Raw genomic sequence first — 72,089 nt, 5'->3', positions numbered from 1 at the left:
TGTTGATTGTGTTCTTTATTTCAACAGTTACCTTTTTCTCATCAATAACCCGAACTGAACATTCTGTTACTTCAAGCGCTGGCCTTATGTTTCCAGTGTTCTTCTTAGATCCCTGAAGATATTTATTTGTGCTTAACGTGAAATTCCTGTTCCAGCCTCTGTCAATTCATTCTGTGACCGTTGTTAGGTTTACTTTCTCGCTCTTCAAAGTGCTGACGCTTCTCAATTATTATTCCTTTTTTCCCCTTTGAGTTCTTACTCCCCTTGGAATTCTCTGTTACCTGGGGCTGGTGATATGGGTCTGGGAACAGGGAAAAAATCTGAAATCCCAGTTTGCTCTTTCTCCTAGGAGGTTTGGATTTGGGGTGAGCGTGGGGTCTCAGGACAGAGGTGCCCCAGACCTGCAATATGAACTCCACAAATCTGCATTTCCTCTCCTCTTCCTCTGATGAGCCTTTCTCCTGGAGAAACCCCAGTAGCTCTGCCATGTCCTGTTCTTCTGCATGATGCCATCCTCTGATAATTTCTTAATCCACAGGGTGCGGTTAGGGAGATGGAGAGAAGAGAGGTTCCCCAGAGGTGACCATCGCTCATGCAGCTCTTGCCCTGTGCCGGCCTCAGGACCTTGTCTCCCGCTGGCACAGGACAGTGTATGGCTCTCCTTTTCCACAGAAGGCACTGGGCAGACCGTGGCCACCCTTATGTGTGGAAAAAGGGAGCAAAAGAGGAAAGGGCGCAGCTGGAGTGGCCCTTCCCAGCCTGTCTCCTGCCTTGGACAATGGGGTCTCTAAGCTACTGTTTCTCTTCCAAACAGGAATAAAATTCTCTCTCAAAGCATTCTTCAGGGCTTTATGTTATGTTCAGAGATGAATTAAGCCCCTCACTTCTGTGTTCTCTCCTGAGTGGGTTCAGAAGAAGTCAGCAGCTCCTGCAAGCTCACCGTCTTCTCTAGAACTAGAAATCCTGGTGACTTTAGGAGAACGTTCCTGAGATAGCACCTCTTGTTTTATATATTCATTGATTCAGTTTTGAGAATAATGACCGCAGTGTTAGCATAGTGAGGTGCAGAGATTTACTGAAGTTCAATGTCAACACTACCAGTTAATCTCTGTGCTTCTCTGGGCCTTGCACTTCTTTGCGTTTCAGTTTCCTCATTTGCAAGTTGGAAAAAATAACATGAATACACTTTTATTCAGCAGACACTGTGTGTCAGGCACTAATGTGAGGCCCAGACTAGTTCTCCAGATGGCTGGGAAAAATCAAAGGAGACAGTATGTGAAATAGCTAGATTGGCCAAAGAATACTCTATTGAAGCAGGAAAAGTGCATAGAACTTAAGGACTTGGGCTCTGGAGTGAGAAAGAGGGTTCAAATCTTGTCATTTCATGCTGTTATTTTTGAGCATGTTACCTAAAGCACCTGTGTATTCGTTTCTTAAACTGTCAAGTGGAGGTAATGCCTACTTCAGAAGATTGCTGTGGATTTAAATGAGATAATCTGATGACACACTTAGTGCTTACCCAATGCCTCACCTCTCTTATGTATTCAACAAACCCTGGCTGTTATTCATGTGATATTTGCTCCTTTCTGGAATGGCCGTGCTCCAAAAGCTTCATCACTTCTCAAGGGAAATTAAAGGGACATTAGCCTTAAATAATTTGACGATGCAGAATATAAAGGTAGTAGGTCCTTCATTAAATAATGAATCACTATGATCACTCTTTTTGGCATAAAAGCATCTCTTGAATTCTTGAGTTATCTGGCTCAATACATGGTCTTTGAAGCAATAGGTAAAGCTGTTTGAACCATTGCCTAAGAACCTGGTCTTGAGGGACACTGCAGTATGTTGAAAAAGGAAATGCTTTGAATACTGACAATTCAAAACTTAAAGAAAATGTGTCTGGACTGGATTAGTCAATGGGGGATGTGAGTGGAAATAAAGACAGAGGCTATAAGCTGAAGAGCAAGAATGCCATTATAAGACGCCGGGTCCAATGATTCCAATGATCCCGGTGTGGATTATGAATGAAATTGTGGGAATGCAGAGTCATATTCCACAATAGCATTAATTTCTCCTGTCCCATGCAGTAGCTACTGGCCACATGTGACTATTAAACACTTGAAATATGGTTAGCATGATGGAGGTGAACTGAAATGTTATTTGATTTTCGTTGAAATTGAAATAGCCACATGGAGCCGGTGGTTACTGTATTGAACACTGCAATTGTTTCCTTTTCCTAAAAAAGGAAATTGGCAAAAGAATGATGTCAGATTAAAAGTGGGTAATGAAGGAGGGAGAAAGATAGGTGTTTACAAAAACCCTCAGGGGAAGACTTCAGGGAGCCGGAGATACGGATATCTTTTGTTTCCTTCAGGGTCCGTTAGAGAACCATCTGTCATCACCACTTTCAAAACCCTATGCCTCTGTGACTTTGTCATCACCCTGCAATGCCTGCTACCATTTTCCCTTGTCACAAACATACCCCTGTGCTCAGAACCCAGGGGAGAAACACTCCATACGGCATGGGTTCTACCAAGGCCAGAAGAGCAGCGCTGACGCCAGCGCCTGGAGATTAGTATTCACAGCATCAAAGGATTTCCTCCTGGACGCCTAACACATACCACCCCATATGCCGGCACGCAAAGGGCAGAAAGCTGCCTTGTGAGATGGCAGTATGCTCTCCCCAGACTTAGTCACAGAAAGCCAGAGGCTGTAATTTTCTAAGAAGAAATTTTAGCTCAATTTCTTGTGTGTTTGGGCAGGATGTATATTAGATATGGGACATATTTTTGTGCGTGTGGTTAAAAACACACAGTACAGTGCCATAGATAATAGCACTTTTTGCACAGCGAGTTTAAAGAAAGGAAAAGAGGTACTTCCTCTCGTAGAAAAAATGTTGTGAGGATGACCTCACGCTTGTTTGGTGCTGTGGCTTCTCAGCCTTTTCCTGCATATCTGGTGCTGTGCCGAGGTTTACGCTCAAGGCTTCCCAGGTTGAAATAGCAAGGTGAGGATGTTCCCAGGAGCACTTGCGACCTCACCTGAGTGCCCCCCTTCCAGCACCTATGTCGTGGGGAGATGTTCTCTAAGCAGCAGATGAGTGGTTTGCCAGTTATTCCCAGGCAATTCTGACTGCACTAGTGAAAGCAGGAAATGTGGGCTAGAGAGAGGTTAACAGGTAGAGGGAAAATCTCCCAGGTCACAAGGAGACCTCCCCAGACAAAAGCAGAGAGCGGGTCAACCCGATAAGAGGGTGCAGGAGGGATGCATTGATTGTTGAGACTCATTGCCACATGGTGACAGCTTTTAATAGAGAACTTTTGTGGTTTCAGGGACACCTAACTGTCTTCTGTGGTTGTGGTAAAAAGCGTTTTTCCCCATCCCCTGAATGGTGCTCAGATATTTACAATATATTACGGAGCTGAATGTTGTAGTTTACAGAAACACGAAAAACTACAATTGGATATATTGTTGGCCTAAACCCTAAATTAATATAAAATTCACAAAGAAAAATAATTTAAGATGAAAAACTTCTCTATTCTTTTATTATGAAATGAAGTTACTATATTTAGACCTGTGAACTTTATTTTTTTAATTAATTCATTTTATTTTTGGCTGAGTTGGGTCTTTGTTGCAGTGTGCGGCCTTCTCATTGCGGTGGCTTCTCTTGTTGAGGAGCACGGGCTCTAGGCACGCGGGCTTCAGTAGCTGTGGCTTGTGGGCTCAGTAGTTGTGGCGCATGGGCTTAGTTGCTCCGCAGCGTGTGGGATCCTCCCAGACCAGGGATCAAACCCATGTCCCCTGCACTGGCAGGTGGATTCCTAACTACTACATCACCAGGGAAGTCCCAGGTTCACTGTTTAAGAATTCTAGGATTGTATAAAAAGAAAGATTCTAGTCATATTTCTTATAGTCCAGTCATGAGATAGGATCCTTTCTTTTTAAAAAAAATTAATTAATTTATTCTTTCTTTCTTTCTTTTTTTATTTGTGGCTGCATTGGGTCTTCGTTGCTGCGGGCCAGCTTTCTCTAGTTGCGGCGAGCGGGGGCTACTCTTCGTTGTGGTGCGCAGGCTTCTCATTGCAGTGGCTTCTCTTGCTGCGGAGCACAGGCTCTAGGCACGTGGGCTTCAGTAGTTGTGGCACGCAGGCTCAGTAGTTGTGGCGCACAGACTTAGTTGCTCCATGGTATGTGGGATCTTCCCAGATCAGGGCTTGAACCCGTGTCCCTGCATTGGCAGGCGGATTCTTAACCACTGCGCCACCAGGGAAGCCCCACTTTATCATTATTTATTTACACTCTGGGGCAGGACCCAGACTTCTGTGCAATAAAAAATGGTTGCCGGCAGTGAAGAATGGGTAACAGTTTCAAAGAAAGTCTATTTCTTTCACTTGTTGTTTTTAAAGTTGACCGTACCTACACCCCTAATTATCCAATATTCCTAAACACATGCCAGTAGGTGTTATGGGAGGTGGATGCAAAGCGTTTGAGTTCTCCCTCCACTGTGTGGTACGCTGGGATTTTTCCTGATAAAATTTGCTTGACCCCTGTTTTATGAGTCCTTTTATTTTATTTTTCTGGCTGTTACTGCTGTACAGCTTCTACAGATCTTGTGTGGCTCTGTCTTTCCCGTTTCCTTTCACCCTAAAAACATACCTATTAGATTCTCATCAGTGAGAACTTCCATGAAACTTCAGTTTCCTTCATTTCACTTCATTCCCATGTGATAATGCAGGTTTTTTCTCTTATACATTATTTCTATCAATAAACCACTCCACTGTAAAAGTGATTTTCTCCGGAATCTCAATGTGGGGAAAATAATCTAATTAGGAACTTTCCTTTTAGGTTATCTTGATTTCATTGTCTGCATCAGAACTTTCTAGACTCGTCACATTTTTTTTTTTTTGGCTGCACTACAGGGCTTGTGGGATCTTAGTTCCACGACCAGGAATCGAACCTACACCCCCTGCAGTGGACGTGTGAAGTCTTAACCACTGGACCTCCAGGGAAGTCCCCTTTCTATACTCTTCAAATGGAAGAACAACAAAGTAGCACAACTTGCAATTAATTATGAGTTAAAAAAAATTGTTTTGGAATCGATATGAGGTAAGTTCAAGATAAAAGATATTTTCCTACTCGAAAAATAAGTCTGATTGTTATGAAAAGGTACTAATACCTTAAATCTTAAATATATTTGAAATTAATAGGTTTGAAATTAATATATAATTAAACAACTAACCCGAGAAACCTGTATTTTGGCAAACTTATTATTAAGTATGTGCTCCTTTACCTGTCGCAGATTTTGGTGAATTATTCTTGAAATGGATTTTAGAATTCCAAAGACAGTAGAATACTTCAGCAACTTAGCTCTTTGTTGTTTTTTTCCCTCCTTATTCTGTTTTTTCAGGAATTTAAATCAACACTGTCTCTGAATCGTCTATCACATAAAGTTTTCTTTAAATCCTTTAATTTATAAGTTACTTTCTCTTCTAAAATTGACTAAAGGAAAACAATGATAATGGAAAACATTTACATAATGCTTATTATTCTAGGTACTTTATAGAGAGCAAATCATTTATTATTTATTTATCTAAAGAAAACAAAACACTAATTTGAAAACATACATGCACCCTATGTTCATTGCAGGATTACTTACATAACCAAGATATGGGCACAATGTAAGTGCCCATCAATAGACGAATGGATAAAGAAGATATGATATATATATACAGACAGACACGTACACACTGGAATATTACTCAACCATAAAAAATGAGTTCTTTTTAATGGCAACAACATGGATGGACCTAGAAGGTATTTTGCTAAGTTAAGCAAGTCAGACAGAGAAAGAAAATATGAATTCACTTATATGTGGAATTTAAAAACAAAACAAATGAACAAATATAACTAAACAGAAACAGAGTCATAGATACAAAGAGAAAACAGGTGGTTGCCAGAGGGGCATGGGGTAGGTGTATGAGAAAAAAAGGAGAGGGAGATGAAGAGGTACAAACTTCTAGCTACAAGATAAATGAGTCATGGGTAAAAATGTACAGTGTGGGCAATAGAGTCAACAATTATGTGATACTTTTGTATGGTGACGGATGGTAACTAGACTTATCATGGTGGTCATTTTGTAATGCGTGGAAATAGTGAATCACTCTGTAGCGCACCAGGAACTCACATAGTGTTGTAGGTCAATTATAGTTTGAAAACAAACAAAAAAAACAAAGTCACAGAAAAAGAGATCAGATTTGTGGTTACCATAGGTGGGAGGTGGAGGAGGGGGAACTGGATGAAGATGATCAATAAAAATTTACTAAAAAATATCATTTATCCTCTCAGTCCAATTAGCTCAACACTTTGTGGAACCCCATTTTAGAGCTAAAGAAACTGAGGCACATTTTTCAGGCAGTCTAACAGCTGAAGTTCTTGCTTTTAACCTACAGTAGGCTGGTCCCAGTAGCTCCATGTCAATAACATTTTTTGAATGATTAACTATTGTCTTAATTTGTGTTTTAATTTGGCTCGTAAGTGTGGACCTGTTTGAATCCAAGAGGATGTTCCCTGCCCACCAATAAGCCACGCCAGGTGCTGTGTGCCCCGGGGAACCCAGGTGTGGGTTCCCTGGGGCGTGATATTCAGTTTTGCTGAGTGATTTTTGTCGGCACAGGTGGGGGATCCATTTCGCCAAACAGATTCCCATCAATCCAGCTCATGAGATGGTGAAGCTAATTACCAGGGAGATTGGATGGTGGGTTTCTCTGGCACCTTCTCCAGCGGTATGTGGACTCGAGGGGACCCCAAAGTTTAACCAGAAATATGACCAGTGGGCCTGGATCAGTGCAGGAGGGCTCATGTGATTTGAATAGTAGCTGACATCAGGTTTTTACAAAATGACCGTTACGCTATGGGTAAGCCTCCTACTCAGACCAGACAGACTAAATCCTTAGGTCAGGGCCCCCTTGACCCTGAGCCCCACCACGGTTCGTCCATGACACTCTTCCTTCCCAGAATTCTATTTCTGGGCAACCATTCCCAACGACCCAGATGATGACATTTGGCTTAAATATGTTCACACTATCAGTTAGGCAAGTGGATTTCAGCTTTTTGACCAGATACACAATAAGAAACATACGGGAAATTCACATTGTACGTGGCCAGTCTTCCTCTTCAAGTGGCTGTGCATTTTCTCTCTATTACTTTGCATTGGGTTTGTAGAGTGAATCTCAGAAGCTGAGCTCACAGCACTTAGGAGATCCCAACTGATGCTGCTTCCTTCCCAGAACCTGGAAGCAGAGCATTTCTCATCGAGGGAGAAATGGTCATACCTTCCAGAGAAAAACGCATCCTGTCTTCAGTAGAGTGCAGGAGCTCCCATAACATAAATGCATTCGCGTTAGCCATTTATTCAATAACTCTTTGTTAAGAACCCACTGTTTACTCAGAGTCCAGTTAGGCAGACGATTAATTGAGTTATTCATTTTATTTTCCATAAATTGGAAAGTGCTTCTCCTGACACAGTGTTGGAAGAACTCTCAGATCCTGTGCCTCTCTGACCAGACCTTGTTTAAAAACGAAAACAAATACTTTAACGACAGTAATTATTAGAATTTACCGTCGTTGTTTTGTGGTGACGTAACTAAAATCTCAAGGGGCAGCCAAACACATGATGCAAAGCTAATTAGCTGTGACCCTCAGATTTAGTTTCTTCCTTTAAAAATCACAGCTTTTAGGTCTGTGGAGCTGAACAGCTGCCCACAGAGATTTACTTTTCAGTATTTTTTTTAAAACTTAAAAATTGTCCCCTCTTCCACGAGATCCTTCTTGGCCACATTCTACAGTGAGAGCTTATTGGAGTGAGTCCTCTGTAGTCACTTTGCGTGTATGGCTTTGTGGCATCGCAGTGTCCTTGTTAACGTGAGTTAACTTGTGTTGATGGTTCCACTGTCCCGTGTTCACTGCTGATGGAATCAGATGCTCTTTGGGGACAGACGCTGACGCTGCTGACATCAGCTGTCATCACACAGCACCAGGACACGCAGGCACCCATGGAAGTTGCTGACTGATGTATGTGCTCCTTGTACCCAGGCCCTGGGAGGGTGGAGGGGTGGCCGCCCCCGATGGCCCATGTGCAGCCTTCAATAATCTGCTTTGGGAAAAGATGCGATGTGAACAATCTGTTCTTTCTTTTCAAAAGGCAGTTTTCAGCACACCCTTTGGTTTACTTTGGGATTGACAGGAAACTACAATGAGGAAGTAATTTCTTAGAAAAATTCTTCTGTTTCTAATCAAAACCTGCTTTTGTCTAACAACTTGCCTGTGCTTTCATGTCCCAAAGCGTCCATTCTCAACTTGCTTCTCTTGTTTTCCCCCCATCACTTCTACATGGGTTTGCCTCTCGACAGAAACGAAGCAAAGCAAAACAAAACGCTCTGAAGGCCCCCAGCTGTGAAAAAGGGAAGGTCACCATAACGTTTATGTTTATAGGCTGATTTTCTTCCTTCCCTCCCTCTCTCTGTCTCTCTTTCTTTCTTTCCTTTTTTTTCTTTTTTTCCTATCTAGAAACAAAAACGACAATAGTGGCTAAATCCATGTTTTCTTGACTGTTAAACAGAGAAAGGGAATATCAAGGAAATGATGAGGGGACAGTACTTCATGATTCACGTCCACGAGCCCTCAGCGCACTCCTTCTAACACACCTTCTGAGGCTCTTCCCGAGAGATGGGGGGGGGGGGAGAATGACATAAAAAGAGGGTTCTACCAAATGCTCCACTTCAAAAAGAAAAGTGAGAGCGAGAGCAGGAAAGAAAGCTCATGGGAGGAGGTGCTGGTGTGTGTGTGTGTGTGTTGGGGGAATAGCTGAGAGCTAGAAAAATGCAGCGACATAAATCAGGCTTGTGCTGAGCTTCCTGCTTTTTTATTGGTTTGTTCCCCGTGGTGCTTTCACTAAAACTGCTTCCTCTTTCTCTACACTCATTTTGTTTCCAGTCCAGAAGGTCTTCGATGATGTTGGTGAGATTCCAAACATCTGGGTTTTGAGACAGAGAGAGAGAGAGAGAGAGAGAGACAGAGAGAGAAGCACGCGCGCACGAGATCTCCACGGGTAGGTAACTTAATCTTCACAGCCCCCTGGAATGCTCTGCTTCCTGTTTCCAAGAGGTCTGATGACTCTTCATTGCTGGACATCTATTGATCACTGTGGGAATCAGGCCTGATGCTCACCTGTTTACTTAAGAGATAAATAAGAGGTAATCGAGTTTATGCCATTTTCATAATACCTGGAGTTATCATAGTTACACCATACCCCAATATGTAATATTTTATTTGTATATAATTTCTACATGTATCATTACTAGAAGCCCCACATTTAGAGTGTTACCTTGTGCCAGACCCTGAGATAAGTGCTTTACACACATTAGCGCATTTAATCGTCACAATAATCCCGATAGGTAATTAGTGTTATCATTCTTATCGTATAGTTGAGAAAACTGAGGTTCATATGGGAGCCACGTGACTTGCTATAAAATAGTATAACTGATCTCTACATCTAAGGCTTCCTGGCTTAAGAATCCTGAACAATGATTTTTGTGATATTTCAGTTCATAACTGTAAGTACTAACATGGATAATGAAACTAATAAATAAAGCAGTGAGATCCCCTACTTTGTTCATTTGAAGATGTTTAATTAAAATATTGTTTTTCATTTTCTGCACTTTATTTCTCTACCTACATGATCTCTTTAGTAGTTAACAAAAGGGAGATGTGAGCTGTTTTTTCAAGGAGAAAATCATAAAACATTCAATAAATGTGAAGCTCCATACTTGTTACAAATAATTCAAAGCAAAAGTGAGGCATTAGGTTAAAGTGCCTGGAAAATAACGGTGAAAATGACACTTGAATCAACCACATTTCTTCCTTCTAAATTCTAAAAGATTGAGTATAATAGCTACCAGTTACTTAATATTTTTTATGTATAACTCCAGTTACCTGTTGCTATGGAACAAACTACTCTAAACTTTAGTAGCTTAATACAACAACTACTGTATTATATGTCACAAATTTTGTGGGTTAAGAATTCAGAAATAGCTCAGCTGGCTGCGTCTTCTGCTTCCTGTGACATCGCCTGGGGTCACCCAGCGGTTGTAAGCTGATGTTTGGGGCAACTTCAAGCAGTGCTGTCCAATCACATATACGCATAGAGTTTTCAATTTTCTAATAGCCACATTTTAAAAGTTTAAATAAGTAGAATTAACTTTAATAGCATATTTTATTTTCAGCCAATACATCTAAAATATTATCATTTAAACATATAATCCATATACGAATTTTAATGAGATATTTTTGGTGTGTTTTTTGAAATCCAATGTGCATTTCACTCTTATGGCACGTCTCAGTTTGGGCTTTGAGGGCCCAGTAGCCATGTGTGGCTGCCATATTGGATTGCACAGGTTGCTGGAGACTCCGCGATATCTCTACTCTCATGCGTGCCCGCCCTGCTGGAGTTGGCTGGAAGGCTGGGCTCACTGAACTTCTCTCCTCCTCTGAATATTCTCAGGATTTACCATGTGGTTTCTGCTGCGGGTAGTCAGTCTTCTTACAAGGCAGCTCAGTTTCCAAGAGATAGAGGTAGCAGCTGTCAGTCCTTTTAAAGGGTGAGTCCTAAGCTAGCACAACATCATTTCCTCTGTACTGGCTACAACAAAGCAGTCACAGGCCAGCCCAGATTCAGCGGGAAGGAAAACTGCCCCACCTCTCAATGGAAGGCTGATCAACGAATTTACAGCTATCTTTAATATGCCAGGAGAACATTTATTAGTTTATCTCAAAGTATGAAACAGTAAAGTTGCATATTTAAAAAACTTTTTACATACATTTTTAGGATACTGAAATACAGTGTATAATGGAAGTGAAGAAAGAGTTACACATATTTTGTAGACCTGGAATTATAGTAATATATGAATTGATTATAGATGTTGAGTCATATATACACTTTTAGAAAGGACAATTTGTCATATGTGATTTATTTCATATTAGATTCTTGATTAAATAACACAATACCTAATATCAACATTGTTCCTACAAGAAAATAAAAAGCATTTTTCTTCTTCCATTATTGTCCAATGCTACCACTATACCACATTGAGAAGCAAGGGGTGCCCATTTTAATTCTACAGTTATGACAAATCATTATAATTCTTTATCTTATTTCTCTATGGACTTTTATTTTAATAATTGTTCTGCCATGGACTCTAATGTTCTGAGTAATCATTGTTCTGCCAACGATTTTAAACCTTGTTTGGATGAATATTTAACAAACTGGAGATTGTTATTTGTTTTCAAATAACCACCTGCAAATATGAAAGTGGTGACTATAGCAATTACAAGAAAAAAGAGAAACATAGGGACTTATTTCCCTTTTTAAAAAAGCTTTCCAGATATTTGGATAGGTCAGATGAACTCTCATTTATATTGAAATCAATAATTTATGAGTACTAAAAACAGAGAAAAAAATTAAAACAAGGGAATAAAGAATTCTATGAACTGCTGTCTCTAGGTAATAATATGTTGTGATTCTGAAACATGTTAGTTTCGTCACTAAGCTAGAGAACAGCAACTAAGTTCGACTAATTTAACAACGTCATCAAAAGCACTGGACTGTCCCCTGGAAGAAGACAGCCTCTGTGACTAGTCATAGGATTCGCCCAAACTCATGGTTCTTTTGTTTTTTTCATCTTTATTAGATTATAATTGCTTTACAATGTTGTGTTAGTTTCTGCTGTACAACAAAGTGAATCAGCTCTATGTATCCCTATATCCCCTCGCTCTTGGGCCTCCCTCCCACCCTCCGCATCCCACCCTTCTAGGTCATCACATGTTTTGGATAATGACAAGTTTCTGCTTTTGGACTCGTCTACTCTCTGTTGAGCAGAGCTGAGATTAGCAGGTGTAGTAGAGATCTATAACGGATCAACCAAGAAGTAGTGAACTGGCTGCATTTACCAGGTCCTTCAAGCCTCACATCTCATGGTAATTGAAAATATAATCACTGAGGCTAGAGAGAAGAGATTATGTTTTCAGTTAAGATCTTCACTGGATTATGCAGAAGATGCCAATATACAAGTTTGCACACAAACCAGACAGTTTCTTTAGTGTGACTTGGTGATTCAGTCTTTTCAGTTCTCCCACATGGAACAGCGGAAGCTTCTATAATGGAATTTGATGTGGGAGTCTGGAGGGCACGATGATCAATACATTTGCTATTGGCTTGTAAGGCACCTGACAAATTCACCATCTCAGAAGTTCTGAATTGAATTAGAACTCTTATCCACTGTATACACTGAATAAGTGAGGCATCAGATTAAAATTAATCTTGTAAATTCAGACCCAAGAAACAAATAAGAGGGATTAACCACGTTTTAAAAGCCACTGGGCTTTTATGCACTCAACTTATTTATTACTGTCTCACTATATTCTATCCTTCAATTTTATACGAATGCCAAAGACCATTCAGTAGAAGGAAAGTGGTCTACTATTTACAAAAAATAAAAATTTGCTAATCCACTTATAAGATCCATTACTATGTGCCAGAGGTACTGTGTAAGGCAGGGTACCTTTATGTTTCTATTTGTGCTCACCACAAATCCTAAAGGTGAATACTATTATCATGTCCATTTCACAGATGATAAAACTGAGGCTTGAGGTGGTTAAGTCATGTGACCAATATCCCACAGCTGATGAGTGGCAGATGGATGTGAACCCAGGACTGCCTGTCTCTGGTGGGCTAGCTCTTAAACACTGCGCAACAGTAGCAGTAGCAGGAGTGCCAGTAGTAGTCATAGTGGTGATAGTAGTAAATAACTAACATTTACAGGGTACTTTCTACACATCAGTGCCTGATCTTTATCCCAGATGACTCCTGCCTGGGGCCTGACACGACCGAGTTGCCCAGAGAACCGTGTTGGACTAATACAGCAGTGTTCAGTGGCCAGGAGTATCCCCAGCATCTGGTGAGTCCCTCAGCTCTGCACCTCCCTGTGGGATGTCTCCCCCACCTCCCAGAGAGGAGATTTCCAGCAAGTCCCAACAGTGAGACACCCGAGTGCCTTGTCTGCCATCAACGAGTCACAGCCATGCCGCCCACACCAGGTCTGGGTTCTGGCAGGGAGGTCTGGGGAAGATCTTTCTTGAGCCCACAAGTTGGGGTTAACCTCACATCTGCTGCTCCCAAGCTCTCAGCACTCTCCTTATGCTCAGCAGCCAGCTATCCTTGTCTCCAATCTTCTGCGAATCATTCTTTAGGTTCACCATTGTGTTTGAAAACATTGTGTGGTTTCTGTCTCCTGGCTGGACCCTGACTAATAAAACATGATATTTTTATAAAATCTTCATAAACAAAGGCAATCATTGCACTTTTTTATCTCCTTCGTTTTTTTTTTTGCGGTACCCGGGCCTCTCACTGCTGTGGCCTCTCCCGTTGCGCAGCACAGGCTGTGGACGCGCAGGCCCAGCGGCCATGGCTCACGGGCCCAGCCGCTCCGCGGCATGTGGGATCTTCCCGGACCGGGGCACGAACCCGTGTTCGTGCAGAGTGCAGAGAGTCTGGCAGGCGGACTCTCAACCACTGCGCCACCAGGGAAGCCCTCTTTTTTTTTTTTTTAATAGGGGAAGCAACAGAGGCACAGAGCAGTAAGGGTCTTGCTCAAATCTTCTAGTTCTGGTACTCTATAGGGCCGGCTCTGCTTTATCCCCCACCGCTTTCAAAGGTTGGAGGTTCCCGGGGCTCGTTCTCCATCATAGTCTGGGCAGCCTCACGATTTTTTAAGCACCAACTAGCACCCTTTTGTGGACTGAGTGTGTTCCCCCAAATTCATATGTTGAAGCGCTAACCCCTCAAGTTCCCTCTATTTGGAGAAAGGGCCTTAAAGAAGGTAATTAAGGTTAAACGAGGTTATAAGGGAGCGGCTCTAATCCAATATGACCGGTGTCCTTATAGAGGCACAGAGGAAAGGCCACGTGGGGACACAGAGAAGGCGGGCATCTACAAGCTGAGGACAGAGGCCTCACAAAGAACCGGCACTCCCTACGCCTTGACCTTGGACTTCCAGCCTCCAGGCCTGTGACAACACAAATTTCTGTTGTTTAAGCCACCCAGGCTGTGGTACTTACCACCCCAAAGCTGGTGAATCTTAATCCATACCTCCAGCTTTATTGTTTGCCATACATCTGCACGTTGTTTTCAAACTTGAACCTTTCCTTTCACAGTAGTCCTCATTATAAATTCTGTATCATAATTAATGGCTTCAATAGTTATGGAGTCACTTGAACCTCAGACCTCAGAATCTCCCCTTTCCTTAGTGTCTCATGGGTCTTTTAGTCATAATTCTAACTATTATATGTTCAAGTTCATTTCCTCCTATGCTTCCTATACCACTTGCTTATATCATGATTTCATTGTATTTATCTTGTACCTTTGCCATAGGCAAGGTGATCTCAGAGTGTCTGATCTCTCCTTTTCTGGTGCACCCCTTTTCACTCCAGACCTTAAATCTTGGTCTGATTATGTCACTTTAAAAACCTGTAACAGGGCTTCCCTGGTGACGCAGTGGTTGAGAGTCCGCCTGCTGATGCAGGGGACGTGGGTTCGTGCCCCGGTCTGGGAAGATCCCACATGCTGCAGAGCGGCTGGGCCCGTGAGCCATGGCTGCTGAGCCTGCGCGTCTGGAGCCTGGGGTCCGCAAGGGGAGAGGCCGCAACAGTGAGAGGCCCACGTACCGCAAAAAAAAAAATAGTAATAAAAAAAAATTAGAGAACAGCTCTAGCTCGAAAGTAGATTTTAAGCTTGAAATGTATTCCATAAAGGCACATGGTGTTCTCAGGATGCAATTCAGAAGAAACCACTGGAAGATTTTGTTAAAATATCTCAGTCTTTCTCCAAACCCCTGAATTTATGAATATTCCTTACCACTTTCTACCTACTTTTTTCTCTGCAGATAGAGCATCCCTGTGTATAATCCATCATAATCAAAATGAAGCAAAAGACAAGACAGGTGTGTGGTAAGTCAGAGCAGCGCAGGGGTTTTCTCTCCTTTATGGTCCATGTCCATGGTGGCCTTGGTTCATCACTCACCGCTCAGTTCTTCCTGGAGAAGGGGCATCTGGGTGAAAAATCCCAGCTCTATAGCCTTGGGCAAGTTACTTCACCACCCTGTGCCTCGATCCCCAACGTATGACGTTGGGATGGTGCTGACAACAGTACTAACATCCCAGGTTGTTGTAAGGATGAAATGCACGTAAAACACGTAAGAAGTGCGCTGTGGTCAGTATACTCTTCATGAGCATTAACTACTATTGCTATACATGCATTTCAAAGATACCATTTCTGATTTAACCTTAAGGTAATTCAAGTTGTGAAAATAGGCTGCTGAATAGGTAGTGTTACAATTCCAAAAAGTTGCATTTTCTTTTTAACCATAGTATGCATTTATTGATTTCCCCTTAAATGATGACTTCTCAAGGCCCATTACTTTCCTTATATTAAGTGCCCATGTCCATTGCAGAAGGTAATTCCAATAAGCAGACATACAAAATTTGGTATTATAGCGTAAGAGGTGTTAACTTATTTTATTTTAAAAATAGAAAAATTATATGGGAAAACAGCAGAATGCAACTTGTAAATAAGTAATGAAAATAATCAAAATTACTTACAGTTGTAAAAGCAAAGGAAAATATTTAGTATATATTTAAATTCCATACACATTCGCTGAGCTTCAGCCAGGATCTAGAGAGAATGAGTGTTATATAGCTGTTATCCTGGAGGTTCTCAGGGCAGTGGGAGAGGCAGACAGATCAAGAAGCACTTGAGTGTAAAGTGACAACTGCTGGAACAGTGACACATGGAAATTACTGTGGGAAGTGAGTGAAGACGGGGCAACAATGGGGGAAAAAGATTTTTGAAAGAAATGAATGCATTTTTAAGGTTAAGCAGCAGGGAAGGATGCCTTCTGACTCAGGGAAATGCAATTTAAAACAAGAGGCTATCATTTCACGCACATCAGGTGGACAAAAATGAAAAGGAAGACAATATCAAGTGAATGCGAAGATGCCTGGGAATAGAATTCTCATATGATGCTGGAAGGAGTGAAAACTGGTCCAAATGCTTGTGGAGCGATTTGGCAATACCCAGTAAAACTGAAAATGCACATCCTTATGCTGTTCTACTCCTAGGTACATATCCCAGAGAAACCCTCAAATATGTACATAGGAAACAAGAAAATGAATATTCATAGTAGCACTGTTCATGAGAGTGAGAAATGGGAAATAATCTAAACGTCTCTCATTAGGGAGATGAATAGTAACCCATTGTTAGATACTGTTTTATATTCATGCAACGCGTTTTCAGACGACAGTTAAAATGAATGAAATAGATCTATATTTCCCTCAAAAACAAAATGTTGAACGAAAAAGTAAATTTCAAAAAAAAAAAAAAGAAATCCGTGTACGATCATACCATAAAAATTCAGAGTAGAAGCTGACCTTTAGGGAGGGAAGAAAAAGAACAGGAATGGAAGAAAAAAGGGAATTTAAATTTTGTGTACAATGTCTGATTCCCATGTAAGCTGGGCAAGCAGACCCTGTTTGAGGCCCCCTGGCCTAGATCACGGGAATGGAACCCTGAGAGGCAGGTGCCAGGAAAAGGAGAGGGGGAGATAGAAAGGGAGGTGGGGTTACCAAAGGCAAGGTTTGCCATGTCCGGTTTTTTATTATCATTAGTCCTGCCTGCCTTCATGGGCACAAAACCCTTCCCCTCTTCACCTTCCTGCCCGTGTTTCTTTCCCATTTACCCTATTCCTTCCCTATTCCGGGAGCTCTTCCCACAGCAGCTTTTCAGACGCCCAATTTCAGAAACATTGTGGGTGAATCGATTGCAGAGACTGGTCAAGGAACTGTAAGTAGTTTTCTTTATAAAAAATAAATCTAAATTTAAAAACAACACATATACCTGTTTGAAGTAATTTTTTTGATTTCACATTTTTTAGAGACTTGTCAGAGAAGAGCGGAAGATGGTTTGGGTGAAGAAGTAAGGGAGCTCTTTTCTGACAGTCCTGGAATAGATGGGTAGTTTTAGGCGTCATCTTTGAAAATGACTCACGAGTGTGACATCTCTCTAGAGTTCTCCGGACAAACCGTATTATGACCACGTGGGTCCCCTCTGCTGTCTGCAGCCAGGGGCCCCCAGGTAAGCTCAGGTGCTTTGTCAAACCGCATTTCATCAGGTTCTGTCTACTCTCAGGTGACCCCAAACAGAGAACCACACTGAATGCTTCCCGATGTCACGGCGAAATGGCCCCTTTATCGCTGAGATCAATCACGGAAGAGCAGGGAGCAGATTGAAAGCAGTTTCAGCCGGGACAAAGGGAAGCACTATTACGGGTCTCCCCCTTGCCTTCAATACACTGAGAAGTATTTTTCTGGGATAGAAAATATAGAACATGAGAATAATGTCCATTAGGGGACAGCACCGACGTCTTTAAGGACATAATAGGTTAACCGAATGTTATGGTCGTATATTGGATTGCCTTTGATCATTTTATTTGTGACTTCCTGGAGATCATTTGAAATAGCTTTTCGTGTTAGTATTGATAAGTGTGTTTCTAGAGCTGTCAAGCTCCCTATTCACATCTTTCGAGAAGACTGAAGCTTAGCGTTCTCCCATCTTTTCCTCTCTGACATCCCTCTGCCCACCGCCGCCTAGTGGATTGTATCATTGCCCGGAAGTACTCCCTGCTCTTCCGGGACTGTTTCTGTTTACAGCAGTCTCTTTCTGCGCAGTTTCTGGTTCTCTGCTTTCCTCCTGAAGTTTCCTTACTGAGTTTGGACACCCTCCAGGTGTTCTTGCCTGAAAGAGGGAAAAACACCACCACCTGCTGGACCGCTTACCCTCTCCTCCATCAGCCTGTGTGCTGTCTCCCCTTGTCTCCAAGCCTGTTGGCTGCAGTCTGCATCACCTGTGTTCAAGTAGCCTGCCCTGAGGTCATGAGCACACCCACGACGGACAGAAACAAACCCTCACGTCCATGTCTGCATCCCCCTGGCTGTCCTGGGGTCCTGTGGACAGCTGTCACCCAGGCCTTCCTGCCATACTTTGGGTTTTCATTTTCATGGAAGGTGTCTGCTGAGCTCTGGTGTAAGCAGGGCCCCACTGAGCTGAGACCAAAGACATAGCCCAGGAATCACAAGGATCCTCTCCCTGTGAAGCTTGGAGGATCGTTGACAAGAAAGATTAGAGATCTGAGTGGCCTTGGAGATGGCCTGGGGAGAGACCATAGGAGCAATAATCAGAGACTGCAGCTGTAGACTACGGGAGATATTTACCATGACTTTGCTTCTCCTAGAAGTCAGCTAGTACATAAGCTGAGGTTATGCATTTTTTTAAAATTTTATTTTATTCAAGTATAGTTGATTTACAATGTTGTGTTAATTTCTGCTGTACAGCAAAATGATTCAGTTATACATATATATATAAATTCTTTTTCATATTCTTTTCTACTATTGTTTATCATAGGATACTGAATATAGTTCCCTGTCCTATATAGTAGGACCTTGTTGTTTATCCATCCTGTAATAATAGTTTGTATCTGCTAATCCCAAACTCCCAATCCACCCCTCCCCCTCCCTCCCCCTCCCCCTTGGCAACCACAAGTCTGTTCTCTATGTCTGTGAGTCTGTTTCTGTTTTGTAGATAGGTTCATTTGTACCATATTTTAGATTCCACTTATGAGTGATATCATATGGCATTTGTCTTTCTCTTTCTGACTTACTTCACTTAGTATGATAATCTCTAGGTCCATCCATGTTGCTGCAAATGGCATATTTCACTCTTTTTTATGTCTGAGTAGTATTCAATTGTAGATATATACCACATCTTTTTTTTTTTTTACCACATCTTCTTTATCCATTCATCTGTTGATGGACATTTAAGTTGTTTCCATGTCTTGGTGTGTTCTAACTTCATTGATTTACATGTGGCTGGAGGACATGCATTTATCTTCAAAAAGTAGGGCATCAGTAGCTCATGGTTAAAAACTCAACAGTTTGGGGATATATTTAATACACATACATATATGTAATTATTTTCTCCATTTCCCCCTTTCCTAAAATAACTAGCTGAGCACTTGTTTCAGGCATGTATGCATATACTTCCAAGCTTTCTGCTGATCTTCTATGTAATGAGAAATAACTTTAAATAGAAACAGAATCATGCCTCACACACTACTTTTCAACTTGCTTTTGTCATAATGATCATGGATATTCCACCATGTAAATATTTATCCTATATTTATTATTTAAAGATCTCTATAGGATACCAATGCCTATGGTATTCCCATGCCCAAATTCCATTTTCTCTATTGCGGAAGGAGTAATAACGTAAGACATTTCTTGCTTTGGACTAAGTTGTTACTCTTCAGTCAAACAATCCACGTGCCTAATCTGATTTTCCCAGTTAGTTGGACGGATGATTGAATTATTCAGAGTTGTTCAGTATTAGGGTTTAATTTAACTAGGAGACAGTTATAACATTTTAAAAAATATTTATTTCTTTGGTTGCGTCGGCTCCTTAGTTGCAGCACCTGGGTTCCTTTAGTTGAGGCAGCTGGGCTCCCTAGCTGTGGCTCGCCGGCTCCTTAGTTGTGGCATGTGAACTCTCAGTTGCGTCATGCATGTGGGATCTAGTTCCCTGACTAAGGATGGAACCCAGGCCTCCTGCATTGGGAGCACAGAGACTTCTTCACTGCCCCACCAGGGAAGTCCCGAGACAGTTATAACATTTGAAACCGATTTTTAAATAAGGAAACCAAAATTTTCGTAGCCTCCTAGAGTCTAAGGATTGGCTCTCACTTGAAAAGTCACCTGAAAAGCCACCTATTTATGTGAGAATCTGCTCTACATCATAGAAGCCCAGAGGTCATTAAGCCTCGTTGGTATATGGCCAATTACAGGGAAATCACTATTTTCAAAAGCAGTAAATTCTTTTGATGCAACGTGTTCTAGTGGGAGAAAGCATGGGTTTGGGGGTCCCCCACCCGTGGATTGAACTTCCCTTCTTTTATATCACTGGATTTAGACATTAAACAAGTTACTAACATGTCTCTATTGGATACAGTGTGGTTTATGTTAAAACTATATGCTCAGACTTAAAGCATTGCTCTTGATATGAAAAGCCTTTGGAATTTAGAAAATCCCTTTTTCTCTCTCTGGAGCCCAGATTTCAAGTTTATTGCCTCATTGGAGGAAAAAAAAAAGAAGCCTAATAAGAAACTCAGAGCCAAGTCAGGGCACCTTTGTTCTCGGCTGTACTTTCCCTCTCTGAAGAAATGAATGACTTTTAGTTATTGGGAAGGGAACCTCAGGGCAACAGAACGTGCAAGGATTGAAAAGACTTTGGAAAATATTTTTCGAAGTATTATCCCATCCTCTGTGCTGGGTGGGCTGTGCTGTCTGCACACTTCAGGGGGCCCCAGAGCTCTGTTTCCAGGCTTCATCTCTTTTGAAGTTCAGTCCTGCAATGTAAGCAGTTGACTAGCTATGTTTGTCTGGATTCATCAGTTGTACCCATTTACTGATCACCTTCTGTATACCAGCCTGATAGTGGAGATGAAAACATGAATAAGATAGTGTCCTTTGTTAAAAGGTAAACTGAGGCATATTCAAATTTTTAACACTTTGAGTAAGAATCTGTTTGAATCAGGCAGCGACGAACAGGAAGTGCTTAGGGGCCCTCCACCGACAGGAGCTGGGGAGACACCGTACAGAGAAAAGGCAGAAGCAGAGTAAGGAAACGGTTGGTTGATTACAGCTAAAATCCTACTGGGCTGCTTGTGATTGGATGTCCTTGGGTTTTGATTTTGTAACCTGGAGGCCAGTGCAGGCTTAGGTTTTGAGTTACTTACCTAGGCTGCCACAGCATTCGAGCCACTTCAGCCTGATGGCCTCTTTGTTTAATTAAGTTCACCCTCTTGTTCTCAAGGTCCCTGGGAGAGCTGGACCAGAAAATGGGGGACCATAAGCTCCCATGTGAAGACCAGGCAGTGCTGAGCCGATGTTGCTTAGATGGGGCCCTGATGGATTTAGCAGTCAGGACTTGCTGAGCGTGTGGGGTAAGAGGTGAGGATTAGAGGCTGCATCTTGGAAAGAACAGAAATGAAGGAAAGAGCATTCCAGGCATAGTGATCAAGCCCAAGACGCTTGAGAGAACATCTGTTTCTAGGGAGTCACAGGCAGGGCAGTGTGAATGGTGTGCAGAGGAAAAGCAGGCAGCGATGAGAGATGAAGGGAAAGTAACTTTTATTGCTGCCATAACAAATTACCCCCAACATAACGTTTTCAAACATCTAGCGCTTATCTCCCAGTTAAGTCAGAAGTCTGACACGGAGCCTCCCAGCGGCACTGTCTGCTTAGAGTTTCACGAGGCTGATCGTTGGCAGGGCTGAGTCCCTTTCCGAAGGCTCTGGGGAATAAGCTACTTGCAAGCTTCTCCAGGTTGTTGGCAGAACCCAGTTTCTTCTGTGTAGGACCGGAGCCCCATTTCCTTGCTGGCTGTCAGCTGCGGCCACCTTAGTTCCTCTCCTTCCAGATGACCCTCTACATCTCACAACCAACCCTGGAGCATCAAACCCTTCCCCTACTTTGAATCTCTCTAACTTCTCCCTCCGACTTCCTCTTCTGCTTCCAGGCTGGGGCAGCGTTCTGCTTCATGTGCTCATGTGAGTTGATTGAACCCGTCCAGATAACCCCAAACAATCCACCCACCCCCCCATCCTCAAGGTCCTTCACTTAATCACACTTGCGAAGTCCTTTTGCCGTGGGGATACAGGCATGGGCATTGTTGGGGGGCATTCTGCCCACCACAGTTGGATCACCAGTCCCGAGAGATGCTCTCGAGGGCTGTGTGTGCGTGCACACAGGTACACATGTCAGGATGCTTTAGTCAGATTTGGGAAACGCTGAATAATGTACCCCTTTCCTGGAGATTCAAAAACCACACTTTGATGTTAAAGACTATAATGAGGAAAGCTGTGTGACCTTTCCCCAGGGTTCCCCAAATGTGTTTCGCCTTTTAGAATCTTTTTCTCCAGGTTCCAGTTCAAGATGGTGACTTAGATCCTGAACCCACCTCCTCCCACAGACACATGGAATCTGTAGCTGTTTTACAGGGAACAAGTTCCTCTGAAAAAAAAACTAAAAACTGGCAGAGCGACCCCTTCACATCAAGTAAACAAGAGGCAAACCGCGTCAAAGAGGGGAGGAGAGGCTGGGACACGACCTCACTGTGAACCCCATCGCCAGCACAGCTACCCACATTTGGGAGGAAACTCAGAACCTGGAGCTTCTCCCTGAGAACTGAAGGCTTTGTGGCCCGCATCAGGCATTCAGACTTTTCAGCTCCACACCTGAGAGACCAACCCCACAAATATCTGAAGTTCCAGGGCTTTGCGCCCACGAGACCTGCGGGCTGTGGGAACAGAGGAACGGCTCTTGGAAAAGCACCCAGACTTTATGTGAGAGAGACTCATCTGCTGATTTTAAAGCATTGGTCTGAGGGGCAGGGGCTGGGCTGCTCTCTGGGGGAGAGGCTGGAGGGCCCTATCTGCCCACTATCCCTCTGCCTCACTCCAGCCCGTGGGCTCCACCCGCATACCCTCCCTCTACTTCTCTCCAGAGCACCAGAACCTCCCGGACGGGAGCCTCTATGCACATCCGCTGCCCTGGTTTATACCTCTGGTGCACCGGCTTTTGAGGCTGTCACCCAGGGAATGGATACCCCTTGATGGCCTGACTCTGGTACCCAAAGGGAGGGGCTTGCAGTCCTAGGTCCCATGAATGGCAGGCTGCCATCCCCAGGGCACTGCATGGACAGCAGTCTCAAACACTCCCGCAGCCTCTCCAGAAGGCCTACTTCCCGGTCCCGGAGCTTCACCTTCAGGGGCAGCATTCAGATTTGGCACATCTGAGAATAGCGGGGCTGCTTTCTGGGGAGGTACCATCTCTTCACTCTCTGTCTGCCTGACTCCAGCTGCTAAGTCCCAGCAAGGGCCTTAAACGCTGGTCTAGATCCCCAGCTTTTGCAGATGCTGGCCAGGGGACACCTCCAGATTGCCAGCAAGACTTATGCTTGCTGTCCTGCAGGACTGTATATATTTGCATTCTTCAAAAGCTGCTGCTAGGGGCTTCCCTGGTGGTGCAGTGGTTGAGAGTCTGCCTGCCGATGCAGGGGACGCGGGTTCGTGCCCCGGTCCGGGAAGATCCCACATGGCGCAGAGCAGCTGGGCCCGTGAGCCATGGCCGCTGAGCCTGCGTGTCCGGAGCCTGTGCTCCGCAACGGGAGAGGCCACAACAGCGAGAGGCCTGCATACCACACACACACACACACACACACACACACACACACACACACACACACACAAATCTATGATTAATTTTCCATAGTATGCAGGTACTGTTACACAGTTAGCAATTTGTATCTTTCCTGTTAGTTATCTGTTTGCCCTTTTCGGATTAATAGCTCCAGACTTTCTTCTGAGGGTCTATTAGTGTTCCAGCAGGTAGACTCACCTCTCCATCCCCAGTTCGAGCTCCAGAAGTTGTGAGTGATTCAGGCTTGGTCCATCAGAGCCTTGGCTTCCTCTGGCCTCAGTGGTTGGTTGGAGAATGGATGTATCACCATCAAAGTTAATGAATGATAGCCAGATATTTGCTGAGGCTTCTGGAACTAAGAGAGATAATCCTTCCCCTCTGCAGAGTACCTGGAAACTGTCACTGAAGTTCTCTCCTCCATCTGGCTAATGTATGAGGCACATGAGAATGAGATCTGCACAGTGGGCAGCAAGACAGAAGAAACCAGCACATAGTAATTTTTCTTAAGTTCTGATCAAGACCTTCCTGAATTCAGTCCCACCTCTAGACTTTTTAGGTATGTGGAATAATTCATTTCATTTTGATTAACTCAATTTGGTTTGGGTATTCTGTCACTAACAACATTTAATTGGAGGAAACTGATTCAAAAATATCATTAGGAAAAGGTGGTGAGGAATTACTAATAATATCTTTCCCTCTGTTTCTGGGTTGATAAGAGAATAGTATTTCTTTTGTTAGAAAACCTGTGCATTTCTATGAACTTGTTCTCTGAATTAGAGAAACAAACTTTTTGCCTAGGTAAAAGAATCGGCAATTCTTTAAACAATTCAAAAAGTAGTAATAGGGTTGGAAATGCTTGTATGACTAGAATGGTTCCATCTGACACTGCTCATGTTTTTTGAAATCCAAGGGGCATTTCAAAGGTCAGACATGCAGGACTACATAATCAGAAATTCAAACTGACCTTCTGTCTTGGAAGAGTAAGAAGGGGGTTTTCCTCTCTCCACCCTCTGTTCTCTCTCCCTTGACAAACACCCTTCTTCTGGGCAGAGGCAGATTCGGGTCTTGGCTTCCATCACACGCTGAGAGTTTTTTGTTTATCTTAAGTGAGAAGTGGACAAAAGGAAACACAAAACAGATGAATGGGCAAAAGTATGAATAAACAACTTTCACAGCTGAGTAACAGATGGCTGCAGGACCTCAGTGACTACACAAATTGATTTGCGAGATTTCTGGAAGGGGACACTTGTTAATGTTTTTCTCAAGCAAAAGTTAAAGTGATAGAATAAAAATGGTCTCCTCTTGGTTACTTTCTGTAAAAAAATAACATGGAATTTCTATTATAATACCTCCAGCGAACTGTGCTGCATGTTCTTCGTTTGTTATAAAGAGTGAGTGGGCAGCTGGGGACGCCAAGGAGAATAAAATGACTCCCCACTCCCGTTCATTCTCCCCCCCCCCCACACCCACCCCCTTCCCCTGAAGAAGTTCTTAGGTGAATTGAGGAGAACGTCTTGCAAACACATGCATGACGATGCATGCTGGGAGAATCCATAGCGCGGGGATGGATCCCATGTTGCCAACAGTGAGAGACAGGCAAACATCAGGGCTTTAGAAGCAGACATAGTAGACTGCATCTTGAGTGGTTCTGCCTGACTTAGCTCTTCAGAGCTCCCACTTTTCCTGTACAACTAAAATAATAATACTTATACCTTTATTTGCTCAGCCAACATTTACTAAAAGCTGTCTCTGGTCTTCAGATGTGTGGAATAAAATAAGTGGGCAAAGGAAGCAGCACATCCTTTTGGTGGGAAGGTCTGACGGCTGTCACTTTCTCAGAGGACAATTCATTGGGGGTTTTTGGAAGGCAGCTGTGGTGGGAGCAAATACACCCTGGAGCCAGATTCCTGTGAATGTCCTAGCTCCGAGCTTACTGTGTGACCTCGGGCAAGTTACTCAGCTTCTCTGTGCCCCATGTGCCCACTTTGAAAAAGTAGGATACTAACAGTCTTATTGGGTTATATAATAATTAAATGAATTAATAATACATATAGAGACTTTCGTACAGGGTTTGGAACCTAGTAAACCCTAAAGAATAGTGAGTGTTATAATAAGATGAGACAACATGTAAAGTACAGAGTAGGGTTCCCAATTCCTAAATAAATGTCTAGTAAATATTTTGTTCCCTGCAGAATAACAAAGCACAGCACCTCATCTTTTTTTTTTAACTTGTTATTTTATATTGGAGTATAGATGATTAGCAATGTTGTGTTAGTTTCAGGTGTACAGCAAAGTGATTCAGTTAGACATACACATGTATTTATTCTTTTTCAAATTCTTTTCCCATTTAGGTTGTTACATAATATTGAGCGGAGTTCCCTGTGCTCTACAGTAGGTCCTTGTTGGTTATCCATTTTAAATATAGCAGTGTGTACATGTCAATCCCAAACTCCCTAACTATCCCTCCCCCTCCCCCTTCTCCCCTGGTAACCAGAAGTTCACTCTCTGAGTCTGTGAGTCTGTTTCTTCTTTGTAAATAAGTTTATTTGTATCATTTCTTTTTAGATTCCGCATATAAGTGATATCATATGATATTTGTCTTTCTCTGTCTGACTTACTTCACTCGGTATGACAATCTCTAGGTCCATCCATGTTGCTGCAAGTAGCACCTCATCTTATAACAGCTTATTATAGAGTATTTTTATTATTGAGATTTTTTTATTAGATAATAAGCTAAGTATCATAAGTTAAAAATATAAGATTGTCACACTTGAATTTGATAATTTTAACATAGAATGCTATAACCAGACTGGAAAATCTAACAGCCTCTTTATTTGGCTTCCATTTAATTAATTAACTGATCATTTAAATTAATTATTAATTTTCTTATTGGGCTAAGCCCATGAGTTTTGTCAACCCCAGCGTCCAGCACTTTCTTTCTGGATTTTGCAGCAGGGCAATCCAAGTCCCTCTGCTGCAGATTTAGGAAAGCAGCTGGCTGCCCTATTGGATGGGGCACTACGTGCAGTGACCCACAGAACGTGAAGTCAGCCAGCGCTCTCCACTTCTGAGACATCCTCGGCGATGGTTTGGAGCTGTGGACGTTGGCGCACGCTGGCTCCAGGACACCCATTTTGCTGGAGTAACCCATCTTGGAAGCTCTCTTTTTTCTCATGCGGGCTGCAGAGGTCTGTCCACCGGGGCCCCGGCACGACTTTTCACAAGATCCTCGTCACGCCGTGGGAGATGCCCTTCCTGCCGTTGCTCTGCTGTGGTCAGCACTGCTGGGGGCCTGGTCCGTCTCCAGAACTGAGGGAATTGCCAGTGTGCGGGGGACCAGGGAAGAGAGGCTTGCAGGCACTGCCTGTGTGGTTCTGTAACACCTGCACCACCAGCCCTGCCACCAGGAGCACAGAGATGCAGAGGAAGAAGCGCACACAGCCCCCGGCACTCCTTCAGTTTTTATGGCCCTGGACGGACCAGCAATATCCTTTTGATATTGCCGTTCTTCTTCTTCTGTTTTTAGTCCTTTTAAGGAGAGAGCTGTGTGGTCACTTGCTGCCTCTGCACCCTTTGCAAGGGCTTGGCATCACGGAACTGTGTTAGAGACAGGCCGGCCTTCTAGGTGCAACTCAGTGCAGTGAAATAGCACCTTCATGAGTGGCGCTTGACCGGAAGGAATCCAACATACAACCAGGATGGGGTTTGGGAGTGTGAATCCTTTTGCTAAAACCGCATAGAAACAGCAGTGCATCTGAAAGTGCATCCCCGCCCTGGCCTCTCCTGGACCCTCTGGGTGAGGCTCCCTCTGGGCCCCGACCTCTGTATCTAATGGTGACAATGAGAAGTAAGTGGATATCTACTGAGGGCTTCTGAGAAAGCTTCTTTCTGATAAAGGAGCAGGCCTGGGAAGCAAGCTTGTTATTATGTCCTCTTCCCCTTGCTTCTTGCCTTTGAATATGGTGATAGGACCAATCTTTGGAACTGTTGCAGCCATTCTGGGGCAATGCGGCAAATGACGTGAGAAAAAAAATTATGTAACCGTAGGTACTAGTTTGCCTAAGAGAGTCCCAGGTGAATCCTGCTGTCACAGCGTAATTATTGGTAACACCCCCTTTCACACTCAGAAGCGTCCTGAATTAGACAATAAATTTATGGTCAGTCTCGGAAGAAGCTTCAGATGCTCAAGCCGATAGAGAGGAAAGAATGACAGCATCAGTGTTGTGGAGCGGCTGGCCCAGCTCTGGATGGTTTATTCCTAAGGATTTTAAGTAAACAGCAAATGTCTCCTGTTAAAGCCTGGGTTAGTTCAGTTTTCTGTTACTTTCAGCTAAAAGCATTCTTTCCTGATATATTTATCTTCAACTCAGGGATTCCGGAGTATAGTTACAACTTGACTATTACTTTCAGACTAAAGCCTTTTAAAGTTCTGACGTTTTTGGCTAACTTCTTCTTATCTGTAATTCCTGAATTGGCGTGACAATTGCTGAAATATTGCACAGAAGGCTTATTTTGTGATATTTCCAATAGGAACCAGAAGTGGAAGTGTCAAAATTCTCACCACAAAGCTTGTTAGGAGGTGTTCCACCCAAGCTGGCAACCCCAGGAGGTTTGGAAAGTACAAATAAGAGGTATGAAAACACCTGCCTCAGCTCTTCTGATTTTCCAACTTCTGGGATTTCAATTTTTCCAAGTAGACAGTATGCTTCCCATAAATCTTTAAAGGTTTAAATAATAACCTTTTCCTTTATTTTGTTTTATATACAGACCAAATTGTCAAGGAGATGAGAATTACAATTCTGGAGGAAATTATAGTTTACTGTCTATTAAATCTGAAAAGAGTTTCAGAATATTTTTCTCTTTGGAACAAGTTAAGATGATCCACACACTAAAAGTAGTGAGAGGAAAGAAAGACAAGAAATTGGACCAGGAGAGAAAGTTTTAGCTCTCTAAGGAACACAGAGCACCTGAAAGGCATACGGGTACCGAAGCATGGCTTAAGGGCTTCTGTTAGATGTGACCGAGGGTTATGAACTGGGTCTACTTTAATGTTTTTCTGTAAGACAAAAATCTAAGATGGGGTTGTTCTAAAATCACTTATGACTATTAAATTGTATGTCTTTAAAAACTCCTTCTACAAAGGCTGGTTACTGGGGCGTTCTACATTGATTAGGGTTACACTACTTTTCATACACTAGCACAGTGATGTGGATAAATTGTTACAGCCACTCTGGGGGCATGAAGTTTAAGCAAACTAGGTACATATCCCTCAACCTAACAATACTTTTCTCCAGTTAATTGGGCTACTGGGAAGCAAACGCCTGAGTCCTTAGTTTATCACATTGAACACAATGTATCAATACAGCAACATGCTGGGGGTTGTCTGGGCACCTCAGGAATCCTTCCTAAGCAGAACAGTTCAGGCAGGAGCCACAGGGGCACCAAAATGCCCCTGGAGGAATTTGGCTGGAGTGCTGGTAACACTCACAATTATCTCACGCTTTTGTTACTGCTTTTCTCCTCTTGTAAACCTTAAGTGAGAAGAAGCTTTGCTTACTTAACATAACTTCTAATAAGAAGATATTTTACATTAAACCTATAAGCAATTTTCTTCCAAATCCAGCTATTAAGAAGAAAAAGATGAAAGGAAACTCTTAAGAAAAATTTCTTTCTGATAATTTGGAACTTAAGGAGAGTGAGGAAAATAAAGCTTCATGGTTACTGAAGAGGAGAGAGTAGATTCCCCCCACCCCCCAAATTCATAGACTATAGGAGAAAAAAAACCTAACGACTTTGAATTGTGAGCTTGGGGAGAATCTGTGACATCCACTTTCTGTACATTTGCTAAATAGAACATGAATGTTGGAATGATACAGATGCCAAAGGTTGATTTTTAAAGACAATATTGACGGTCATATTGTAACAGCGCTGACAGAGCAATTCTGTTTCCTGTGGAAACGCTGTCAGGCACCGGGAGGAAAGCTACAGACACGTGCACATTAATTCTCACCAATGACACTCAGTGGTACTAATATTTAAGTGGGTTTCCTGAAGTTTCTCTTCCAGGAAATGTTGGGCTGGCTTCATCCATTAACTCCTGCAAACACAGAGTTTGTAATACAGATTTTAAAGTTTCCAGACCTTAGCTTGGTCGCTAAACCCGCTTTTCTTTCTCTTGCCAAGAACTTAAACCTGTACCTTGAGGAATAAGTTGGGAACAGCTCAGGCTTGTGTGGCTTACCTTGCAGATGCCTTTTCTCCAAACTGCATTTACTTGTGCAGATAAAGCAGGTGTTAAGAATAAATCAAAACATCATAGAGAGGTTTACAATGAAAAGGCATTCTCGAAAGTATAATTATACTCGAAAGTATAATTATACTCGAAAGTATAATAATTATAGTTTTTCTGGTCATTATTTGTTAATGTCCGACACCACCACTAGACTGTTCTACCCAGGAGGGGATTGGATCGTTGTATTCAATCAACAATTGCGACGGCGTTTTCCTTCATGCCTAACCTAGGACTTGGCATATAATAGGCTGTCGATACATAACTCTTGACTGAAAACATTAGAGGGAACCTCAACAGTCTCACATAAGCGCAAGTCTACAAATGAGACGTTGAGTGTGTGGCACATCTAAGAAGATGAGATGAGTTGCAACAGAAACTTCACAAGAATCCAGAAGGGACCCCAGGCTGCATGACCTCCGGTTCAGTGCTCTTATTATCACAGTTAATTGAAATTCTTTTCTTAATAATCCCCAAGCAAGATTCTCTCGTGGCAACCAGATTAAAGATCTCTGTAGGGCCTGTCATCTCTTATTGAATGCATCAAGGTTACCCAAAGTTACCCACCAGTTTCGGATGTAGAAGCTAGAGAATGAAGGACAGCTCCTCCCTTAGAAGATGATGGGTGGGGACCATGTGTGGCCTTGGTACCACAAGCAAACAAACAAATAAATACACAGACGTGGAACAATGTATGTCAGTAGGTCATCAATCTCCTTAGTTACTTCTTTTCCCTTATAAAGGGGTGAATGGTGAGTGGAGAGAGAAGGAAAAAAAACGTTAACCTTAAACCTTCACTCACTATCCACTCCTACCCAGCAGTGGGGAAGCTTAGCCACTTCTTATAAAATTGTGGGGATGAGGGAATAAAGGGCGTCACAAAAACACTCCCCAGTTTTTGTTTTTATTACCCAAAGTACACATAGGTATCTCCTATTGTTACATTTCCAAATAAAACTTCAAGTCCAAGAAATGAAATTAATTCCCTTAAATTGTTGTGAAAACAAACTCAAGTCCAGAATTCTGCTCTCCTTGGTACCACCTATTGCTCTGTCCCAGTCGAAGGGATTTCAGGAAGATGCTAGTGTGGCCTGGATGCCCCCTGCTGCAGGTGCATCCTCAACTTTCTTCCCAAGGACTGGGGACGTGAGGCTTCTTTAACACCTACAAAGTTGATCTGTCCCTTGAATCAGAGGCCCCTTAAATTCTTTAATATTACCGTTGTCTTATGTATAAGTTTTTCTTATGAGTCAAATCCTTCTCTGAAAAATTTTTGTCCAGAATTATTCTTGTTCTCATGAAATTTTTACTGCATAGCCTATTTTCTTTTTATTTTTAGATGCCTTTTCTCTTTGGCTTTTTAAAAACACTGTCACAAAATAAGACAAAACTTGAGATGGAATTTGAAAGTTTTCTTTGAAATATTTTCCTCCGGCTTTCCTACTACTGAGGCTTGGCCTTTGTCAAAGGGAAGAATAAAAGGAGTAGTTTCTGGTCATTAGAAAGAGCTCCATCCAAAATCATAAATCATTTATATTTTATGTATTGATTTTCTTCATTCATTGAACAAATATTATCGAGAGACTTCTGTGTGCAAGAATGAAGTATTCTCAGCTCCCGTTCTTTGAGTCATATCCACCCCCATGGCTGCTTACTCTTCATCCATCAGACAATCTACATCTTCACACTTTCACCCCTTCTCCCTCAAAAGCTGTGCTTTTATCACCAGTGTTTCCAGTTTTCGGGGCTCCTCAGTAGATAACTTCCAATGTGCCTAAATGATGGAGAAAGTTTGACTTACTTGATGTGTACACAATGTTCCAATTGCTTGGAAGTCATTGGGTGACCTCTACTGCGTGCTTCTCGGGAGGTATGTAAATGATAGCTGCGAGAGGTGAAGAGATGGAAAACAAAAAAGCCCACAGTGACACACCAGGGTGTTATGAGGGGAGACAGGTTATGCCGGATGGACAAAGTTTGCTCATATATTTAACTTCTCTTGCCCCTGCCTGGAATGCTGTTACTTTCTTCACTTCTTGGCTATCTCCTGAATCTTTTCTTAAGCACTAACCCTTCCTGGAAGCCTTCCCTGTTTGTCCCCAAGTGGCTATTAAGTGATCATTCTCGCTGCTCTTTCTTTGGTCTCCCAGAGCACAAATCTCTCCGTGCATATATTTATTTTAGTATTTATCACACTGCATATTATTAACAATTTTCTCTGCCACTTCATCTTTTGAGGGTAAAGACTTTGTTCTGTTCTTTTCTGAACACTCCAGACCATTAAAAAAAAGTTCCTGAAATCTAGTGGCTTAAAAACATCTTTACTGAGTAAACACCAGGATTAAATTAAGGGAGACTTAAGAATTGCCATTAGGGTGCATTCTATGGCATGCTGGTTTAATCAACTATTGTGGGAGCACGTGCATTCCAAAGGTTATGGTCAATTCTACAAATTGCAGAGAATTTTCAAAGGAAGGAGGAGTCCCTCAAAAATCATTTGCTTGTGAGGGTTTTAAAAACTGGAAGGAAGCTTCTTACAAGGACTTTGAATGATCCAGAGGCTCTACCTCAAACTGCCTCTTGCTCACAATTAACTTGGTGGTATATCTCAAGAAGTGCCCGGGCTTCCCTGGCAGCGCAGCGGTTGGGAGTCCGCCTGCCAATGCAGGGGACGCGGGTTCGTGCCCCGGTCTGGGAAGATCCCACATGCCGCGGAGCGGCTGGGCCCGTGAGCCATGGCCGCTGAGCCTGCGCGTCCAGAGCCTGTGCTCCGCAGCGGGAGAGGCCACAGCAGTGAGAGGCCCGCGTACCGCAAAAACAACAAAAAAAGAAAAAGTGCCAAGGGGGCAACGGTAAAAAATTAATTTTGTCACTGGGCGAGTTCCTGGAAATTCTGGCAAGATAAGTTTATTAAATGAAATATTGTGCATTTTTAGTTGTATTGACCAGACAAATGGCTACGCAAGCTTGAAACGAAGATGCATACGCCTCATACATCTCCTTGAATTCTTTGAATTAGATGATAAAAATTTTGACAGTTTAAAAAGAGCACAACCTCTGTGGCCATGAAATGTGTTACAATTGGGTCAACACTCTTCTTATTTTCTAGGGTCAAAGCGAGCTGCCTTATCTTCTAACACGCCATTTCAGAAGGCATACACTTGTAAAGACTTCACTATGAGTTTCATAGCCTCATCTTAAAAGAGCTAGAGTCACTGAGAAATCTATCATATCTTGTGTACATTCTCTAGATATGTTCATAGCCCTTCCCTTAGCCCATGACAGCCACTCAGTATCCTATCCCTACCTCACTTCTCAAGTGATGTCCACACTACTACAACTTTCCTGGTTCTTTATGTATAATCACTTGCTTCTTTTTTTTCCTCACCTTTTAATTCAGTTACTACTTATTTTCTATTGCTTTCTTGTATAATGTGTTACTTTTTTTTTGTTGAGGGCATGTTGCCTATAGGCAGATTCTCATATATGTAGATCTTGCAAATATCTTTTACAGGGTAGATTAGTAACAAATATGGTTGAATGAATGAGAGATAGTTACAAGAACTCAAAAGTACACATCTTAATCACTTTTTTCCCAGGAGGCATAAGATTCAAAAACCGGAATTTTGAGTTAAAAATCGACTTGTCTAATGAGCTTAAATCAACTACTATCACCGCCACCACACCAGCACCAAGACATTCTTACCTTGCTTGTCTTATCCCCATCAGCACCATCGTTGTATTAGTCAAAAAAACAGAACCAATAGGATATATTCATATACACGTTAATAGTCTTGCTTTTGGACTCGAACTGAAACACTAGCTCTTCCTGGGTCTCAGTTGTCCTATTTCTCAGGCCTTTGCACTCAGAATGGAACGACATCATCAGGGTTCCTGGGTCTCCAGCTCTATATAAGATGGTGGAGCTCCAGTCTGAGTCCAAAGGCCCAAGAACCAGGAGAACTGACGATTTAATCAAGTTCTGAAAGCCAACAGGCGTGAGACCCAGGAAGAGCTCATTCATATTTCAGTTAAGTCAAAAGGCAGTCAGACAGGAGAAATTCTCTCTCACTTGGAGGAGAGTCAACCTTTCTATTCTATTCAGGCCTTCAACTGATTGGACGAGGCCCATCCTTGTTAGGGAGAGCAACCTACTTTACTCAGTCTACTGATTGAAATATTACTTTTATGGCAAAATACCCTCACAGAAACGCTCAGAACACTATTTAATCAAATATCTGGGCACTCCATGGACTAGCAAAGTTGACATGTAAAATCAATCATCACAATCATCATCATTACTTACTTAGTAGAAGATGTCATTTATTAAATGTCTGTGGAATACATTGTTGGACTCATCACTACCAATGAAGTCATGGACTCTTCAGTAAATAATAACCTAAAATGGCATCACCAACAAAATAATATTATTGTTTGGGAAAAAATAGATTTGAAGAAAAGAAGAATTCTGTGACAGGTGAGAGAATATGTTCATGAACTAAACGAGAAAATAAACTTGGCTAAATCTTGAAGAAAATGATGTCTGATTGAAAGAAATGTATTCACAATTAAATCCAAGTCTGATGAATATTAATTGCTTTCAAAAATCTTTATCGCAGAAAATATCTTACTCTGTATTAATTATGGTTACGTTTTTATCTAGAAGCATGTGGTGTAAAGCTTCATGCAAATTCCAATGCCACAAATGCAACACGATTAAAATAATAGTGGTTTAGGACTCTTCCTGCGGCGGAGCGGGCTTGAGGAGGTTACGCTCATGGGGGTGAGGCGTTTAGGGTGAGGTTAACACGGACTTCGGAGCCACATTGGCTGGGTTTGTACCCCCGCCCCAACATTTACGAGCTCTATGGCTTTGGGCAACTCAAGTAGCATGAATCTCTTCAGCACAGAGAAAAAGCTTCCCTGAAAACGCACTGCAGAGTGGCGGGGGGAACCCAGATTCCACGACGGCAGCAGCAGGGTTTGCGGCAAGAATCACGGTTTGCAGGCCGCCCTGGGCGGTCTCGTCTTCCTGTGGCTTGTAGACCCTCAGGCGTAGGAGCTGTTTCAAGCACACAACCTTGAGGGAGTAAGGTGTTCTTGAGATCACCTGCACCAAATCCATGACTGAACCCAGCGAAGACCTCAATATAAACGTTTAAGTTTCTGGCAGCTCATGCGGAGACCTACTCTTTCAGCCACCAGCTGCTGGAGACAGCCTCGTAGACAAGGTGCTCCCAAGTCATCCTGTTCTAGCTGAACAGCTATGGTAGACCCTCATAATCGGACGTCATAATGGAGACTGCCACATTCACTGCCGTGCGGCTGACAGGTCTCGATGCTCTGGCCGGGTGTCAGGCCTGAGCCTCTGAGGTGGGAGAGCCGAGTTCAGGACATTGGTCCACCAGAGACCTCCCGGCTCCATGTAATATCAAATGGCGAGAGCTCTCCCAGAGATCTCTGTCTCAACGCTAAGACCCATTTCCATTGAATGACCAGCTAGACCCAGTGCTGGACACCCTATACCAAACAACTAGCAAGACAGGAACACAACACCACCCATTAGCAAAGAGGCTGCCTAAATCATAATAAGTTTACAGACTCCCCAAAACACACCACCAGAGACTGTCCTGCCCACCAGAAAGACAAGATCCAGCCTCATCCACCAGAACACAGGCACCAGTCCCCTCCACCAGGAAGCCTACACAACCCACTGAACCAAACTTAGCCACTGGGGGCAGACACCAAAAACAATGGGAACTATGAACCTGCAGCCTGCAAAAAGGAGACCCCAAACACAGTAAGTTAAGCAAAATGAGAGGACAGAGAAACATGCAGCAGATGAAGGAGCAAGGTAAAAACCCACCAGACCTAACAAATGAAGAAGAAATAGGCGGTCTCCCTGAAAAAGAATTCAGAGTAATGATAGTAAAGATGATCCAAAATCTTGGGAAAAGAATGGAGAAAATATAAGAAAAGTTTAACAAGGACCTAGAAGAACTAAAGAGCAAACAAACAATGAGGAACAACACAATAAGTGAAATTAAAAATTCTCTACAAAGAATCAGTAGCAGAATAACTGAGGCAGAAAAACAGATAAGTGACCTGGAAGATAAAACAGTGGAAATAACTACCACAGAGCAGAATAAAGAAAAAAGAATGAAAAGAATTGAGGACAGTCTCAGAGACGTCTGGGACATTAAACGCACCAACATTCGAATTACAGGGGTTCCAGAAGAAGAAGAGAAAAAGAAAGGGACTGAGAAAATGTTTGAAGAGATTATATTTGAAAACTTCCCTAATATGGGAAAGGAAATAGCCACCCAAGTCCAGGAAGTGCAGAGGGTCCCATACAGGATAAAGCCAAGGAGAAACATGCCAAGACACATATTAACCAAACTATGAAAAATTAAATACAAAGAAAAAATATTAAAAGCAGCAAGGGAAAAGCAACAAATAACATACAAGGAAATCTCCAAGGTTAACAGCTTATCTTTCAGCAGAAACTCTGCAAGCCAGAAGGGAGTGGCAGGACACATTTAAAGTGATGAAAGGGAAAAACCTACAACCAAGATTACTCTACCCACCAAGGATCTCATTCAGATTTGATGGAGAAATTAAAACCTTTACAGACAAGCAAAAGCTAAGAGAATTCAGCACCACCAAGCCAGCTTTACAACAAATGCTAAAGGAACTTCTCTAGGCAGGAAACACAAGAGAAGGAAAAGACCTGCAATAACAAACCCAAAACAATTAAGAAAATGGTAATAGGAACATAAGGTGAGGTAATAGGATTACATTAAGGTAATCAATAATTACCTTAAATGTAAATGGATTAAATGCTCCAACCAAAAGACATAGACTGACTGAATGGATACAAAAACAAAACCCATATATATGCTGTCTACAAGAGACCCACTTCAGACCGAGGGACACATCCAGACTGAAAGTGAGGGGATGGAAAAAATATACCATGTAAAAGGAAATCAAAAGAAAGCTGGAATAGCAATTCTCATATCAGACAAAATAGACTTTAAAACAAAGGCTATTACAAGAGACAAAGAAGGACACTACATAATGATCAAGGTATTAAACCAAGAAGAGGATAAAACAATTGTAAATATTTATGCACCCAACATAGGAGCACCTCAATACAAAAGGCAAATGCTAACAGCCATAAAAGGGGAAATTGACAGTAACACAATAATAGTAGGGCACTTAACAGCCCACTTTCACCAATGGACAGATCATCCAAAATGAAAATAAATAAGGAGGACTTCCCTGGTGGCGCAGTGGTTAAGAGTCCACCTGCCAACGCAGGGAACACTGGTTTGAGCCCTGATCCAGGAAGATCCCACATGCCGTGGAGCAACTAAGCCTGTGCACCACAACTAGTGAGTCTGTGCTCCAGAGCCTGCGAACCACAACTACTGAGCCCATGTGCCACAACTACTGAAACCCATGCACCTAGAGCCCATGCTCTGCAACGAGAGAAGCCACCGCAGTGAGAAGCCCGTGCACTGTAATGAAGAGTAGCCCCCACTCACCGCAACTAGAGAAAGCCTGTGCGTACCAACGAAGACCCAGTGCAGCCAAAAAAGAAGAAAAAAATAAGGAAACACAAGCTTTAAATGACACATTAAACAAGATGGGCTTAACTGATATTTATAGGACATTCCATCCAAAAACAACAGAATACGCTTTCTTCTCAAGTGCTCATGGAACATTCTCCAGGATAGATCATATCTTGGGTCACAAATCAAGCCTTGGTAACTTTAAGAAAATTGAAATCATACCAAGTATCTTTTCCGACCACAACACTATGAGACTAGATATCAAGTACAGGAAAAAAACTGTAAAAAATACAAACACATGGAGGCTAAACAATACACTACTAAATAAACAAAGATCACTGAAGAAATCAAAGAGGAAATCAAAAAATACCTAGAACACAGGGAGGGGGAAGGGTAAGCTGGGATGAAGCGAGAGAGTGGCATGGATATATATTCACTACCAAATGTAAAATAGATCGCTAGTGGGAAGCAGCCACATAGCTCAGGGAGATCAGCTCGGTGCTTTGTGACCACCTAGAGGGGTGGGGTAGGGAGGGTGGGAGGGAGACGCAAGAGGGAGGAGATATGGGGATATATGTATACGTATAGCTGATTTACTTTGTTATAAAGCAGAAACTAAGACACCATTGTAAAGCAATTATACTCCAATAAAGATGTTAAAAAAAAATACCTAGAAACAAATGACAATGAAAACATGATGACCCAAAACCTATAGGATGCAGCAAAAGCAGTTATAAGGGGGAAGTTTATAGCAATACAATCCTACCTCAAGAAACAAGAAACATCTCAAATAAACAACCTAACCTTAAACCTAAAGCAATTAGAGAAAGAGGAGCAAAACAAATACCTGGGAAATTTTAGAAATGTCATGTATGCTCAGAGCCTCAGTTTGTTCACCTATGAAATGGGGATGATGACAGATAGCTTTCATCAATGCCTGGGATGCAAACATGGTGCCCAATGTGGCACCTAACAGGTGCTTAGTCATTGACAGCTGTTATTCCATAAGACTCTCTACTGCCTGAGTGCAGCAGTCATTTCAATACTGTTCATCATCTGTCCGCAGAATCCAACACACCATCTGCATAGGATGGATATTTATTGATTAAATCAATGAATATGTTTTTCCAGACTTGTGCAAGACTGAGCTAGGGAGGGAAGAAGAACTCTTCACCAGTGATTCATAAGAAAATAACAACCTTTTAGTATAGTAGTGTTGGACACGGTCATGTAAAGGATGGTTAGGTCGAAAAAGTATAAGTGATACAGGCTGGGCTGCATTTGCCTCTGAGCGCAGATTACTTCTACCCAATGGTAATGCATTTAACATTTCACTTATTTGGGGGACGTCTATAGAACGCCTACCATGTAATGCTGGAATATACCTATGTTAATGTCATAAACGTGTCACTACTGTGTGTTTGTTACTAGAAACTTAATGAATAGGCAGAAGAAAGTTTGACTGTTTATATGAGGCTGTGCCAACTCCCAGGGAGAAAGATGGATGGATTTCCTTCCCTGGAAATCTTTTCAAAACAGGATACTGATTCACTTTCCTTAGATAATTTCACTCCGTCTACTCCATTGTAACTAGATAAATCACATCTACGTTTGCTTCAGTTACCTGGAAAATTGAAATTAAAGCCCAATTTTAGAACCTACCCTTTCTACAAGGACCGCTGTCATTATCCAATTCCATTTTCACAATGAAAACACGGGAACTGCGTATAATCGTACCCAGAAACAGAGCTCCATTCACACATGGCTAACCACGCTTCCCTCTGGGGGTTGGTACACTTCTGGTACATGCTGTTCCACTGCAACTTTGGTGCAGCTGAGGGCCACCCTTTAACACTGTTCATTTTAATTGGGCACAAATTGAAATCCTGCAGTAATTAGATCAAGGCAGCTCCAGACTCCCCTTGCCTTGGACTCCATAAGTTATTGGGAAATCTGCCAAAACTTCTGGCTGGCAAAGTGGAAGAGGGTCATAAAGCTTCCCAGACCCATTGTTTTCAAAGTAGACATTTTTTTCTTGACAACTTTTATAAGCCTCTGGGGCGTCTTGATAGGGTATAATTCTCTGACTACTTATAATAAAAAGATTTCATGCTGGATAAAGAAAATGAATTTAATTGGAGAGAAAATATTACCCAGGTGGCTTCCCCTGCTGAAGTCTCCAGAGCTGGTAAGAGGTGGATTTAATGCTCACTGCCTCAATGGGACTTTGACAAGGCAATAAGCTAAAAATGATTCAGACTCTGAAACAGGCCGTAAGTCAAGCTTTCTCCATATACACTAGTAGTGAGGCAAATATGTCTGTGTAATGGCGGTGACAAGGGTTTGGGGAACAGCCTGCTAGAGAATGAGGAGGGAGAAGTTTCAGAGTTTTTTTTTGGGGGGCAGACTTTAGAAGCTAGTTTAGGGTTAGAAATAAAAGGAGAAAAAGAGAAGAGGGACCAAGATGGTGACAGAGGCTCCTGAACTTCCCTCCTCACAAGGATGCACTGAATATACAGCTAAATAAGGAGCAACTCCCTCTGAGAGAAATCCAGAAACCAGCTGAGCGACTTCTACATTTGGGGCAAATGAGAAAAGATCCACAAGGAAATGGGTAGGAAATGCTGAGACACATTCCTGCATAAGCTCCTCCCACATTACACAGACAGAGAATTGCCAGGCATCCCCCGACTCCCAGCTTCTCCCTGAGGAGAGAAGGGTCCCATGCAAACACCCAGCTCTGACAGCAAGTGGAGCTTGTGCCCTTGAGACCCGCGGACCCTCGCCAACAAAGAAGCAGTTCTAATGGGCACAAGTGCAAGCACTCAGCATGGCTATTGCCCCAGGGTGCAGTGCAGAGGGAGCAAAAATGCTGGTCTCCCAGTCTCTTCCCCTGGAAGGGGTTTGACTGCATGCTTTACAAGCTGTTGTCAGAAGGTTCAGCTTCTAATTAGCATGTATCGAGGGGCCAGCCGTGATCCTTCCTGGAGCCCAGGGGAGCTTGTGGGCATTTCTCTCACCTTCTTCTTCTGGTTCTCTTGAATGATAAAACCAGGTTGCCAGCATCGTTGCAGAAGGAGTATGTACACTCTTCTATTACCCCAGCATTTGTGATTGCCACCTGAAGGGTGGGTCCCCGGGTGTCCTGGCTCGGAGAGCCCATGGGCTTGCATTCATGAGACCCACAGGGCTGTAGCAAACAAAGAACCAGTTCTAGATGGGCACATGCAGGAGCGCTCACCATGGTCACATCCCCCCAGGGCTCAACGCAGAGGCAAAACCACCTACCTTCCATTCTTTCACTGGAAAGCGTTTGACTGCATACTTTAGGGTTTTTTTTTTACATTTCCTTGCTTGTGGATTTTCTTTTTTAAAAATATTTTACTGAAGTATAGTTGATGTACAATGTTGTGTTAATTTCAGCTGTACAGTAAAGTGATTCAGTTATGCATATGTACATTCTTTTCATATTCTTCTCCAATGTGGTTCATCACAGGATATTGAATAGAGTTCCCTGTGCTGTACTGTAGGACCTTGTTGTTTATGACTGCATACTTTATAGGTTGCTGTCTGAAGGTCCAGCTTCTAAATAGCATAGGTGCTGACTGTGATTCTCCCCAGACTCAAAATCGCCAGTGGGCACTTTCCCCATCTTCTCCCTCTAACTTGCTCCAACAATAAAAACTCGTCGCCAGCATGCCCCTTGAAGGAGCTTATCAACACACTCAGTACCCCAACTTTAACAGCTGCCATCCAAGAGACGAGTCCCCCAGTCACCTAGGTCTGATAGCCAATGAAGCTTGCATTCACAAGTCCCATGAGACACTATCAAACGATGATGCAAAAAGCCCATCTCCCAGTTTCTCCCTGGACAGGACTTAACTACATATTTTCCCAGCTGCTGCCGAAGGCTCTGGCTTCTAATCAGCCTGCATCTAGGTGCTAACTTCCATCTTCCCTCAGAGACATAGGTGGATCTTGGGGGCCAGCCAGAGCAAATGTGGTGGCACGGACAATCACAAATGTTTGAGAGACAACCGGGAGCTCAGGCCAAACTGATTGATGAGGTTCATCTCCTAGGGCCAGTCTGTAAACACTGAGAGAGGGGGCTGCTTTATCTAATGTGTAGAAACCAACTCAGAGAGTAAAGGAAAATGAAGAAACCAAAGAATACCTTCCAATCAAAAGAACAAGATATGTTTCTAGAAACGAATCTTAACAAAATGGAGAGAAAGTGATTTACCCAAAGAAAGTTCAAAGCAACACTCATAAGGTTGCTCATAGAAGCCAAGAGAACAGGGCCTAACAAAGTGAGGATTTCAACAAAGATAAAATATTAAAAAGTATGAAAGAGAAATAATAGAGTTGAAGGATACAATATTGAACTAAAAAATTTAGTTGAAGATTTAAAAGCAGATTAGATCAAGTGGAACAAAGCATCAGGAAACTCAAAGACTGAGCCGTGGCATTCATCCAACCAGGGGCGCAAAAAGGAAAAAGAATGAAAAACAGTAAAGACAGCTTAAGAAACTTATGGGACACCGTTAAATGGAGCCAAATATGCACTGTAGGGGTCCCAGCAGGAGGATAGAGAGAGAAAGGGGAAGAAAGCTCATTCAAAGAAAAAAGAGCTGCAAATTTTCTTAAAGTGTAAAAAAAAAAAAACAGATCCAGGAAGCACAAAGAATACCAAATAAGATGACTTTAAAGAAACCCACATAGAGACATATTATAATTAAATCGTTAAAAGCTAAGGACAAGGAGAGAATCTTAAAAGTAGCAAGAGAAAAGCAACTTGCTAAGTACAAGGGAATCCCCATAAGATTATCAATAGACTTTTCAGCAAAAACTTTGAAGGCTAGAAGAGAGAGGCGTGATCAACACGATGAAAAGGCAACCTACAGCATGGGAGAAAATATTTGCAAACCACGTATCTGATAAACAGTTAATATCCAAAATGTACAAGAAACTCATACAACTCAATAGCAAAAAAATATAAAATAAAGTAATCCAATTTAAAAATGGGCAAAAGACCTAAATAGACATTTTTCCAAAGAAGATATACAAAGTGACACCAGGTACATTAAAAGTGCTCAGTGACACTAATCCTCTGGGAAATGCAAATCAAAACCACAGTGGGATGCCACCTCACACCTGTTGGGATGTCTATTATCAAAAAGACAAGAGAACAAACGCTGGCAAGGCTGTAGAGAACATGGAACCTTTCGACACTGTTGGTGGGAATGCAAACTGGTCTAGCCACATGGAAAACAGTATGAATGTTCTTCAAGAAATTAAAAATAGAGCTACCGTATGATTCAGCAATCTCACTTCTGGGTATATATCCAAAGGAAATGAAATTATTTTTGAAAGAGTTATCTGTAATCCCACATCCATTGCAGTGTTATTCATAATAGCGATGATGTGGAAATAACCTCAGTGTCTGTCAATGGATAAATGGATTAAAAATTGTGATCTCTCTTTCTCTCTCTGTCTGTCTGTCTCTCTCTAATGGATTATTATGCAGCCTATAAAGGGAAATCTGGCCACTTTTTACAACGTGGATGAAACTGGCATGGGAGTGGGTAGGGTTATGCTAAGTAAAATAAGCCAGAGAGAGAAAGACAAATACTACATGGTGTCACTTGTGTGTGGAATCTAAAATACAATTTATTTTTGATCTCACAGAAACAAAGTGGAGTGGTGGTTTCCTGGTGTGATGTGGGTAGTTGTGGTGGGAAAAATAGGTAGAAGCTGGTGAAAGGGTACAAACTAGCTGTTATAAGGTGAGTAATGTCTGAGGATCTAATGCATAACATGGCAGCTATAGTTAATACCACTGTAATGTCATTTGAAACCTGCTGAGAGATGAATGTAAGCGTTCTCACCAAAAACTAAAAGGTAAATAAGTGAGGTGATAGAAATGTAAATCACTTAATGATGGAAATAATTTCACAGTGCATATGTACATCAAATCATCACGTTGTATACTTTCGATATATTAAAATTTGTCAATTATACCTCAATAAAGTTAAAAAGAAGCAAAAGGACGGGGGAAAGAGGCAGAAGAGGGAGAGAAGAGGTAAAAATATGTATAACAAAGGTAATACCCGTTTGCACGGTGTGCTGTTAAAAGATGCCATTTATAGATGCTAAAACAATAAGCAACAGCATAAGGATATTACTAGAAGTTATAAAGGTCATCTCGAAGATCTAACAGTAGTGAACAAAGGTGTCTGTCGGCTGAAGTAGCAGTAGCATTAAGTAAGCTAAATCTATAGTGTGATTTTTACTATTATTTTTTTTACTTTCTATTTGATATTGAAGCATAGTTGGTTTACAATGTCGTACTAGTTTCAGGTGTCATAGTGTGAGTTTTATATCACAGATATATTTTATAACAGTGTTTAAATAATCTTTTGAGAATAAATTCTACTAGACGTTTAAAAATGGAATGGAAAAGGGAGAACGTGGAAGAAAAGGAAAGGGTAAGAGAAAGAATCTCAGTCCTAGGAAAGCCCCAAGATAACTTTTGGAAGTGGGAAGGAGGTGCCAGGCTTAGTTTATTTTTTTAAATCTTCGTCTTTTAGTCATTCTTTTGTACACACTATATACTTAAAATTTTGTATAATTGGGTTGCAAGTAATAAAATACATAATGCTTCATTTTAGGAAGATTTTGTCATTTAGATGAGCCTCGTAGCGATGGAAGCATCCTCACTGGCTGACAGAGCTGAGGCTTTCGGCACGTAACAGGGAAGCTAAGGGAGACTGAGCCCAGGGAACCGGCCGGCAAGGCTGGCCGCCCACTGTCATCTGCAGGGTGCATGATCAAGTTAACGCAACACGGAACAAGGGACTGATTGGCACAATGAAGAGACTGGGAAAGTTTTTTCCAATTATTCTTGACTTTTTGTCTAGACATTTTCTACCTTCATTTGTGTCAAGGACCCCCAACTTCTCATGGACACATTAATTTATATATGAACAAGGTTTAACAACCTACAATCATGTTTAGGTGGATGGAATTGAACACCACCGACAAAAACCCCAAACACATCATATAACACAATTTCATCAATATGTGGAAGTCGTTTCCACTGTCCAAATCAGCTGTGTAAGCTCTGCAGGAGAAGCCACACTCCCTGCGCTTGCCCAGAAGGACATGCCGGCAGCAGCCTCAGTCACCCCTATCCTCTGACTCTCTAATCGAGATGCGGATTAGGAAGTTGATTTTGTGCAGAGATCTCATGGAGGGTGAGAAGAGCAGCCCTACAATTCTCATCTTTGTTTTAATAGCCAGGAGAAGTCTTTTTGGAGCTTGGATCTTCCGGGTATTTGCCATCTGCCTATATCCCTGAAAGGCCTACTTATTTTTCCTCTGGTTTAAAGTGTATGTATTTCTTTAAATCCTTTAAAAACTGTGATTTACCCTGGACTAATTTGAGTCAAGCTCCCAGTTTGGAAGCCAATTGTTCTTTGATGAGTAGTAACATAATAGAATTCTCTTGCTCAGAGTAGGTATAGGTAAGGATCAGATTCTGTTCCCTCTCGGCAGCTGTAATAGGTAATTCGAACGCCTGATTTCTCAGTGAACCAATCATCAAGGTTTCCTTTTTGTTGTTGTTCTTGTTGTTTTAATGAATCTGCAAAAGATGCAAGATTGTTCATGGGTGTTAATGAATTCTAAAGTTCTTCCCTAAGTAACCAGCACCAAGAGATATTGATTATTGATCAACAGTCTTTTTTCTGGAAAGTCCTGTTGGTTAATGAAACATCATTTTGAATCAAAGTCTATCTGAAGTGTATAAGGATTATTAACTCAATAAGTATGGGCAGAGAAAGCTCTAAGCTAAGGACTTGTATAGAGGAAAAGGTGTATCATGTATGTGTCTGCGTTGACCCTTAATTCGTTTTAATTTATTTTTAATCCAGTGCAACAATAGTCATTCAAGTAGTTACTGTCTAACTTTTAAAGTTCCAGATGAAAGGAGAGAAGTGATTTGAATTGATCACTGAATTGTTCATTTTCTTCCTATCATATTTCCTCTTGAGGAAAAAAAATCTATTTTAAAACAAATTACCTCAGGATAAAGTCAGCCAAAACCTTACATACGCAAAACAAAGCTTTGCGTGTTCATCACCAGAAAATGATAATATTGAATTCTTTCAAAAAGTAGTTGCTTTGGGGCTTCCCTGGTGGCGCAGTGGTTGAGAGTCCGCCTGCCGATGCAGGGGACACGGGTTCGTGCCCCGGTCTGGGAAGATCCCACATGCTGCAGAGCGGCTGGGCCCATGAGCTGCGACCGCTGAGCCTGCGTGTCCGGAGCCTGTGCTCCGCAACGGGAGAGGTCACAACAGTGAGAGGCCCGCGTACCGCAAAAAAAAAAAAGCAATGGGAGCACTGGTTCCAGTGGCATTTCTGTTGACTACTAAAGTCAACAGGCGAAATGACAGTCAGATGCATGTAACGGAGTATGAGAAATCCAATTTGCATCCAACCCAAATCTGTTAATTCCTATGTTCTAGAGTTAAGATAATAATAAGCTGGGGAATTTCATATTTGCTTCGATGGATGAGACGTTTGTTGGAATGACTCTTAAAAATTCAGAGTCTGTGTGTGTGTGCCAGGCAGGATCTTTCACATTATAAAAACAAAGTTTAGGCCAAATTGTCTTATTCCTGGAAGTAAAGCAAACTTGAAATCCAACAACAGCGATATCTTAATTAAGCAGGAAGTATAACACAGTTAAGGTTGTTTTCCAAGATGATCTAATATTTTTATCCAAATAATTTTTGAAAACTCACCCTCATAATTTAAGACCTGGATTTATATATTTATAAATATTATTTATCTGAGATATCGTATATCTCTAAAAAATGTCGTAGCCAATAAGACGTATTTGCTGTCCAAGTAAATTACTTTTGGGGAGGAAACACATGCACTGAGTGTTGACCATGAGCCAGGGAATTTGGTAGATGCTCTTAATCTTTATCCAATTCAGTCCCCACAGCAGTTCTGTAAGGAAGGCATTTCTTTTCCCAATGAGGTAATGAAGGATCAAAATTTTAAGTATATCATCACATTTCTTAGCAGTAGAATTTGCATTTCCTTCTCTTTGATTCAAAAGAAGTCATTCTTTTGTAGGGGGCAGCATCAGAACACAGAGCAAGAAAGCCTCAAGGGACTTCTCCTTCTCTGATAGCAGAGGAAGAGTTGTCTTCTTTGCAATAGTCAGTAACAGAAGAGTAGATGGAGTCCTGCATGCTGGGTTAGAGGACCTGGGTCCTTCTTCCGCTTCTGTCCCAAAGGTTTCCTAGCCTCACCGGGGATTCTCACACTCCTCCTAGATTTAGGGTCACAGACCTTCCAGAGACTGCGTTCTATATGTCTCTCATTTTTTTCCCCTCTGTATCTAAATGTACTTGTATCTAAATCTCAAATGCTAACAATTTTTTCCCCAATGATGATAATTATTAGAAGACAACAGATTTCTTTTTCTTTCCTTCATCCATTCTTTCTTTTTTTTTTTCTAAGGATTTTGAAGCTCCCATTCATAGACTTGAAACACAGCTGATAAATGAAGGATGCTGAATCAGTTTTCTTTTTTTTTTTTTTAACTTTTTTTCTGAATCAGTTTTAATTCATCAACCTGATTACTGAAAAGTTGTTAATCAGACATTACAGTTCTGAGGTTATGAGAGTCAAGTGCATCTTCAGTACCTTTCTTGCGGTTACTGGCTTATGTGACCTAAGTATGCATCTCATTACTGTGTCAGCAAGGCTCCACTGTGCTTTTTCATTCACAACAACTACTGAATTCGCACGCATTCAGATTTCTTGGATGCCACAGTTGAGTCTCTTTCCAATTTTTGCGGCGATTAGTAGGATAAGAATTACAAATGTGTAAAATCCTACCAGTTTAAATTAGGAATAATGAATTCTGCCTTCTCCAGGGTGTATTTATGAGATTTTGGTCGCCAATCTTAATCAGTTCTCAAGAGGCAATCCCAGACGGGATATAACAGGCTGAAGGCAGGAATTATTATTTTTCCATATTTAATAAAAATGACACCACTACTGATAGACCACATCATTTCATAATTAGAATGTGAAGCAATTGAGTTCTGAAAAGAATGGCTGTGAAATGAACCAGAGCTGAATCCCCCGAGACTGGTCTCTAAGATGCAACAACGGCCATGCCAGCAGGGGTGAATTCCCTGCCTGATGTATCATGTCAAGGAGTGCTTATGGATTTATGTCACCTCACCAGGTGTCTCTGAGAAATCTCCCTTCAAGTTCCTTGCAGAAGCTATTCATTTATTCATCTATTCTGTCTCATAAATCTCTATCATATTTCCCCAGTTTTCTAGCAACTCACTCCTGCCCAATCTCTCTTTTGCTTGAATTCATCTTAGCCCCACATTTGTCTGAAATGGAAACTCCTGACTGTAGGACATACATTTTTGTTCAGTCCATGTGCAGTCCTCTTTACTGATTTGGTCCCTGTCCACTCTTGTACCAGTTCTCGCCATACTAAGAATATGTTTAGTGCTCTGCTTTCTCCAATGATGCCTGCCACCAAGTAGAAGGTTTAGGTACCACAGAAATACATGGTCGGTTACCACTCTTAAGAGAAAACTATCCACGCTTGAGAAATGCATCACCCATGGGTTTTGTGTGTTAGTGTGTGACAAGTATACACTATTGTTATTTATTCAAGTAATTTAAAAAATCAAAACAGCTGCAGCAACTTTATTTAAGTTATGGATTAGATCATTTAGCAGAGCAGTTTTAATTGTTTTTTAATTTGCACTAATTTGAACGACCATGTCTTTAACCATTTAAGTCGGAGAAGTACTTGGTCTGATATTGTTTGACTTCTTTGCAACCATATTAGTAGAAATAAAGCTTAGTTACAAATTTTTTAAGTTTCCATCACCCAGTGACTTTAATTTGGTCAGAGTTTAGATGAACTTTCATCACTCAATGTTTGTGTTCATATCACACTAACCATATCTCTGACGGAACTGAAAGTTTTGCATGAGACCTGTCCATCCTAAAGATGGGTTCCTGATCACACAGCCTTCACCAACTCCAAGGCCTCTCTTTGGTCTTATAGGATGTGTTTAAAGTAGGCATATATCCACTACACTGGATTTGACAGGCTCAGTGTCTGGAATGCATGTTTATTTTATTTTCAAAAGGGTGTTAGATAATAATCAAAATGACTTTGAGCAACATTGTTCAGAGAGGTGTCAGTAAAAAACATTCTAAGCAAAGGGAGAGTGTATGTGATGGTGTCAGGAATGGGCTTTGCATGTGATCAGACACGCAGGGCAGGAGGGTGGAGGGAGAATTGTGTGGGTCCAACTGGTGGTAGAGAAGCAGTTGGAAAGTAGCCCTAGGAACATCTCATCAGGCAAACATAGGTGTCAATAGAATTATGTGCTATACTGTTTGCAGATGACATGATACTATACATAGAAAATCCTAAAGGTGCTACCAGAAAATTACTAGAGCTAATCAGTGAATTTGGTAAAATAGCAGTATACAAAATTAAGGCACAGAAATCTCTTGCATTCCTATACACTAATGATGAAAAATCTGAAAGAGAAATTCAGGAAACACTCCCATTTACCATTGCAACAAAAAGAATAAAATACCTAGGAATAAACCTACCTAAGGACACAAGAGACCCATACGCAGAAAACTATAAGACACTGATGAAAGAAATTAAAGATGATACAAACAGATGGAGAGATATACCATGTTCTTGGATTGGAAGAATCAACATTGTGAAAATTACTGTACATTTTCACAATGACAAAGCAATCTACAGATTCAGTGCAATCCCTATCAAACTACCAATGGCATTTTTCACAGAACTAGTACAAAAAATTGTACAATTTGTATGGAAACACAAAAGACCCCAAATAGCCAAAGCCATCTTGAAGGAAAAAAACAAACCTGGAGGAACCAGGCTCCCGGACTTCAGACTATACTACAAAGCTACAGTAATCAAGACAGTATGGTACTGGCACAAAAACAGAAATGTAGATCAATGGAAAAGGATAGAAAGCCCAGAGATGAATCCACACACATATGGTCACCTTATCTTTGATAAAGGAGGCAAGAATATACAATGGAGCAAAGACAGCCTCTTCAATAAGTGGTGCTGGGAAAACTAGACAGCTACATGTAAAAGAATAAAATTAGAACACTCCCTAACACCACACACAAAAATAAACTCAAAATGGATTAAAGACCAAAGTGTAAGGCCAGACACTATCAAACTCTTAGAGGAAAACATAGGCAGAACACTCCATGACATAAATCACAGCAAGATCCTTTTTGACCCACCTCCTACAGAAATGGAAATAAAACCAAAAATAAACAAATGGAACCTAATGAAACTTAATGCTTTTGCACAGCAAAGGAAACCATAAACAAGACGAAAAGACAACCCTCAGAATAGAAGAAAATATTTGCAAATGAAGCAACTGACAAAGGATTAATCTCCAAAATATCCAAGCAGCTCATGCAGCTCAATATCAAAAAAACAAACAACCCAATCCCAAAATGGGCAGAAGACCTAAATAGACATTTCTCCAAAGAAGATATACAGATTGTTGACAAACACATGAAAGAATGCTCAACATCACTAATCATTAGAGAAATGCAAATCAAAGCTACAATGAGGTATCACCTCACACCAGTCAGAATGGCCATCATCAAAAAAATCTACAATCAATAAATGCTGGAGAGGGTGAGGAGAAAAGGGAACCCTCTTGCACTGTTGGTGGGAATGTAAATTGATACAGCCACTATGGAGAACAGTATGGAGGTTCCTCAAAAAACTAAAAATAGAACTACCATACAACCCAGCAATCCTGCTACTGGGCATATACCCTGAGAAAACCATAATTCAAAAAGAGTCATGTACCAAAATGTTCATTGCAGCTCTATTTACAATAGGCAGGACATGGAAGCAACCTAAGTGTCCATCAACAGATGAATGGATAAAGAAGATGTGGCACATATATACAATGGAATATTACTCAGCCATAAAAATAAATAAAACTGAGTTATTTGTAGTGAGCTGGATGAACCTAGAGACTGTCACACAGAGTGAAGTAAGTCAGAAAGAGAAAAACAAATACTGTATGCTAACACATATATATGGAATCTAAAAAAAAAAAAAGGTTCTGAAGAACATAGGGGCAGGACAGGAATAAAGATGCAGACATAGAGAATGGACTTGAGGACATGAGGAGGGGGAAGGGTACATTGGGACAAAGTGAGAGAGTGGCATGGACATATATACACTACCAAATGTAAAATAGATAGCTAGTGGGAAGCAGCTGCATAGCACAGGAGATCAGCTCGGTGCTTTGTGACCACCTAGAGGGGTGGGATAGGGAGGGTGGGAGGGAGATGCAAGAGGGAGGAGATATGGGGATATACGTACATGTATAGCTGATTCACTTTGTTATAATGCAGAAACTAGCACACCATTGTAAAGCAATTATACTCCAATAAAGATGTTAAAAAACTACATTACAAAAAAAAAAGAATTATGTGCTATAATCATAGTATTTTGATGAATATTTATTGAGCGAAGAGGCCATAGAGATTTTAAGCTAATGAAGAAGATTTCAAGAAAAGAACAGGCAGAATGCTTTAATTTCAGATATCCGCACATGGAAAAATACATGAATTATAAGGTGTGTAGGAGGCTCACAGGCATATGTATTGCTAAGCCAAATATCTCATCCTGAGATGCCTGCTTTAACTCATTAAAAAAGGAATCAGCAGTATTGTCAGAGTGCATATAAATAACGTCTGTAATGACGAGTCTGGATGGAATCATCCCTGTGAGAGTAAGAGGCGCTCAGAGTTTGAGAAATGAGTCAGCGTCATGGAACACGGTACTTGCTAGTCATCAGAGCACAGTGAAGTCTGCATCTCACGAGGGGACATTGGCGGCCACTCGGCATCCCAGAGTGAGTCACGAGTCTGCAAGAAGGTGAGGCCTCCCCTCTTCCTTCTCTGGGTGCTCAAGCCCAAGCAGGGCTTGTGGGACAAGGCTTTGGACTTGCTCAATGCATAATGTGGAGTCGCTCGAGGTCGGTGTGAAGCACAGGACAGCCAACTGCCCTCAGATTTGTAGGTAACAGATTAGGTGTTAAGGAGAACAGAGTAAAATAGGTGTCTGCGCTGCGTCTTGACACGGATAGGAGGTGGTTTTCAGAAAGAGGCCTTGATTAGGAAACGGCTTCCTTGCTTCTGCGTGATCGCCAGCTTCTGAGAGCTGTACTTCTCTGTGGTTGGGTAGCTTGAAGGGCGGCACCTACACGAGCAGGTTCTTCTGCTGTAAGGATGTTTGGGTCAGAGCCACTATGAATAGAGGTCCTAAGGTGGTTACATTTGTTAAATATTCTCTACGTAAACCCTCATCGAGATTGTGAGCACAGAACACTAAAAATACTTACCAAATGATGTCCTAGGGAACCTATAAGCTACTGCTGAAATTAAGAGCTTACTAATTAAATGAATTTGGGAAACAAGGCACAGTTACATCTCTTTGACGTTCACTGACTTTCACAATGACCATGAGTGTATCAAAGCTCGGAAAGGTATTGCAGTAAAGAATCCTGCTTCACTAGAAATTCCCATCCATCTTTATTAGAGAAGCATTTTTAATAGCATCAGCAATTGATTCCTCTTGAGTTATCCTCTGAGGTCTACTTTTCTCAAAATCACCCCCTGCTGCACACAACTATTGCCTTAATCCCAAGAATGGGCTTCCAACAGCCATGTTTATACGATAAACTAAGGAATTTGCTGACATCGGCAGGTCAAAGAGGAAGGCAATGCTTACATTGAGAAGTACCTTATGTGCTGAAGCCCACACCTCCAAGCTTTTCTCCATCCTCTGTTCCTTGGGCACATCCAACGTCCCCTACAGGTAAGACAGAGAGGGCGACAGGTAGTTAAAATCACTTCTGGATAGCTATCAACTGTGGAAAGGTAAGCTATGACCAATTTTTGTGCTCAGACCTATTCCTGCAGCACTTCTGTCTACAGGATGAAGCTGGACGTAGAGACATGTCAGATTTTTGAATCTGGGCTCCTCAGAACTCTAGGTTCTCAGTTTTCCTGGCTGTCTCCTGCCTCTCACAGCTGTTGCTATATAGGAATAATGTGAACATGAGCTTTCCCAAAGTAGAGATCCCTCCACACCTGTCTCAGCTGGTTTTCCAAGACTTTGAGGTCCTTTCAAGCCTTTTCAGTAGTCAAGGGACTGTTGGCGAAGACTGCAACCACGACCACTACTGCGGAAACGAACCAGGCTCATACATTAGAAGCACACTCCTAAGAAAGGGTTAGAGAAACTCTGGATCTGGGAGCTGTCACATTTTCTCTGACACGACTTGGAAATAAAGAAAGGTGGTCCACAGAGAAGGAGTGAAAGCAGATGCTCAGAGAGGAGCACAGATGAGACAGAGAGCAGATCCCAGAGCCTGGGTCCAGACCCTTCCTGAAGCCACTTTCAGATGCTTGGGTTCCAAGTTCTTTTTGTGCATCCATGAAAACTCAAGCTGAGTTTTGATTCATGGGGCGATAAGCTAACTAGTGCAACACCAATTAACATCATGGGGATTCAGTGCTCAGTTAAAGCATACAGTGTAGACTGGAAACCCCGGAACCTTCCAGGAGTGTACAGAACAACACAGAGATGACACAGTCTACTCCGTCTGTGTCACTGCACACTTAACTCTTATTATTTTTTAAATAATCTTATTTAAATAATAAGATTATTATTTAATAATAATAAAACTTAGTTTTAAATAATAATAAAATAATTATTATTTAATAATAATAAAACTTAGTTTTAAATAATAAAACTCTTATTATTTTTAAAAAATAATTTTAAAAAATATTATTTTTAAAATCCAGCTCAAAACTATCTCATTACCTCAATAGGGATCTATTAAGTTCACAGAAAATTACGTGTGAGGATATAAAGAAAGTAGGAGATGTTTTCGAAGGCTGTGGTGAAGGCTTGAGGTGAAGATGAATACTAGAGAAATAAAGAATGAAGTCATCAGGGGGAGTGTAAGGGAAAGTCAAAGCCCCAGAGGTCAGAGTCAGAATTCAGTGCCTAACCTTAAAATCTTTTTTTTTTAATAAATTTATTTATTTTTGGCTGCACTGGGTCTTCGTTGCTGCGCGCGGGCTTTTCTCTAGTTGCTGCGAGTGGGGGCTACTCTTCATTGTGGTGCGCGGGCTTCCCATTGTGGTGGCTTCTCTTGTTGCAGAGCACGGGCTCTAGGTGCGTGGGCTTCGGTACCTGTGGCACACAGGCTCACTAGTTGTGGCACACGGGCTTAGTTGCTCCACAGCATGTAGGATCTTCCCAGACCGGGGCTCAAACCCGTGTCCCCTGCATTGGCAGGTGGATTCTTAACCACTGTGCCACCAGGGAAGTCCCCCTTAAAATCTTTTTGCACATTATTTTACTTAATTCTGCATTGGACAAATGACTTTCTAAAAAGACAAATATAAGGAATGCTAAGCAGGTAAAAACGTTCTGTGTTTTCACAGCAGTGCTTACAGTCCTTCATCAACGTGAACTCTTCTATAAGAAGTAAGCAGTTATTGATGCTGCAGTGATTCTCCCAGACATTGTCAGTCTCAGCCTCTGGCAACGGCCATAAATGGGAGCATAGCAACCAAAGCAGTTCTCACTGAGAAGCCACAGAACGAAATCAATCCTTGCTGAGGGGGTTAACGTAGGCATAATCGGCAGAACCGGCAAAGAATCAAAAAGTAAAAGATTTCAGTACTAAATAATGACAATTTGGACATATTAGTTTTAAAAAGTCATGTTAGATTATTGTTATTGTGTCTCTAGCAAGACCTGTGTGGATAAAAACAAAACTTAAGGCAGGTAAGTACCACTCAGTGTCATTTGACTCAAGACTCCATTTCATCTCTGTATGTCAAGCTTGCCATAATTCATTGTCTTGTCATGTACCCCTGCATAACAAACGAAGAATGGATTAAGCAATAACAATCAATGAGCAATTATTATTATTAATTATTAGGATGATTCTAAGGGCGTCTCACACAATTGGAGTTGGAGCATGCATCCTTCCTCTCATGTGCAAACATCTTCCCTTTCACGTGGGTGGGTATCATCCAATCCACTGAGCATCTGAGTAGAACAAAAAGGGGCAGGAAGGGAGAATTGGCTCTCTTCCATCACTGTAAGCTGGGACACTGATCTTCTGCCTTCAGGCTGGGACGTACACCATGGCCCCCCTGGTTCTCAGGCCTTAGGACTCTGGCTGGAGCCACACCACTGTGGTTGGGCTGTGTCCAGCAGGCCTACGAGTCCCACACTTGCCCAGCTTCAGGGCTGAACAAAGAGCCAGGAGTCAGCAACAGAGACATCCATGGTTTAGTGGGTGGGAGAGCTTACGCATCTGAAGCAAGGTCCTGGAGCGACACCCCTCTGTGTGTGGTGGATGGCAGACAGGATATGGTGGCAGTCTTCGTTCCTGAGGGGGAGGGAAGATGGTTAATTGTAGGGGAACTGATGTCAGGTTGGCTTAATAGTTACCAGGGGAACCAGCAGAGGGGCCCCCCATCACCACCCCTTGGATAAGCCGTCACTAGCTGGGGCCTGGGGTAAGCACTAGGAAGGTCAGTCACGTACATAGGGTGCAGGTGAAGCAGGCCCTGGTCAGGGAGGGAGGGGATGTACAGAGAGCCAGACAGCAGCCATCTTGAGTGGCCTGACCATACAACTGCCTTGGTCTGCAGCTTGCAGATGGCAGGTGGTGGGACTTCTCGGCCTCCGTAAGCGCGTGAGCCAATTCTTCATAATAAAATTTCATATATATACATACGTACATACATATAATATCTATCTATCTATCTCCTACTGGTTCTGTCTCTCTGGAGAACCCTGACTATTACACCTCCGTTACACTGCTTGACTTCCTAATTGCCTCCTATTGCCCCTCCAGGTACACAGATCTGGCCTTGAGTCTGGCCACAAAGATCTGTTACCTTCATGTTCTGTGTTTAGATACCATTTTGTAGCTAGCCCTTCTTCTTTTCCAAGAGATCCCCTGGGATTCTTTTTTTTTTTTTTTTTTTTTTTTTTTGCGGTACGCGAGCCTCTCACTGTTATGGCCTCTCCCGTTGCGGAGCACAGGCTCCGGACGCGCAGGCTCAGCGGCCATGGCTCACGGGCCCAGCCGCTCCGCGGCATGTGGGATCTTCCCGGACCGACGCACGAACCTGTGTCCCCTGCATCGGCAGGCGGACTCTCAACCACTGCGCCGTCAGGGAAGCCCACCCCTGGGATTTTTAAGTTTCTATACATGAGAGTTTTCTTTCCACATTTTGGCAGCATGCCTTGTCTTTGGGTAAAAATTTGTACTCCTCCTCCCTAAAGAAACTTCCTTAAAGAATGTTTAAAATCTATCCCTTTGAGAAAATTCCTTATTTCCCATTTCAAGGAACACTTTTGTATCTCTGCTTCCTGTGAAATTTCTTTCACTGCTTTGCTCCAGGGTAGACGGATTTGGGCATAAATCTCAAACTTCGATGGACTGTCTTTAGAGGATGAATCTTCCAAAGGAATTTAATCCTAAAGGTTTTTTTCAGTCGCAAATGTTTTATCCATTATATCTAGATTCATGCAAATATATGTCAAAATTTAAATCATTCTGCCTCTTTCCTGCCTTCCACGTTGACTTTCAGTAAAATTAACCTTATTCCGTCTTATGGTTACAGTTGATACGTTTACCAAGAGGCTCGAAACGAAACATGCTCATTTCCAGCGTACTGTAAAGTTAAACATTTGACACTTAGAAGTCTTTGGTTACCCCTTACTGGTCCAATTTTTCAAAACAACTCAGATCCAAACATTAATCACTCTCATTAATCAGTAAATATAGAGCTATATACCGTCATGTCACTTGCGAGCCAGCTTAAACCCACGTGAAAATCAATTGCACAGGGCAAAGTCCACAACTATCCCAACATCAATACCAGGAGTCCCCTTGAAGTACGTATTAAAGGATGAAAATTGATTACACCCCATTTGCACACTGATTTAGTTAAATCAACTCCGTTACTGGAGAAATATTCTCTGCTTTGTTCACCTGTTCCCTGAGTTACAACAACATAACTTAAGGAGGTGTCTTTTGTGTTATTCAAGTTTCCAGACATACTTTTTTTTCTCAATTCACATGGACACCCGGGCATTTGAAAATTATGCTGATAAAGTTGCATATAAAAAGAAATAATTTAATGGTAATTAGTGGGAGAGTTTTATATGAAAAAAAAACTCAACCATGTCCCCTTAGCTGGAAGCAGCTAGTTCTGGGCAAACATCAACTACTAACTGGCATCCTTGAAGGAAGTGCTCTTCCCTTCATGCCTCCTCCATTTCCCCTTTCTCCCACAAAGCTGTGGGGATCATAGTGTCCTGCTGGTTCCTGGAGAATTCCTTCTTTCCGTCTTATTCTTCCTTTCCTAGTGTCTATGGCCAAGAACTCCCAACAACTTGAGGAAGCATTAGCTTCACCTCTCTGTTTACTACTTAATGTCTATGGGTTTAGCCTGAGATTTAAAACTCTTCCTTCATCTCGCTTTCCCTTTCTCACTTCCTCTCAATGGGAGGTCCACTTCCTTGGTGTTTCTGAGGGTGGGTGATGTGTACACAAGAGCATCCTCCCCAGAAGAGTGGCACTTGGCTACCTTCCCTGGCTGACAGTGACTCCTGGCCTCAAGGCTTCTCATCTCATTACAACAAGCTTTTCGGGAAAATAAGCAACGGATGTAGCTGCAAGTGAGTACCACGCCACATTACAGAGGTTTGAATTCCAGACCTAGCCAGTTACACAAATAGCTGTGTATTAAAATATGGGTGGAATAGAAGCGCTTCCAAAATGGTGGAGTAAAGGTCTTCGAAAATCTGCTCCTCCATAAAAACAACAAGAACACTGACTTAAAATGTGTCAAAATAAACTTATTCAAAACTCTGGAAATTAATTAAATGTTTGCAAAAATCTAAGGAGCATTTTTTCTAAAAAATGCCTGAGCCATGGTAAGAACAAGGAGTCTGTAGTGTTTTAACATTTGCACTATTACAATCTTCGTCTCCTAGCTCTGCAACAGTCTTGAAACGAACAGCCTGACAAGCATGGTAGCTATGAAAACCAGCAGCCTGGCCGCCACTAGAGAGAGTAAGAATGAATGGCTTTGGTGCTCCCCCAAATCTCCATCCCCAGAGAACTGCCACTATTTGAACTGTCTGGCAAATCATTGGAAAAGGCCCATTCTAAGAGTTTGCTTTTATTTGATTGAATTCAGGGTTCATGCAGGGTGAACAGTCCTGTCTGCAGAGTGTTAGTCTAAAACAATCAACAACAATTGTTGAATAGAGTAGCTGCTGGAGGCAGCAATCCCAGTTGTAGCAAACAAGAGGCTGGATGAAAATCGTAAAAGGAAAAACTGGGAAATGAAATGTTTGTAAGGTGTTTTTTTTTTTTAGGTTGACATATTCCTGGAACTCTATCTAGAAGGCCACGCTCATGAGCAAGGTTAGTACATGCCCAGGAAAGGCCTGAGAAAGCCTATGTTCTCCACTCTGGTTAACTGTGTGGCTCTGTGCAAGCAGGAAGGGAAGGTTAAAACAGAGTTATAAACTGCTGGAGCCTTGAAGGTGTGTTTGACAAAGGCTGGAAGACTTATTGGCGCATTTAAGCAAATCTCTGTTCAATCATTAAATGACCATAAACCAGTAGAGACTCGAGCGGCTGTACACAAGAAAGAATACAGACTTTATAGAATTAGTCCAGAAAAACTACTAAGCAAATATACAGCAACAACAGCAAACAGCAGCAACACTGAAGGATAGGAAGGAGGGGAAAACCAATTTACAGATTTGACATATTATTTTACTTAAAATGTTCAATTTTTAGCAAAAGAATTATGAAAAATGAAAAGAAACAAGAAGGTATGGATTTTACACTGGAAAAAACCCCAGAAGCTCAGATATTTGATTTACTAAACAAGACTTTAATTCAGCTTTCATAAATATGTTCAAGGAAATCAAGAAAACCATATCTAGAAAATTAAAGGAAAGCAAGAATTTCTCACCAAATAAAGTCTATCAATAAAGAGATGGAAATTATATACAAGAATAATAAAATCTTAGAGTTGAAAAGTAAAATAACTAAAATTTAAAAATATAGAGGAGCAAAATAGCAGATTTTAACTGGCAGAAGAAAAATATTAGTGAACTTGAAGATAGGACAATTGAGACTATACAGTCTGAGGAATGAAAAGAAAAAGAATGGAAAACATTAACACAGCCTCACAGAGCTGTAGGACACCATTAAGCATGCTAAAGTATGTACATGGGAACCCAGAGAAAGAAGAAAGAGAGAAAGAGACAGAAAGACTATTTAAAGAAATAATGGCTGAACACTTCCCAAATTTGATGAAAAGTATCAGTATGCACATCTAGGAACAATCAATTGATTGCCCAAATATTGATTAACCTCACAATCAAAAATTAACAGCTAACTTCTTATTAGGAGCCATGCAAGTCAGGGAGCAGTGGGTGACATATTCAAAATGTCTAAATGACATTTTGTGCTAAAAGAAAGAGTTTCAACCAAGAACTTGAGGTCCAGCAAGGCTACCCTTCGAAATAAAGGGGGAATTAAGAAATTCTCAGATAAAGAAAAACTGAGGGAATTTGTCACAAAGCAGACCTGTCCAACAAGAAATTCTAAAGGAAGTACTTAAGTCTCCCTGAAATGAAGGACATTGGACAGTAACATGAATTCATGTAAAGAACTGAAGAGCATCAGTAAAGGTAACTCTTATGAGCTAAATTGTGTACCCAAAATTCATATGTTGAAGTCTCAACCTCCAGCACCTCAAAATGTAACTGTATTTGGAAGTATGGTCTTTAAAGAGGTGAGTAAGTAAAAATGAGCCACTAGGGTTGGGCCCAAATCCAATATGATTTGTGTCCTTATAAGAAAAGAAAGAGACACCAGGGATATGTATGCACTGAAGAAAGACCATGTGAGGGCACAGCAAGATGATCATCTACAAGCCAATAAGAGAGGCCTCAGGACATACCAAATTTGCCAACACCTCGATCTTGAACTTCTAGCTTCCAGAACTGTGAGGAAATAAATTTCTGTGGTCTAAGTCACCCAATCTGTGGTGTTTTGTTACTGCAGCCTTAGCAAACGTATAGGTAACTAAATAGATAAATATAAAAAACAGTAAAAATGTACTTTTATTTATAACTGTTTTCTTCTCTTCTCTGGTTTAAAAGACTACTGCATACAGCAATAATTTAAAAACTGTGTTGGTAACCTTATACTATATAGAGCTATAACTTGTAGAACAAGAATAGCACAAAGAAGGGAGAGGGAATGGAGATATACTGGAATAAAGTTTTTGTGTAGTATTGAAATTAATTGGTGTTAATACAAACTAAATTGTTCTAAGTTAATATATTAATTGTAGTTCTTAGAGAAACCACTAAGGAAATGACTCAAAAACACACAGCCAAAAGAAAATCAAGGGAATTAAAAAGGTACACTAGAAAATATCTGTTTAACATAAAAGAAGTCAGTAATGGAGGAATAGAGAAATAAAAAAGACATAAAGCATATAGAAAACAAATGCAAAATTACAGACAGAAGTCTACATTATTGGTAATTACATTAAATGTAAATGGAATAAATAATATAATCAAAAGACATAGATTATCAAAAACCATGATCCAATTATAGTCTGTCTACCAGAGAAACACTTTAGATTCAAAGACAAATAGGTCAAAAGTAAAAGAATGGAAAAAGATATGCCATTTAAACATTAATCAAATTAATTTCTGATTATACTAATCAGAAAAAAATATGGATTAAGACAAAAATTGTTATTAGAGACAAAGAAGGACATCTTAAATTGATTAATGTGTAATTCATCAGGGAGACCTAAATGTTATAAACATATATATATGTAATAATAGAGGTCAAAAATACATGAAACAAAAACTGACAGAATTGAAAGAAGAGAGACGCAAATCAGTAGTAATAGTTGGAGACTTCAATAACCAATATTCAATAATGGATAGAACAACTGAACAGAAGATCAACAAGGAACAAGGAGACTTGAATAATAGTATAAACCAAGTAGACCTAACAGACATCTTTACAGCACTCCACCCTACAATAGCAGAAGACACATACTTCTCAAGGGCACATGGAATATTGTCCAAGAGAGACCATAGAGTAAGCCACGAAACAAAACTCAATAAATGTATAAGAATTGAAATTCTGTAAGATGTCTTCACTGACCACAGTGAAATGAAATGAAGATCATTAACAGAAGGAAATTTAGGAAGTTCACAATATGTGAAAATTTAAAAACACACTCCTAAAAAAACCTATTTGTTAAAGAAGAAATAACTATGGAAATTAGAAAATAAATGTAAATTATTACATTTATTATTATGAGATAAATGTAAAGGAAAACACACATAATAAAATCTGTGGAATGTAGTGAAAGCAGTGGGAAATTGTTAGCTGTAAACACTGATACTAAGTAAGAAGAGAGCACAAGTTAGTAAGCTAACCTTCCATTTGAAGAAACTTAAAAAGAAAGAAAATAATAAAGAATATAATAGAAATAAATAAAATATAATAGAAATGTGAGGGATATCTAAATGAAATGAACAAATCCCTAAAAAGACACAAACTACTGAAATTGACACAAAAAGAAATAAGAAATCTGAATAGACCTGTAACAAGTAAAGAGATTTAATTAATAATCAAAACATTTTCTGGAAAGAAGAGCCCAGGTTGAATTGTCTTCACTGGTGAATTCTACCAAATATTTAAAGAAAAATAACACTAATCCTTCACAAACTGTTCCAAAAATACAAGGAAGAAACACTTCCTATCTGATTATCTGAGATCAGTATTATCCTGATACCAAAACTAGACAAAGAATTACAAGAAAAGACAACTATAGACAATATCTTTTAGAAATATAGATGCACAAATCCTCAACAAAATATTAGTAAACAAAATCCAGCAACACATAAAAATGATTTATATCAATACAATCATAACCAAATGAGATTTGGCCTAGGCATGTAAGCTGGTTTAACATCTGAAAATCAATTTAACACATCACATTAATGTAATAAAGAACAAAACTCACATTATCATCTCAAGAGATACGGAAAAATATTTGACATAATCCAACACCCTGTCATGATAAAATCACCACCTGATAAGGGGCATTTACAAAAATCTCACAGCTAACAGCATACTTAATGGTGAAAGCTTTAGTGCCTTCTCTTAAGATCAGGGATAATGCTTACACTCTTAGGAGAAAATATAGGAGTAAATCTTTGTGATCTTGGGTTAGACAATGGTTTATTAGATATGACATCAGAAACATGTAACAAAATAAACAGACTACATTTAACTTCATCGACGTTTAACACTTGTGCTTCAGAGGGGGCCACCAAGAGTAAAAAAGACAACCAACCCACAGAATGGGTGAAAATATTTGACAAGGGACTTGTGTTCCAAATATATAAAGAACGCTTTCACGTCAACAATAAAAATACAGATCATCCAGTTGAAAAATGGGCAAAATGTTTGAATAGCCATTTCTCCAAAGAAGATGCACAAATGACCCCTAAACGTAGGCAAAGCAGTTCAACATTGGTAATCATTAGGGAAATGATGCAACTCAAAACCACAGTGAGACATCAACTCACACCCACTAGGAATGTTATAACCCAAAAGACAGACAATACCTAGTGTTGGCAAGATGTGAAGAAACTGGAACCTTCATATATCGTTATGGGAATTTAATAGGATACAGCTATTGTGGAAAATAGTTTACTAGTCTTTCAAAATCTCAAACGTGGAATTACCTGTATGAATCAGAAATTTCACTCCTAGGAATGAACCTAAGAGAATTGAAAACATAAGTCCATGCAAAAATGTATATATTAATGGTCATAGCAGAATTATTCATAACAGTCCAAATGTGGAAGCAGCCCACATATCGATCAATTGATGAGTGAATAAACGAAGTGTGGTGTATCCATACTGTGGAATATTACTCATCAATGAAAAAACAGATGAGAACTTTATACTTAGTGAAAGAAGCCAGTCATAAAAGCCAGTCATATTTGTGTATAATGTCCAGCATAGGCAAATCCATAGAAACAGAGAATAGAGGAGAATGAGGGGTGACAGCTAATGGGTACAGGATCTGCTTTTGTGGGGAAGAAAAATGTTCTAAAATTAAATTGTGATCATGATTGTATAACTTTGATTATATTAAAGGTTACTGAGCTTTATATTTATAAATTTTATGTTGTGTGAAATGTCTCAATAAAGCTGTTACTTAAAAAGAAGCATATTTATGACTAAGGTTAAAAAAAAGGTGGACCCATAGGTTATCATGTATTTTCTGTTACTTAAAAGAAAAGGTGAATCTATTTGTAGAAGAGTTTTCTTGTCACTTTTTTGGAGTTGCAGATGTGTAAATTTCAGGTCCATTTGTGTTGTAAACTGGTTCTCATGGGCGTGTATACAAATTTACCTGCCATCCAGAGCTATTGGAATTCTATTTTGTTTCCCAAAACTAAAGGGAGGCAATTTTCACTTTTTGATGAGGTCATACAAATTATGGTGGTAAATATAAATCCTCTTGAAAGCAATGCCTTCATTGCAGAGCCTGGAAAGCAAATTGATTTTAAAAATGAAAGATTTATTGACAGAGGATTATAGTCAGTCAACCTTTCATCCTTTCAATCCACAAATATTTATTAAGAACCTCCACGTGCAAGGCAATTTTTTTTTTTCTTTTTTGGAGCTGGGAATAAAAATACTGAATAACTGCCCAACAAAGTTCTTGCCCTTTAGTGGAGAAAACAAACAATAAACAAATAAATAGGTACTTAATACTAGCTGAAGTAGTGGTAATTATTATAAAGAAAAATAAAGCAGAGGAAGGCGTAGAAAGCTTTGGAGTGGAAAGTCCTGCTAGAGTGGAAGGAAAACTTTCTGATGAGTTACCATTTGAGAAAAGACCTAACTGAAGTGAGGGAGATAATCAAATGTGAATATTTCTCTGTAAAGGGAAAAGCAAGTGCAAAGGCCCTGAAGCAGGAGTGGGTTGGCATGTCCATGGTACATTGAGGACTGCATTGTAGGTGGAGGTAGAGATCAAAGGGGAGCATGGACAGACATGAGGTCACAGAGGAACCACGAGCAAACTCACGTAGGGCCCTGGTAAGGTCTTTGAATTTTATTCTAATATCAATTGAGAAAATAAAATTTAGATTTTCTTTGATTTTTCAGCAGTTCTGATTCTTATGAAATGAATCAAAAATTCAATTCTAGAAGATGCTCGGTCCCATATTTTCCAAATTTCTGATACAATCGGATTTCCCATTTCGTTAACACTTGTGTATACTCCAGAAAATGAATGACAACATGAAATGCCAAATGTGTTCTTTCCAAATGATATCACTGCTTGAATCTCCTACAGCAATATTGCTAAAGAATCTGTTAGTATGTGAATGTGTACTTCCAGCAGTGGAGCATAACCAGGAGGAGATGCAGCCTGCTGACTGGGTTTGCAGGACTGTGGCTGACCTACTCCCTTCGGTATGATCAAGATATGCGCAGCAATTCAGGTGTGTCTTCTTGACACTGAAAAAATTGTTCCATTAAGCAAATACACAGAAGCAGCCAGGAAAACTACTGGTTTATGTCTCAGTACTTTCACTTTTTATCATTTTTGCTACAAGCTTAGCGTTCTGGAAGTAAAGCATTTAATTAGTAATTCTCAACCTAAAAACATTCTCTTCCCCATGGAACTAGACAGAGAATTAAAGACTCGTTGGATGAAAAGGTGTTTTTTTTTTCCCCTCCCTTGATTCGGAAAAAAATATTAGTAATGCATATAGCAGGGACCCCTCCAAAGACATTTGCTTTCACCCATCCTACACCACCTCAAAGCAGGGAGGGTGAAATACATCTCAGACAGCTCTGCTGCCTCAGTGCACCAATGAGAAATAAACATCTTAGGACAGATTTCAAGGCAATGGAAGAGGGGTTGGGAGGAAGATGTTAACTTTACACATAACATTTCACTCCAAAAAATTCATTCAGGACCTTCTCCTTTGAAGTGTCTAAAATATTTTCTCCACTCTTCTGGATCGGCTTCTATATGACGCTGGGGAGGGGGCACCAGTAGTTAGTGGACAAGAATCTTTTACTGATCTTCAAGTATGCCTGACTAAGGGGAGAGGCAGTGTCTAAATTTCATTCTGCTACAGAATGTTTACATGAAATACCAGGAAAGGAAAAATGTAACTTGTGGAAACAGGCAGGTACACTCAGGTGGGCACTGCGGGACCGGATGAGCATCTGGGCTGACACCAGACTGGCAGGACACGGCATCAGAGAGTCGCCAACTGCCCGAAGGTGGTCATCTCAAGCAAAGATTCAGCACCAGGAAGTTTCCATCCAATATCTGGAGGTGGAGATGGGAGTTAAAGGAGTTCCCTAAAGGAAAAAGGAACATGTTAATAGGGTGTCCTCACAGCAGCCAGTGATTACAGATCTACACAGGAAGTCAGATGGCAAAGAAAAAACCACGAGAAGATCTAGGACTTCAACCTCTAGATCCCATCAGAGGGAAAGGGGGCGAGAAGCGATGGACACAATTGTAAAAATGAGGCAGATTTCTCCAGTCTGGGAGGGTCTGAAAGGGCTAGATAGGTAGCAACGTAAAAGACTCAACACAGGAATCAAGAGGGGATTGACTTACTAGCAGTGAGGAACACATGGGGGCTTGGCCTGGGGTTCAAGGTAGAAGTCCAGTTCGTTTCATCGAGGATGAAACAGCTTCGTCTTTGTCCTGGAAATTCCATCAGATAAGCCTGACTGGGAGATTCATCAGCACGTACCTGGGCCCTAATTACCTACGAGGCAGATCCCATACAGTGGCTGAGGCATGGAGGAATTGGGGTTGCCCAATACCCGTTGTAGGTTAGGCTTGGTCCTGGGAATGAGATAGAGCGGAGCAGAACATGTTGGTAAGAGAAACAGTGTCCCAATTATGGGGAGGAACAGATTCATTCCGGCATGAAAGAGATGGCGTACCCCCGCGGGGTAAATGAGGAGAGTTTAACAAAGACAATGTTTACAAATGTGCAGGTAGAGATAAAGGAAGTCAACTGCAAATAGGGATGCACCTGGAGGTTTAAAACAAAAACTAAAAAGCAGGGACCTATGACCACCAAATAGCCTGGAGGTGAAAGAAGAGGAAGCAACTTTATGAGAGGACCACTCAATTTGGGTCATTGCAAATCTTTGGTCCAGTAGGGATGGAACTCTGGGAATAATAGTCTTTCTCTCTTCCCAAGCTGCGATCTCCGGCTGGTGCGTCACCTTCACCAAACTTAAAGCCAGAGGGTCAAGGAGCCCAGCTGAAACACTTCCTAGAGGGCCGGGCCACTGGAAAGGGGCGGGTCTGGAGAGGCAGATATCTAACAACCAGAGCAGATCTTGGGAACCAGGATAAGTTTGATAGTTTCCAAATAGTTTTGTGTGGTATACACACACACCCACGCGCATGCACACACACACACACACACACACACACACACACCATGTACTGTGTTTTTTATATATATATATACAAAACACTCTTGACATGGCTCTCATTTGCATGACAACTTTACGTTTATAATGTTCTGGGAGCATTGAGAAAGGGCACCTTTGTAATCAGGAAACCTTTTCCTGTGCTTCACAGAAAAAATGTTCTAAGCTTTGTGTGGAATGTAGATGGATTTTTTTTTATAATAAATCAAGCTTTTGTTCCAGAAAAGCAGTTACTAATGGTGTTTTCTTTACTCAGAGTTGCCAAAATTGGTCTTTATTACATTCTTTGAGTGTGTTAATTTTTTTTCCTCTATCAATAAGTCAAAGTCCGGTAGATAAAATATATTTGGGGATTGTGAAATCAGATGAAACTTACTCCCCCAGATATTCAAGCCTGAAGACTTAAGCAGTTGTTTTATTCTACTTGAACTCTACCTTGGGACATATTGACTTGCGCCCAGTACTTTGTGTCTCAAGGAGGGCAATAGAGATCTGATGGAAGTCAGAGTATGCAGAAAGGGACACCTCAAGGGCAACCAATCAGGAGAAGGATATTGAATCCTCTGGGTAAACTTTGGCTTTGCAGTGAGGAAATTGGACCACTCGATTTGTCCCTGAATAGGCACAGGAATCTCATGTGTCGTTGAAGAGAGAGACACACCATGCGCTGTGTAGGCCAGTTAAATGGTCTAAATGACAAAGTGGAAACTGGCAGAAAAAGTGGATGTCATCATGGAAAGCAATTTATGGAAAATAAGTACAGTGATTTCAAAGGAGGTATTCTATATTTTATTCTTGCCCCAAACAGAATTAGAACAAGTGTGAGACACTGAGCAGTGGGTGGAGGTTTGGAGTAAAGGGTGGAGAACAGTCATTTCAGAATCTGAAGCCTTGTTAAAGTGGGCGATGTCTGCATTTAGCAGGATAAGACGGGGGCAGGTGCATCACATCTGTGTGGCACTGGCCATGTTACATTTTTCCCTGTTCTTATCTAGAAAATGGGGGTGGTGGAATTACTCCTGTCTCACTCACCTCAGTAAACAAAATGCAAATATTTGAGGGTTTCATCTGCATAATTTAGTCTGTTACTTTTTTAATGTTTGTGCTAAAAGATAGAAAATGGTTTTTTGTGAATTTTCTAGATAAATTTCTAGGGGCATTGTGACTATTGCCTCATTTATAGGGGTGGACTTGGCACTAACTGAAGACTGGTTAGGTAAAATGATATTTATTATTACAAATGACACCCCAGGAATGAGCAGTGAGTAAAGTAATGAGTAATTTGAATAATGATTTTGGCAGATGGTAAAGACAGGGCAGTACTGTGTCATTGAGAGAGATGTGCTCTCCTATATTTAGAGAGAAAATCAGAATAGTCCGTTGCGGAGCACAGGCTCCGGACACGCAAGCTCAGTGGCCATGGCTCACGGGCCCAGCCGCTCCGTGGCATGTGGGATCTTCCCGCACCGGGGCACGAACCCGTGTCCCCTGCATCGGCAGGCGGACTCTCAACCACTGCGCCACCAGGGAAGCCCCAGAAAAGTCCATTTAAATAATTGTACAATGACTCATTAAGTCTGAAAGACAGACAGAAAGCATTTAACTCTTAGAGAGGCATCACCCAAACTGAAAGGAATGAAGAGAGATAGAAGGACTAGGGCACTAAAGTGACTTTTTTAATGACTCCATTTCTGAGCCTAAGAGGGATCTTCTTCTCTCCTGAATCCTCTTCTTATCCCCACGTGGTTGTTTAATGTGAATTTTGGCTGACCCTATTGGTCTACTAATTGAGATTTATCTGGGAAGGATATAGATGGTAGTTTTGTTGACGACTGATTTATGTTTTCATTTGTAATTAATCTTTCAGGGCTTTGGGTGGGCTGTGCATTGTGCTGGGCTCTGAAGAGTCATGACAAGGGTCTCTGCTTCTGTCCAGGCAGTACAGTCAAGCCATCATCCTCTGTGACTCCCCCAAATACTATGACTTGGGCTCTGGGTTCAAGGTCACTCAGCCTGGCAGCAGGAGACAGCTAATCAGCTTCCATGTGCCATTTATATCCTAGAATTGGTCAATTTTGTGCATAATTGGAGCGGCTTCTTCCAATTCTGAGGTCTTTTAGGTATGACATAGAGATCTTTATCTACATCTGAAATGTACCTTTGAGATCCCTAGGAGATAACTGGGCCATGCTGGCTTAGTCATCCGACATACAGAACTCTTCAAAAAGTTGAAGGTGTTGGAAGAAACCACAGACATCATCTTCAGATGGTTCCTGAAACAGTCACTTCTGGGTCTCATAGTTCGTTAAGGTCAGGGACTGCACTCTTCAATTTTGCTTTCAAAATCCTACCAGCCCTTAAGTTACATCCTTCACAATTCTGTCATCCCCCCAATCTCCTTTTTCAGTGAAATCCTCTTCGTCACTCTAGACAAAAAGAGCATCTCTTTTTTTCCTAAATCACGTAAGACTCCATCCCTTTGCCAGCTGGTGGGTACTTACCCTAAAATTTTCTCGATCTATTTGAAAACCTGCCTCTTCCTTTAAACTGGAAACACCCAGAGGAAAAACGACACCATACATCTTTGCATCCTCCCACTACTAAGCCTGGTAAGTTTTTGATACATGTTATCTTGAAAGAATTAATTTGTTAAAAGTACACATGTGATTTTTTATGTATTTGGTGGAAAGATCTTTTTTGGTGCCCTTGCCATTAAGAACATACTAAGTGAAGGGATGCATAATGTCAAGGTGTATTAATGGGTGACAAATAACACAGAAGGTCCACCTTCAATCTTAATGGTAAAACAGATCAGAAATGGTAGCTTAATTTTTAAATATAAGTTAACTTTTCATTAAAGTATAACCATTAGGTCTACACTCTGAACTGGCTAGTTTTCTCCCCGACTGACTGCTCACACCCAGGCGGTGACCCTCAATACCAAAGCAATTTGTCACACAAGAGAGTTTTATTGTTTCTCACCTGGGCACGGTCAAAATTCCTTGCCAGATGTCCAAGCTGTAAATACTAACAGACTGTGTAGTTGTTCTGTTGGAATTCGAGACTGAGCTCTACCCTATATTTGTCGGGAAGTATTTAAGACACAAAGTTTGGGATCTTTGTTTTTCCAAGTACGAGGTGGAGACGTTGAGGTGGTGGAGACGTTGAGGTGGTGATGGTTCACTGGGCTGAATTTGAGGACATTTGAGCATCTTTTCACATTCTCTAGTGTACGTTGAACAAGGAAATTATTTTATAACCTTTCAAATGACCTCTTTCATCCCTTCTCTGGTTTGGCTGGTTCATGAAACCAACCAGTGGAATTATGCCACCCAATGAATTCAACTCTTGTTCCCAAAGTGCCTGGGTGAAATTACGCATAACTTAGGAGGGATAGGTAACAGATTCACGGAAATTAATTCCTCAGATTAAACTGCTGTTGAGCAGGAAAGAGCAATCCTGAGGAAACGGGCCCCAGAGTGGAAAGTGCCCAGAGCCTGAGTGATGCTGGGTGTTGTGGGCTTGAGTACAATCCCACAGCTTTGGCCAGGAGCCTGAGTATAGGTGGAGTAGCCTTCGAACTTTGCCATGTGGAGTGACTGACCCAAACACAGTTCTCAGCTGGACCTTCGCAGGAGGCCAGGAACCAAACGTGAATATTATTAACACGTAGGTTTTGAAACTATTCTAAATAGCTAATGGCATGACGTCAGAGTGACAAGAACAAAGGATTTGGAATGGAAAAGTCTGCATTGCAGGTGGTGGCTCTCTCCTTAGCTCGCTGCTGATTACGCGAGGCCGCTTCCTTATTGCCCTCCAGCCACTGCTATATCATCTATTAAAAAAACACTTTCATGACGTTGTGGAGAGTCTAGCAAGATGACGATTTGCTCTATTCACCTATAATTACTTCTCCTGTGTTTTCTCACATCCCACCCTTCTTTATAGTCAGGTAACAGTGAAAGTTTCTATACTAATTTCCCTAAGGTTTTGACTTTCAAATTAGACTCTGGGAAACCACAACTGAGAAAATAGTTTGAGAAAAGAGGCTTATGGGTCAAAAAAGCCTGTTTTGATGATCAAACTTCAGAGCCATAAGGATTCCAAGCGTGATGTGCCAGTCGTGGCACTAGCTATGTGGGTTTCTCAAAAGGCACCAGGGAGCATCCTGTTCCCAGTGGATGAGCCAGTGGAAGGGAGGAGTTCAGAACCCCAAGGCAAGATTGAGCATCAGACAGTAGATCTGTGGGCTGATGCAGAAGTTGGATGCCCTGGAGTTCCTTGAGCCACTATAAAGAGCAGGGAATAGAGGGCATAGGACACTGTTTGTTTAAGTGGGGGGTCCTGCATGCTCCCCAATTTCATCAGAAGGGTGTGAGAGAGAGGGTATGTCATATGCCCTTTGGGGAAATGTGGAAAGAGTTGATAAAGTCAGTGCGCCTGAAAAAAACCAAACCGAACCAAAACAAAAAACCCATGCTTGAGGAAAGGGAGCATAATGGTAGATGGCATGGGTGAACAAATGCATTCGTTAGCATCAAGGGCCAACAACCCAGAACCAGAACTGATGACAGATATGTGAGTGGATAGTATTTGGGGTGGACACACAATAACCAGTAGGAAATCCTGCACTCACCTGCCTTGCTAGTATATAACCTTCCCATCTCTTCCCCCCCAAAGGTTGGGGGAGGGGGAAGAAAAAATTTTTACAGTGAATAATAAAACTCTGAATTATGAGTCTAACATGCATATACTAACATTAATTTTTCCACCACCAGTTAAAATGCTATGTTAGGTTTAAAATTCATTTTAGTCATAAAACATAATGCTAGATCGTTACATACCCGTGCCTGTGATTTATGAAACCCATGCTAATTCCGTGATAATTAAGTGAGATAATGTATGTGACACAGAATTTTAAAAATTTGAAGCATTATTTAAAGACGTAATAATAAGGGCAAATAGAAACTATAAATGTGTTGACATTTCTAAAACCATGTAGATGTATTGATATTTACCAGACAGAATTTACCTGCAAACAATGCTCACTCCCCTTCTGACTTCCTTCCTACTTTTGTTCAGGTATCCATCCAATGATTCTGGCCTCCTCTAGGGAGGAGGGTCTCCGATGGTGAATCGTGATTGGTTGAAGCCAACCATAGAGGACCTTTCCCTTTGCAAGGATTGGTTTCCGTGTGAACAAATTATGGCCTGTGAGATACGAGCATAAGTCTGCCAAAGGGCTTCTGAGGAAGGCTTCTTCTGCCAGTAAAGAGACTTATGAGACAATACATCAATTTTCTGGCCTCAGAATGTTGCCATGCACACCGAATACCTGCGAAATAAATTAACTTGATGATATCTGAGTGGAAATACTGAGATTCTTAATATTCTGCTCCAACCAGCACTGGTGACAAACGGCTCCAGAAGTTGTGTTATTATAGTTGTTATCATAAAAGCATGTTGAGTCAGGATTTTCTGTTGCATGGAACTAAAATCATCCTAAGTTTTAGTTTTAATAGCATTTTTAGGGCTCAGAATAATGTCTCTTAAGTGGAATCTTCTCTGCTCTTAAAATTCCAGTGTGAGATAGCCATCCCATGGTCTGGCCAGAGGTGTGTAGCTGAATTAGTCAGAAGCAAAAAAAAAAAAAAAAAATTCTGTCACATACTTTGCAACTGTATGTGACCAGCTTCCTGCACAGATGATTCATGATTACATATTAGATGAGGACATTAAAAAATAAGTCAACACCCCAAACCTTACCAAATTTTCTGGGAATTACACTCACTCAACCTTACTCTTAGAAGGGTGGGGAATTTTCTCAATGTGCTCAGAGTAGATAGCCTTGCCCTCAGATGTAGATAAGAAAATTTAAAAGATCTTCAACCTAGTTGGTCTTTTTCCTTAATTCTGTTTGAAGGAAATTAGTCAACTGAGGGACACATTTCAGAAAGTACACAGTTTTAGACGAAAATGTCATTGTTAATGATTTTCTATCATTGTAACCCAAGCTTCTATAGTAATTGTCATCCTCTGACCTAATGGTCA

Source organism: Delphinus delphis, chromosome 17, assembly GCF_949987515.2.
Source record: "Delphinus delphis chromosome 17, mDelDel1.2, whole genome shotgun sequence".
Classification (NCBI taxonomy): domain Eukaryota; kingdom Metazoa; phylum Chordata; class Mammalia; order Artiodactyla; family Delphinidae; genus Delphinus; species Delphinus delphis.
The sequence above is the reverse complement of the archived record's forward strand: the minus strand, read 5'-3'. Positions refer to the sequence as shown.